General features: G+C 36.6%; 4 protein-coding genes and 1 long non-coding RNA gene across 6 annotated transcripts; 1 reads left to right on the top strand and 4 right to left on the bottom strand.

Moving 5' to 3' along the window:
- Positions 1-6,314: 6,314 nt before the first annotated feature.
- Positions 6,315-9,637, bottom strand: LOC112711468 (uncharacterized). The gene is made up of 6 exons (XM_025764130.3): positions 9,344-9,637; positions 8,619-8,702; positions 7,858-7,897; positions 7,273-7,341; positions 7,065-7,174; positions 6,315-6,694 (listed from the first exon to the last, which is right to left on the bottom strand). The coding sequence occupies exons 1-6, from the start codon at positions 9,559-9,561 to the stop codon at positions 6,559-6,561; spliced, it is 657 nt and encodes a 218-aa protein (XP_025619915.1). The 5' UTR covers positions 9,562-9,637; the 3' UTR covers positions 6,315-6,558.
- A 12,464-nt stretch (positions 9,638-22,101) lies between these two features.
- Positions 22,102-22,623, bottom strand: LOC140175191 (uncharacterized). The gene has a single exon (XM_072202132.1). The coding sequence runs from the start codon at positions 22,621-22,623 to the stop codon at positions 22,102-22,104; it is 522 nt and encodes a 173-aa protein (XP_072058233.1).
- Positions 22,624-24,844: 2,221 nt separating this feature from the next.
- LOC112709422 (uncharacterized) lies at positions 24,845-25,582 on the bottom strand. The gene has a single exon (XM_025761307.1). The coding sequence runs from the start codon at positions 25,580-25,582 to the stop codon at positions 24,845-24,847; it is 738 nt and encodes a 245-aa protein (XP_025617092.1).
- Positions 25,583-27,972: 2,390 nt separating this feature from the next.
- On the bottom strand, positions 27,973-34,888 carry LOC112711466 (exocyst complex component EXO70A1). 2 transcript variants are annotated; one of them, XR_003157500.3, is made up of 11 exons: positions 33,554-34,872; positions 32,900-33,102; positions 31,972-32,238; positions 31,025-31,160; positions 30,741-30,950; positions 30,275-30,477; positions 29,757-29,954; positions 29,284-29,650; positions 28,754-28,830; positions 28,515-28,661; positions 27,973-28,385 (listed from the first exon to the last, which is right to left on the bottom strand). XR_003157500.3 is itself a non-coding variant. In XM_025764129.2 (11 exons), the coding sequence occupies exons 1-11, from the start codon at positions 34,184-34,186 to the stop codon at positions 28,283-28,285; spliced, it is 2,277 nt and encodes a 758-aa protein (XP_025619914.1). In that variant the 5' UTR covers positions 34,187-34,888; the 3' UTR covers positions 27,973-28,282. The 2 variants fall into 2 exon arrangements, 1 of the variants encoding a protein (XP_025619914.1); XM_025764129.2 differs by having other exon boundaries at positions 29,551-29,650; positions 33,554-34,888.
- On the top strand, positions 34,688-35,645 carry LOC140175358 (uncharacterized). The gene is made up of 2 exons (XR_011866019.1): positions 34,688-34,827; positions 35,209-35,645. It is a non-coding gene; the product is annotated as an uncharacterized lncRNA (long non-coding RNA).
- Positions 35,646-72,089: the final 36,444 nt, after the last annotated feature.

Genomic DNA, 72,089 nt, shown 5'->3' with positions numbered 1-72,089 from the left:
AGAAAAAGGAAGACAACAAAGTATCAAAGTCGGTTCAAATACACCCAAGCATCAACTTAAATACACCCAAGCATCAACTTAATATACACCTGTAATTTTGAGCTAGTTACTTGTTGCGTTGATGCCAAGCGCATGACCTATTGTTTTTGGTGTTATTTGGAAAGTACCATATCCTGTCTTCAGTCTGTTCTCCCCAAGTTTGAAGTTGTTTGCCAGCTCCCTTAACAGTTGGTGATCCACCCTTAGTGGTGGGATGTGCATCAACCCACCGAATCCTAGATCCTTCACAATCGCCTTCTTCTCCTTGGTCATGTTTCTGAACTTATCACTTAGAAGATGTGTGGCACACTTAAGGTCTTTTGTTTGGTTTCTTGCTGCCATTTTCTCTGAAACGAAAAATACACCCAAAGATATCAGTAAGATACACCCATATATATGAGTCAGATACACCCATTAATAACAGTAAGATACACCCATTGATAACAGTAAGATACACCCATATATATGAGTCAGATACACCCATTAATAATAGTAAGATACACCTATTGATAACAGTGAGATACATCCATATATATATCAGTCAGATATCACTCAAACATGCTTCAATATCAAGCAACATTACAATGTCAAGCAGTATACACCCCCCAATCTACGGAATATACCCCCAAAAATCAGTTACCAGAAGATCTAGAACAACAAGAATAACAGGAGAACTTAGAACAACAACGTAGAAGAACAGTGTAACAAAGAAGCAAGAATAACAGTAAACCCTAGAACAACGACGTAGAAGAAAAGTAAAACCTAGTTCGTAATGAACTTACCTTAAGTATTGTTGCTTTGTTTTCTCTTCAAATTGTTGATGGAGAGTTTGATGGTGTTTTGATGGAGGTTTCAAAGGTTAGCGACGACTTGTATGTTTTGAACTTCGATTTTCGCTCGAAAATGGAAGCGTTGCCTTATTTTCGAATCGTTTTGAGAAGTGGAAGAAGTGGAAGAGTCTGCCATTACTCGTAGGATACGTAACCGTTTGAGTTATGAGCACGTGAATGTGACGCTCCGTGTAATGCCTCTTCATGCACGTGAGTTGTATTTGGGTTGGGCCAACTTGTAAGCTTGTAAGCTTGTATGTGTAGCAGGCCCGTTAAAATTAAAATTGCTTGAATGTGGAGAATTACCCTTTCATAACGGATAGAATAACAAAATAATAAACATAAAATCTAAATCTAATTAATATGCTTAAAACTAAACAAATCAACTCAAAATTTAAATTTAAATTTAAATAATAACAATATATATATATAATCCTTAATCGGCTCATCTAGAGTAGTTGGTTCAAGAGAGAGAGAGATTTTTCAGTACAATTAGTAAATTTGAATAAATATTCATTTATATTCCCAGTCTATAAGGCAAAAGCAATCATGTGTTATCTACTTATCTATAGCGGTTCTCATGCAACCCACTGTATCAGTAGTTCAGTACCAATAAACCATTAATTATGAATTATTATTATTTAATAACGAAGTGGGGCTTTAATTTGCATTTTACCGGCAATTGTCACCATAAGACAATTCCGATCCTCGAGCACTGTACCCAATTACACCAAGATTAACACTAATAACCACTTTGTAATCATAGTTTTAAATAGTCATAATTCTCAAACATGAATTGATCGAATTTAAATAAACAGCTTAATTAACTTTTTTTGAAAAATTAATTTAAATAATAAATAATTATATTAAAAATAATTTATAAATAAATTATTTTATATTTAAATTTTTAGTTTTAAAGTGTTTATTTTAAAAAAAATAAAATTAAAAAAATTTTATTACGAGAAAAGTCATTTTTTTAACTTTTTTTATAAGCTCCTAAATAGTTTCTTAGAAAGTTACAATTTAATTTTAAAAATTATACCAAACATTAATACTACTACTTTTTATAAGTCAAAAACCAGAAAAAAATTACTTTTAAAATTTTTCAAACAAACCCTAATTCCATCAAACAATAATCGCAACAATCTTCGACATGTATAAATCATATCCACAGTTAAAATCTCAATTTAATCTCTAAAATTTTTTGATATTATAATTTTAAATAAATTTATTAATTTTATAAAATTTTTATTAAATTTAAAAATTTTACAATTAAATTTTATTACCATTTTATATTTTAAATATTTAATTTACTTTTTTAATTTTACATCAAATTTCGATCTTCTTTTTATCCTGAAATTTATTTGTCCCTACCTATATTAATATCATAAGTTAATATGAGATTTCTTTCTTTGGATAATAATCTCTTTTTTTTTTTCTTTTTTTCTTTTAATTTTCTCATTCTAATTAATTTGTATATTTATAGATAATATTGCAATGACAAGGTTGTTTTGGGGAAGAGGAACATATGAGTGAATTAATCCCCATGATGATGATAATATAAGCCGACAAGAGAAAGAGGCTTTTGTAGACTAAATCTTTATAGGATCAACCAATAATTAATTATAAGGTGAAAATTGAAAAAGAAAAAAGCATTAAAAATGAATAAGTAGTCCAATTCAGACTGCTGCTACGAACGAACTCATAAAATAATAAAATATTATATATAATCAAGAACGTGTTAGATCCAAGGAACTCTCATCCAAAACACTACTATATATACAGTGCCTATGATATGATAGTGCTTAGAGTAATAATTATAATTAATAGTATGTGCAATAATTAATTAATTAACTATTTAATTATATTGGCCACCATGTCCATAAACGAGATAGAGTACTAGCTAGATAAGTTTTTAGGGTTTATATATACATACGTATACACAAAATAATGTAGTGTTATCATGTTAAAATTCGCAATGTTCCAATCATGCATACCTAGCTACTTAGCTATGCTATATCTATATATTTTATTTTAATAAAAATGAGTTCTTATTTATTGTCTCTTCTGTATGGCTATGTTCTCCGAATATATATATTCTGGAAACTAAAAGGGTAAACGTTGGATTCTTTTTCTTTTTTGATAATTCGAACCATCCATCATAAGTATTTAATTATAAAATTAATTGAATCTAATACATGATTTCCATCCTGAATCAGAATCCTTAATTTCTCTAACAAATTATTCTCAACGTTAGCTGAAAACATTCATGCTTTATTCAAACTGTACAATGAAAAATAAGCAATTTTGATGGCCAATAAAAATAGTTATGGATATGGTAACAATTTATTCCCTAACAACAAATTCTTGAATGAAAATTAAATCTGTGACAAATTAATCTTTAATTTATCAAAATGAGAGATATTATAAAAAACAAAAAAAGTTTATTAGTAAAAAAAATTAGTAGGTTAAAATAGATTTTTTTGTTCTTAATATATATAATTTTTTTAAAATATTTTTAATCTTTAATTCTATTCAATTTTATTTCTAATGTTTCAATTTGTGTTAGAATTATCTTATAAACATTAATCTATCTAAAATATTAGGGACAAAATGAAAACGTTTAAAAATAACTTTCACACAAATAAAAAATATTAGAATAAATTACCATTTGTATCCATAAAAAATATAAACGCTGACAAATGTATTCATATAAGAATAAAACGACAATTGTGCCCACAGAAGATAGCTTTCATGTGCCAAGAATACTCTAATGGACCAATTGTGTAACCAACATCCAGATACTCTTGGCACACAAAAGCCATCTTCCGTGATTATAATTATCGTTTTATTCTTATATGAGAATATTTGTCAGCATCTATATCTTTTATGAATACAAATGATAATTTACTCATACTAAGTATAAAAATAAAAGAATAAAAAATACTAGCTAGTGATAAAATTTAATGAAATTAAAAATATTTAAAAATATATTTTTGCTATTCTATACCCTAAAAGTATATGTTAAATATAAAAAAATATTTTAATATTATTTATTACAAAAATATTTTTTTAAAAAATATAAATAATATTAAAATATTTTTTTGTGATATACTTAACCTATATCCTTAGATACAGAATAATAAAACCCTTAAAAATAATAACAAACATTTACGTTAACAACAAAAAATATATTTTATCTATTTAATATCGTCAGAAAACAGACTAAGAGTATTTTAACTATTTTTGGTAGCCACTTCATTGTTAAAAATATTTTTGTTGACACTTATCTTTTATGATCAATAATAACCAAACGTCAATAAATATTGTTAATATTTTTTTTATAATTAAGTAACCATTAAAAATATATTTAAATACTTTCTTTTGGTAATTATTAACCGTCTATGACAATTAATAACCACTACATTTGGACATGTGTCTTTTATACAACTATTAGTTATAAAAATAATAAAAATATTCCTATAAAATGGTTAATTTCTAATATATATAGCCGCAAACCATTCTAAGTTTTTTTTTTCCCTTTTCTAGTAAGGCATATCGTCATATCGAGCTAATTAAGTTGAGGGTGACGATGAGTTATATTGATCCAATAATCTCAATTATTTGAACTCTTTAATTTGTAAATATAATGGCATCATCATGATCATGTATATAATATAATGTTTTAATTAATTTAATTTTTGGGGTCTATAATTTGAAACTTTTCATGGTAGTACTCATCCGGATCGATCGACGGCGAAAAGGTTCTTTAAAGACTCCAATATATATCATTCTTGCTTGCTACTCGTTTTAAAAAATCTTACAAAAACATGATCTAGAAATCATTACAAATCGGAGAAAGAAAAAAAGAAGGAGGGGTAAAAAGCAAAAGAGAATTTGAAAAGCAAGACCCCACTTAATTGTATTCTTTTTAGGGCTCATTTAATGCTCTAAAAGCATTCAAAATGTATGTTCATACTTTGCAAAGGCACTGCAACTTTATTTATTTATATCTATTTATTTTTTTTCTATATGCTTTAATTTGATGCTTTGAATAATGTTTCAGTTTCTTTTGTCACCCTAACACCCCAAACTTTTGAGGCAAGGGAGATAGTGGCATTTGAGGATTGGCATGGAGACAAAGTTTCCACACATTGAGCTTTTGCAGTCTTTAGCAAAGAGGAGAGTCATATAAAAATAAAATTATAAATTAAAAAATTACAATAAAGCTCAAACGGCTTGTGTTGTGTTGCCTTTATTATATGTGAAGAAGACCACCCTCTTTTGAGTTCTTTTCTTTTATTTTTTTTAAATAAAAAAACTTTAAGAAAATTAAATACCAATTATTCTACAATAATATTATGTGTACAAAAAAATTAGTCATTAAATTAACAATCAGTATAAAGTATATATTAGAATCAAAATATATATATTAAAAAATGTGTGAAACAAGATATATGTAAATAACCAAATATAATAACATATAACATTTTATTATTTTGTTATTAGAATTATGGTATTTTTGCAAACTTTTTAAATAGTTATTAAAACAATTATACTAAAATGACTTTTATATTGATAAATAAAAGAAAATTCAAATATTAATATATATTTGTAAGATACAAAATAGATTCTTATTAATAAGTATGGCCACTACGTAGGTTCTTTATGTTGCAAGAGAGAATTTTTGCATGAAAGTAAGGGATTTCTCGGATCTAAAACCCTCCAATAATCAGTGTATAATTGTGACACACAATCATAGCATCTCATCTGTACCTTGGATCCCTCAACTAGCAAGGGACAAACATAGATGGATCCACATTCCAAATATATAAAAGAAAAGAATAATTAATTTAGTTATTAGTGGGGGATATTAGGAGGGAATGTTGTTGTAAAGGCCAAGACATTGGAGATGACCAGTCAAAAAGGCAACTTATATATTGGCATCAAAGTTAACGAGGATAAGTGCAAAAAAGTTGACCATCATGCATATGACATTCTGCTTACAAAGATTTTTGGGCCCTTCTTCCATATTTTCTGTTTCTAGGTTAGAACAAAATAATCTAAATACTAACTACTTATTCAAAATAACTTGAATCTTGACACTTCTTTTTCCTATGTATCTATCTCATGCAAAATATACTAGCTTTCATGTTCTGTAAATATTTGTTGTTCCATTGTATTATTAGAGAGTAAACAGGATATTATTCACAATATAACCGATAATTTAGTCGTGTTTGTTCACAGTATTATAATAAAGTGAATACTCTCATAAAGATATCTTCACATAAAAATAAAATTACAAATTGTTAAATCATTTAACATATTTTACTAAATATATTGATTGAACGATCTAACAGTTTGCAATACCATCTTCATGTGAACATTCACTTTGTGATAATTATTATCAATTAAGAGTTTAAGACACCAAAAACACTTATCATCTTAACTAATATCGCATTTTACTAGCGGATAAGTTTCACTAATAAACTTGAAACATCCGAACAAATCTATATAATGGTAAATTTAGAAACTATATTCTATAAAACTATACAAGCTTTAATGAACATTATGGTGTACATGTGAGAGCATATGAGGGGATGAAAAAAAGGGGTATATATAAAAGACTTGGTCTAACACACTGGGCCATGTACATCAAAATAGGCTTAACTGAATTTTGTGGTTATTTTCAGACTGTTGGGTCCTTTCCAAAGCCCATAAATAAATGGGTTAGCAGCATTGATCCCCTACGAGTCACTTCTGCAGCTCGCCCAAGCAGTGGCACCTTCACTGTTTCTCTATTTGATATTGGCTTCTTGTCCCACCTAATTCATGCCATAAAATAAAAACTAATGAATTACTTATTATTATTGCTTACTTTCATTGTTTGAAGAAAGAAGAAATGTTTACTTGAGCCATAAGGAACAATTGATCTATCCATTACAATTCATAAATCTGTCCATAGAACATTCCAACACACTCACACACACGCTTCTCACTCCATAGGTAATTCTAATTTCACTGTCATAACAGAAATCATGCGATGCTTAATTGAAGCCTAGTGTGAAAATGAGCCAAATCATGCAAAACATACAAGAACTATTATCAAATACCCTAAAGACCTTTTCTTTTTCCCCTCAATTCTCAGAACAATACATGAAGGCCACAGAATTAGGGGTGCATGATAATACATACCAGTCCTCGTGGCGAACAATTTTACCGTCATCCACATACAACTTAATCAGTGATACCATATCTATGTGTTTCCCCAGGAATTTATAGTATTGCTTATTGTCAATTAATATCTGCATGCAACATCCATGAATTGCATCTTTAAGTAACATCATAAGAAATCAAGTAAGAGATGCTGCATTACACAATAAGTGATGGCAGATTTACCAACCTCTCCTTTTCCTGGTGAAACCATGTTTTCTTCAACAGTGTATTCCACAATCTTTGACTCCTTAAATACCTAAGAAATAGAGACAAAATAAAAGTCCAAAATTTCTCAACATTAAAACACGACACAAGATAAATAATATTCAAAGGAAAAGAGAGAAAGAAATGATGTTTTTAATTAACAAAATCAACTGAAACAAGATTTAATACGAATATAAGCATACAAGTAGGAGATATTTGAAAATGGAACAACTACTAATGATAACAGAAGCAAATGCAATATATTAACTATTAAGTTGCTGATAAATGACAGGTGCATCAGAGTTGAAAAAAGCGATACTGTCAGGTTATAGACAGAACAATAGTCTGTCTATCCTTTGGCAGATATTCATGAGATGACTTGAAACTTTCTGATTAATTCAAACACTTAATCTTTGTTTTTGGTAAAAGAAAACAGTAAATTTTTGTAATAACATCTTACATGTCAGAACTTTCAGCCTAATATTAATTAGGGAAAAATCAATTCATTATACAGACAAGTAGGAAAAAAAAAATGGAAAGATGGAGAGCAGCACGAAATAATGAAAACCTTGGGAAGAGTATAGAATGCTGACTTGATCTGCTTCACCCTGCATTATAAACATGGTAAACCATATAAGAAGAATTTCCATCGATTAGCAATTTCAAATGTCTTCTTGAATAGATGAATACAGGAAAGTAGAAAATAAGAAGCTACATACTGAGAATAAATAAAACAGAATATGAATTACACAACCAGAACTAAAGAAATGTCCATATCAGTAGGCTAAGAACTAACGATTATTACAAAACCTACATGTATAGGGATAAAATCCACTTAGATTCTTTCTTAATCTTTCATTCAATATGATTTATTATATACACATATAGCCACTTAGATTTTATCAGAGGTTGGCTTTGAATTTACTGGGAAAAGTTAAGCCTGCAATAATAATATACAATGTCAAACCATGATTGAATTGAATCATATTGTTCCAGTTTAAGAATTTCTGATTTTTAAAATCTGGGTACCTCAATTACCCGCATCAGTGAGCAGAGACAACAAATGATCCTCCTTTTTTTGTTCACGATTGAAATACTATTGAAAGAATGTCAAACATACATGACATACATAATCACAATGACGAAAGCAGTTTTCCTATTAATTTGCCTTGGCAATAGAAAACTTGAAACAGAAAGCTTAATCTTTCAACTTATGTAAGACTTAAAAGTCTTGTATACAAGCTTGATTTGAACATGTCACTTTGAAATTTCTCATGCCTATTCCATGGAAAAGCAAAAATCGAGTATAACAACAGAATGCATGCATACCCATGAGCTCGCATAAGTGGATCCTCAAATGAAGCATTTGGAGCATAGATTTCAAAGTCTTGAGATGTTGCACAAGATCCATACCTGAAATACAACATCCTAAGGTTAGAACATTAAGAATATTCAGAGAGAATGCAGTACATTCACAATTTGTTAACGAATAATTTGTTCTTGTAACAGTGGTTGAAAGAGCAAAACAATGTTCTTATCCTAAAAGAAAGGGAGTTTTTTAAATAACTAGAAGATGGTTTACATAGTCAAGAGTCTTCATCAACAAACAAAACCACAATAGGACATCGTTTCACTCACTAAGGTATCTTCGATGGGGTAAAAATGGTGTGAAAAAATTCTTTATGAGTGAACTCGGACGAAAATTTTCATGGAAGAGCTCTAATCATCTATAAAAATTTGCACACTATTTTTTCCCCTCAGCCAAACATACTCTTAAATTAAATTCATCTTTTTTACCCCCTCAAGAACAGTCAATCAAGCTATGATCCAATATTGTATATTGTCAATTGAGTCCATGCAGCTTACTAGCTATAGACCGTTTAGGGATTGCATGAATTTTGCATATAGCTTTTATTTCTCTTGAAATATTGTTTTCAAATACTAGACTACCTGGTCATAGAAGTAGGTTGATCTTAATTTATATCTCAAAGAGTTTGTATGAAATGCAAACAACAGAGCAGAAGAAATATCCACAGGAATAAGAAAGTGCTTACAGACGGAGAAGGTGAGGGAGAATGCGATCAGAAAAACGGTGGTTGTTGTTTGGATCAGCGGAATCTGAGGTGGTTTTTTCATCACTACGATGATCCATTGGTGATATTGATACTTTGAAGGAAGCAAAGAACACAAGTTGAGAAAGCGATGACTGAAATGATACGAGACTAGAGCGGGAAGAAATGTTGAAGAGTCGAAGAGTGAGTAATGGCGCCATGAACTTCAACGTGGCCTTACCACCTTCACTCCTTAATTCTTTTGCAATCTATTAATCTCTTCTAATCAATTATCATATTAAAGCTTCATCTTATTACCTTTATTAATTATTTTCATCACTCTTTGGTTTAATGATAAATATTAATGATACATATTATCTGTGTCATTTTATTTTATTTTTATTATTTATAGTGTACATTTTTTTATTTTCTCCTTTTAAGTATTAAATAGAAAATTTGTTATTTTAAATAAATTTAATTTTAATACTTTAAAAATATAAACTATTTTATATAATATTTCATTATATTCCTTTTGTAAATGACTTACATATATATATGAGTTAGACTTTATATACTTCAAGATTTAGGGATCAATGTACAAAATGATTGAAGATAAATTTAGCAATTTCTTTTTTAATATAGTATAAGATAATTAATAAATATTTTCCCCTTAAATTTATTACTTATGTAACTTAATGAGTTTAATTTTTGTACGGATTTGTTGTTTCTATAACTAAATAGTTTACTTGCTTATGTGTAATTTTATGTATCTAAACATACTTATATACAACACCCACCAGCTCCAAAAATAAAACTATTCTTTCCACTTAACATAGTGTTCATTGATATGCAATTATCTCTCTATGAACTTGATAATTAAAAATTGTTAAATAATAATTTAATTAAATATAAAATTATTTAACAAATTTTAATTATCAATTTCACATGACAATATTTTTTATTATTTCCCTATTTTTCATTCAATCCCTAACAAAGCAAATATAGGAAGAAATTAAACCTTTCACATTATCAAAGGTTACTTCGGTCCTTGACTGGCTCCCCTTGCATCATGTACACGTTCGTACATATTATTCAACTTTAAATTTTTATTAGAATCAGACCCACACAATGCGCAGACAGTAAATTAATTTTTTTCTAATCTTTTATTTTTATTTTTTTTATTTTTTTATTTTTTTAATTTTTATTTTTTTAATTTTTAATTTTTAATTTTTTTTAATTTTTTTAATTTTTTTAATTTTTTATTTTATTTATTTTATTTTTTTATTTGATATGCCGTCAAGGTATACATGCCCTGCTAAGATTAACATGTTTCTGTTAGAGTTTATTCTAAACAGAATTTCAGTACCGTCAAAGTCAAAATCTTTTCATTGATCAATGCACAACAAGCACAGAAGGCAATCGACTACGTGAGATTCTTCATTACTTTAATAAGAGAATGGCTGACACAAGGACACAAGGAGGTGATGAGGAGACTGATAACCTGATCCAATTGGAAGAGGAGGACATAAGGGGCGGTGTTAGCTCTTGCATAAATAGCTTGATCGGAAAGCTGTTCGCGGATAAACAGTTTTCAGTAGGAACAATGGAAGGGGCATTGAAAGCAATTTGGGGACGTCCGGAGGGACTTCGTGTCACCGAAATTGGAGGAAATAATTCTCAATTCTTCTTTGACAGGGAATGGGATGTGATAAGGATTGAACAGGGTGCACCTTGGTTATTCAAGGAGTATGCTTTGTATGTCCAACAATGAAAAGAAGGAGTGCGTATGGAAGATCAATTAATCAAAACTCTGCTTATATGGACACAGTTCTGGGGAGTGCCAGAGTTTTGAATAACTTTGGAGGTTGCACGTAAGTTAGGTGCTGGAATTGATAAGGTAATGGAGGTGGGTTTATTTGATATGAAAGGAAGGGAGTCTAGAATTATCAAGGCAAGGGTGGAGATAGAGGGGAACAGTTCAATAAAAGACTCCCTTAAGGTGGCAGGCCCTGATAAAAACCCAATTACAATAGTTGTTCGGTATGAGCGGATGGGGACAGTATGTTCTTATTGTGCTACAATTGGACACGAATTCAGAAATTGTATAGGAGCTATGGAGGATATGAAGGATAACCAGCTGCAGGAAGATAAAATTGGAGATTGGGTAAGGGCTGACCAAATAGGGACAAAGGTGGAGATAAAGAAGAGTCACCAACAAACAGGGAAGCAAGATGATGCCAACTCTCGGATGCAACGTCGTAAGAAACCAGTACTAGACTGCCTTATTGAAGGGCTGATGGGACTAAAGTTAAAAGCTAAGGATAAGCCAAGGTCTTTGAATAAAAAGACTATAGATACGAAGAAGAGGGAGAACAATAAAGGAGGTAATTGGCTGCAGAGTGAAAATTCAGATTTGTTTAAAGGCAACAAGGGGCTGTCAAGTGAGTCAGATAGAACTTTAATGACCATCACAGATGAAGCAAGTGCTGAAAATCTTCCGGATAGTGCTACACATTTAGACTGTGCAAGAAAGTTTAAGAAACTTAAGCAAATGGCCAGAGTCGGGGATGGAGGCTTACAGCAGGTTGCTGGTAGCAAAAGAAGGGCAGAGGACAATGTTGAAATGAGTGGGGATAGGGAGGAAACCGGAAACCAGAAGACGCTTAACTTGGAGATGGTGGAGGGTGCCAACCGACCAATGGCACCCACATTGCCATGAGAATCCTCATGTGGAATTGTCGGGGTTTGGGGAGACCTCTGACAATCCACAATCTCAAAGGGATGTGCCAATCCCACTCCCCCGAGTTGGTTTTTCTCTGTGAAACTAAAAACCAGTCTCGAAATGTCGAACGGAAAATCAGATCTTGTGGATATTCAAGTTTCACCATTGTAGATCCAAGTGGTTTAGCAGGGGGCGTTGCATTAGCATGGAAGGATTATATGGAGGTGAGAATACTCTCAACAATTTCTTACTCTATTGTTGCTACAGTAAAGGATGAGTGTAAGAATCTGGTTTGGGGGCTAGTCGGGGTGTATCTCAACACTAACGAACAAATTCGTGTCCGACAATATGAGGAGCTATCAGGCCAACTTTCACAATTTGAGGATAACCTCGTTATTATGGGTGATTTCAACGCGATACGTAATCAACATGAGAAGGAAGGGGGCAATCTTCGCACGTCGGGTTCCATGGATAACTTCAATGGTTTCATTAATAATAATAGATTGATGGATCTTGGGATGATGGGTCTGCCGTTTACCTGGTCCAATAGGAGGCGTGGAGAGCATCTAATCAGGGAGAGAATTGACCGCTTCTTGACAGGACAAGGGTGGATAAGTGCTTATACTTCGGCAGTGGTAAGAAGGTTGACTGAAAATGGCTCTAACCATGCCCCATTATTGCTGGAATCTGATCTCCCAACCTGGTCCACCAAGAGGAGATTCAAATTCCAAGCTCGGTGGTGCGAAATGGAGGAGGTTCGACAGATTATTACCGAAGCCTGGAAAATAGAAATTCATGGCTCTCCTATGTTTTCTTTAGCTCAGAAATTGAAGATATGTCGCCACCGATTAGTATTATGGCAGCAGCAAGCTAGAAAAAATTCAAGAAAAGAAATTGCGAAAATTTCGGCCAAACTAGATCAGCTTCGGGAGGATGGCATTCATGGGGGTATAGAGCTGAGTGAATTAGAAACAAAATTGGAGGATGAACTTAATAAGGAGAAGAGCTATTGGAGGGAGAAGTCCCGATGTAAATGGTTGAAAGAAGGGGATAAAAATACGAGGTATTTTCACCAAAAGTGTCAAGGCAAGAATCGGAAAAACAAAATCTGGGGATTGACCTCCAGTAATGGTGAGATGGCTTCGGACCTTGAGGGCATAGCCAAGGTAGCCGAATGTTTTTTTAAAGATATTTTTTCATCTTCGAATCCTGAAGAATCGAGTTACTTGTTTGATGAGTTCACACCTTCGATTACAGCTTCCATGAACCGAAGATTGGTAAGGCCAGTTACTATTGGGGAAACAAAGAGAGCTACCTTCTCTGTTTGTGCTCAAAGTGCTCCTGGAGATGATGGTTTTACAGCAAAATTTTTCCAATGCTACTGGGATATTATTGGTGGAGATGTGTTCAAAGCAGTGGGTAGTTTCTTTAGTGGTGGACGGATGCTTAAAGGATTTAATCATACTCAAATATGCTTGGTTTCCAAGATACCAGATGCTAGAGAAATGACACAGGTTAGACCTATTAGCCTATCTTCAGTTTTCTACAAGATTCTTTCAAAAATTCTGGTTCATAGACTTCAAAACTTCATGAATAAAATAGTGAGCTCAAATCAGAGTGATTTTTTTGAAGGGGAGGCTTATTTCTAATAATATTCTCATTGCTCATGAATGTATGCACTATCTGAAAACTAAGAAGACAGGATTGGAATGTGAAATGGCGCTCAAATTGGATATGAGTAAAGCTTATGATAGGATAGAATGAAAATTTTTATGGTTTATCATGGAAAAGATAGGATTTGCCGCTAGGTGGATTTCTTGGATTCAAGAGTTAGTCACCACTGTTTCTTACTCTGTTTTGGTGGAAGGTCAACCATTTGGCTTCTTTAGGCCAACAAGGGGTATTCGTCAAGGAGATTCCTTGTCACCGTATCTTTTTCTTCTTTGCGCAGAAGGTTTTTCCTATCTGCTACACAAGGCAGAGCAAAACAGGACTATTCAGGGAATTCAGATTCACAGGAGGAGCCCAAGTCTTAATCATCTATTGTTTGCTGACGATTCTATCCTTTTTTGTAAAGCTTCAGAGGAGACATGTTCTAACATTTTGACTCTTCTCCATGACTATGAAATAACCAGTGGTCAGAAAGTCAATCTTGATAAATCTGCTATTTTCTTCAGTCATAACACTTCTACCAATACGCGTCAAGAATTGGCAAGTTCTCTTAATATTAGACATATGGGTGCCCAGGATAAATACCTAGGACTGCCATCAGTGGTCCAACGTTCAAAGAGAGTGACTTCTGGAGCCATTAAAGATAAAGTTCAGAAGCGAGCTCAAGCGTGGAAAAGAAATCTCCTATCAGCAGGTGGAAGGCATGTTCTCATTAAAGCAGTTGGTGAAGCGATTCCGGTGTATACTCTTTCTTGCTTTCGATTACCAGATTCATTATTGGAGGAGATTCATCGTATCTTGATGCAATTCTGGTGGGGTCAAAAGGGTTCAGAGCGCAAGATGGCTTGGGTTAGCTGGGATATGATGTCGAGGCCTAAGAAAGAAGGAGGACTGGGTTTTAAAGACCTAAGAGCACATAATTTGGCACTGCTCGGAAAGCAATTTTGGAGGGTTACCATCAATCCAAATTCTCTACTGTCCAGAATGCTAAAAGGAAAATATTTTCGTTATGCAAACACACTCTCAGCGGATAAAGGATCACAGCCTTCTTGGGGTTGGCAAAGTCTTTTAGAAGGAAGAAAAGTTGTGGAAAAAGGTATTAGCTGGAGCATAGGATTGGGTTCTAATGTTCGTATATGGACAGACCCTTGGTTACCTCCCCCATACCCATTTATTCCTAGTTTCAGCAACAACATAGGTACAGAAGTCTACTGGGTCAAGGATTTACTTACAGTGGATCGGCAATGGAAGAAAGAGCAGATAGAAGAAATTTTTCCTCCGGAGATAGCAACTCGTATCCTCTCTATTCCAGTGAATGCTGATGGTGTAGACAAGCTACAGTGGATCTGGAACAAAAGAAAGCAATATGATGTCTCTACTGGGTATACAATCGCCTACAATTTCTATCATGTTCCGACAGCACAGCTTTCCCCTTTGATGCAAAATCAGTTAATTTGGAAGCAGATTTGGGGATTAAAGATTCAAACTAAGCTACAGATATTTCTATGGAGGGCTATTCATGAAAGGTTACCTGTGTTGCATGTCATCCACCATAGATTTGAAAACACCTTGCCCCTGTGCCTAAGATGCAGAGTGGAAGATGAAACAATCACCCACTGCCTCCATTGCTGTGGCCCTGCAGTAGCAACCTGGAACGCCCTCTTCCCTGCTGAAACTGTTGCTCGAAATGGGTCTCCTGATTTCGCAACGTGGTGGATGCGGGTCATCACCAAAAACCAGGGCACCGAGACACTTGTTCGAATTGCGATTATCTGCTGGGAACTCTGGAAAGCTCGGAATAGAGAAGTTTTTGAAGGAAAGAAGATGACGGTGGAGGAGATAATTGAGGTAGTAGCTCGGTACCGTTGAGTTGTTACCAAGGGTTCAATACATTTCCTAATGTTTCGTTCCTCTTCGCAATAGCCATCTGTTTTTGCTATGTTATCCTTAGTGGGAATTCCCAATTGCTATGTGTATGTCCCTCTTTGGACAATATTGTTTCTTTTCTGAAGAAATAAAAGTTAACTTACCTTTGGAAAAAAAAAAATTAATGGTAATATATAATAAATATTAAAAATAGCTATATTTTGTAGAATTAAATTAAATGTGTAAACTAAAATTAAATTTAAAAGATGTTTTATTTAAAATAATTTGTAGTACAGAAGATTTAGATGTTGGAGTTGTACAAAGTGACATTTTTATTTGCTAGTTTGATTTTTTCATTTGTTTTAGTTGATAGATTTAGTCTTCTTATGTGGTGCTCGTCCTCCTTTTTTTTTATTGGTTATTGTTAGAATTGTTACTTTCTTTTTTCTGTTAAAGTTCTTGTGAAGGCATGTTTTTTATGAATTGGTGAGTTGTATGCACTTTCTATTATGTTGTTTGTTCAATCTTTGTATGTATGTTTTTCTTCCAAAAATGTATCTTGAATTTGTATGGTTTTCTTTCTTCTTAATCTCTTGATATAATTTTCCAATAATATCTACAATAAAAAGAACAAAAATGTGTAGATTTTTGTTTGAATAAGAATAATTGAAATAGTATAAAATAAAATTACCTGTTAGTATTTTTCTTTGACCCACTCTATCAGATAATGTCTCAAGTGATGCAAATTCAAAATATTATTGAAAAATGTTCAAAATTTGATCTTTAATTTCTTTCACAACAATTGTGACTAAAAAATTTGCTTTCATTATATCTTTAATTGGTCTATACAAATCATTTGTATAATTTTAACGATATTAAAATACAATTATATATAAAGTATTATAAAATAATATAAAAGTATAAAAAGCAAAAATAATTAAAGTATTTTTTCGTAAATTCAATTTAAAAATATAACAAATATGCTTGTTTTGTACCTTTTCATCTAATATAATCATTTCTAAACAAAGAGACTCTTCTTCATTTGTGGGTGTTAATATTTTTCATAGATGAACCACGTAAATTTTGATAAACTAATTGTCTTTTTATTTCGTGATATTGTCCAAAGAATGATGCTACATTGAGTAAGTTTGAGATGTTGTGTAGTTCGAAAATAAATTTTTTGTGCTAAATTTGATGTCATTTGAAAGAATAGTGATAAGAGACTTATATAAGTAGTTCAAATAGTATGAAATTTGAATATTTATAACGTAAACTTTATTATGATGAATAATATTATTATTACATTTGTTTATTATATTTAATGAGTTATTTATAGAAATTAATAAATTAATTATTGGAGTTATAAATTTATTGTATTGTTTATAATGGTGAGATATAATAAATATATAGATATGGATTTAATGTATTTGTAGGTTACAAATTTGATTACAAATTTTTGTATATATATTTTGTTGATTTAAAAATAATAATTGATTTGGCAAAAACTAAGTGATTAATTCTAATATTTTGCCAAGTAAACCATGTTACTGACATGACATTAATAGAAAAAATGATGTTTTAAAAATAATATAGGTAAATTTATATATCTACTTTTATATATTAAGAATAGATAGAACGCTGCATCATGCCACCTTTGAAAATGGAAACAACAATAGGAGGAGCAGAACTAAAGCAACCAACTACCATACAAACCTGATGAGATGTGAGGGAACAAATCTCAATTTCCATGCATTGGCATCATAACAAGCTAGGGTAATAAAGACTTAGTTTGATAAAATTTTTATTTTTTAAAAATAGTTAATAAAAGTTAATTTTTAAAAAATGACTTTTTAAAAATTGTAATATTTATGTTTGGTAAATCAAATAAAAATAACTTTTAATAAATACAAGCAACATTAATTGTATTTGGTAAAATAGCTTTTAAATTTAAAAATACTATAATAGACATATGTCCGGTTGGTCGGTGTACCGGACGGGTCGGGACGTTTCCTTACGAGCTGGTGGGGTGAGTTGGGATCTGGGTCGGATGAAAGGGGGGTGCCACCTGTAAAAACACTCCGACGTTCAAGTCAATGAGGTATGCAGGCGATGTGTGAGGAGGGAGTAAAGTGACGTACTTTGGGGGGAGGGGTAGGACCCTCCCCCTTTATACCCTGTCAGTAGGGCGGGCCTCACGGGAGGTGCCCTCTTTACTGGAAGCTTCCTACCCCCAGCTGGCAAACAGCTGGTAACAGGAGAACATGCCCGGGTCGCAGGTCCGGCGGGTTACGCGCGATAATCCGTCCACATGGACCGGTTTGTCCAAGGGCCGAGTTGGATGGTTCGCCAGCTGGATTGGGCCGTAACAGTGCCTCCAACGCGCCAATTATGGCCGTGAGCGCCGGTGGTGGCGCGTTCCGTTTCCTTTTGCATGTATTGTCGTCTCGTCGGTCTCTCGTGGCGTGGACGCGCCTTCTGTGTGCGTGTAAAGCCGTCCGCTACTGGGAAACGTCTCTCCTCGTCCTTTGCGCCAGGCATTTAATGCTCTCAATGGGCGTTTTGAAATCCCTCGAGAAAAGACAATTTTGTCCTTGCCCTTCGCGCTTCTCAGAGTTGGTTACTTTTTTAGTTTTCCTTTGGCTTCACTTCAGTTTCTTATTGCATTGCGTCTCCTTCGCTTGTTTCTCTTTCTTTCCCAATCATATTCTCTGCGATCCTTTGCTTTACCCATACCTTTCTCAATCCTTCGATCCTCTTCGCTCATCACCATCATCCTGGTAAGATTCCTATCCTTTCTCCTGGTTTTGATGTGGCATTGCTTATTTTCCTGGTTCTGCATGTGTGTTGTGTTGTTGATATAAACTACTTAATATGAACCGCATGCTTGCTAGTGATTTAGCGTTAGGTAGATACTGTAAGGGGGTTACCATTCTAGGATTTTGCTTTTTTCTTTTCTGGCCTCATTTTAATGATTATAGTTATTGGATAGGCAGGCTTTAGTTTCTAGTAGCAATATTGTAGCTTCTGGTAGTTCTGCCGACCTCCTTACCTTTTAGACTGATCTTAAGTGGTGCCCCACTGTAGGTATGGCCCAGCGTCCCGTTGTAAGGGTCGTGAGACTGGCTCCCTACGACCGATATGTGTGGGTGACCTCGGATGTAAAGGAGACCCCAAACCAAATGTCTCTGGAGGAACTTACCAAGTTTTGACAGAACGAATACCTGTGCAGAGGAACCGACGAGGAAGTTAACTACGAAGCCTTCGTTCCTGCCGATAACGAACGAATATTTCAGTTGAACTTGCACTCTCCCCAGGTCCCCGATTGGATGTGGTTGTATAAGGCCATGTTCACCTGCCTGGGAGTCCGTCTCTCCTTCTCCCCTTTTCAGATGGCGCTACTTAACCGTTGAGACGTAGCGCCATCCCAGTTGTATCCAAACAGCTGAGCGTCCATCCGCTGTTTTGAGATGGTCTGCGAATACCTCGAGCTTCCAATTTCTGTTGAGGTGTTCTTGTTTCTTTTTACTTTAACAAATCCTTTAAAGGAGGGAAGGGCTAAAAAGGGCTTCATGTCCTTCCGGGCAGCCCAAGGCCGGAGGATCTTCGGCGTGTTTGAAGATTCCTACCACGGGTTCAAGGACAAGTACTTTAAAGTCCGCCTGGCCAAAGGTCGGCACCCCTTCTGGTTGACGTTGGAAGGGGAACGTCGCATACCGACGTACTGGAGTTTTGGGGCTGGAGCAAACGCTTTCACCAAGATAACATACAAAGGGTTGTCCCCTGAAAATAAGAGGGTTGCCGACGTCTTGTTGGCCGTTTTTGGAAAAAACCTTGTTAACCCTCATCTTCTTATGGGTGATCGGGATATGGCCTTGAATTATATATGTGAGTGGTCGTCTAGCGAGTTATTTGCACTTTTGTTGTTTTTGTTTATTTTCCCGACTTGACGACTAATGGATTTTCGTGTTTTGTTGTAGTGTCAATGTCTACCGAAGTAACAAGAGAAGGTGGCTGGCACTAACGCTGCCTCTGTCCCTGGTCCCCGGCCAGAGGTAGAAGTTGAACCGGAGGCCCGAGAAGAGCCGGAGGAGGAGGTGCTCGTCGTTAAGAATCCTAAGAAGAGGAAGCCCTCCTCTAGTCCTGAGGGGGTTCTCACTGTTATGGAAAAGAACTTTGACACCGGAAACTTTATCGATTCCTAGCTGCTTCCTGTCATAGAGGACTTTTTTTATGGTGGGGATCTCTCTTCCCAGGCGAGGTGGATGTATCGCACTCTGCTTCGAGGGGCCGCCATAGCTAGGAAGGCGGAATCTTCCTTGGCGGGGACCCGATCTCTGGAGGTGAAGCTTGAATCCTTTGCTAGAGCTAACACCAAGTATAAAGAGGAGGTGAAGTTGCTTCGGGAGCAGCTCGCTGCTGTCGAGGAGAAGGCCAAGTCGGCTGAGGAGAATGTTAAGGTTGTTGATGAGAAGGTGAAGGCAGCGGAGGAAAAAGTAAAGACCTCCGATGCTGCCGTAGCTTGCCTCACTGAATGGGAGCTCACCTTGGAGGGTCAGCTTAACTCTTCCCAAGGTCGGGTGGCTGGGCTGGAGAAGGAGCGCGACAAGGCGCTCTCCTTGGTCAAGACGGCCCAAGCTGAGACTGCTGAATTCAAGAAAAAGTATAAAGAGACCGTAAAGCAAGGGAAGAATGCCATTTTGATGACCGAGGAGGCCCTCAAGGCTCAAGTAAAACTGCTGGCTCCTGACTTTGACACCTCGGCGGTTGGCGTTTTTAAGACTATTAAGGATGGAAGGATTGTTGACATGCCGACGAAGTAGCTTGTACTTTGTAACTTGTAAACTTTGTTATCTTTATAACTTTTCAACTTTGTAATTTTTGGGTCGCTTTTGAAAACGTTAGCCGCTTACTCGGCTTGTAATTACTGTTTACTTTTTGCTTGGTCGGTAGTATCCTTATGCTGTATTTTGTTACCGTTTTGTTGGTATTGGCTATTTGTTCATGTTCGTTTACCGTTAGGTTGGTAATTGACGTGGCCAGGTCGTGGCCTTTATTGTTGTTACAGCCACTTGCTAAGGTGTATTACTTTTGATGGTTCCTGGGGTGATCAGTCCCCGGTTACCGTATCGCCATTGCGTTCATTCGATTTGACAATTTCGTCAGTAACACAGAACATAAAAGGAAAAAGATAATGATAGCAAGTATGTGACAAGTAAGTAAATATTAACCGGCACACCGGCCAAACACATAATGATAACAAGTATGTGAGAAAGGCAATTGATTCAACCCGACATTCTTGATTCAACCTAAATTGATTCGGATCTTACCGGGTCTGCGATCGGCTTAGGAATAGAATCTTCTTAGGTTACCGGCATTCCACGTTCTCGGAACTTCCTTTCCGTCTAGTCGCTCCAACTTGTAGGAACCTCTGCCGATCACCTCCTTTACCCTGTACGGGTCTTCTCAGTTTGCTGCCAGTTTTCCTTCCTCCGGAGTCGGGATGCCAATGTCGTTGCGCTACAGAACCAGGTCATTTTGTTCAAATTCTCTTTTGAGCACTTTGGCGTTGTAGCGCAGGACCATCCTTTGTTTTAATGCCGCTTCTGACAAGTGGGCTATCTCCCTGGCCTCGTCTACTAGGTTCTTTTCCATGGACTCTTCGATTCCTCCCAAGATCAGTCGTGGGCTCGGCTCACCGATCTCCACAGGTATTATCGCGTCTACCCCGTAAGTGAGGCGGAAAGGGGTTTTCCCGGTAGATGATTGTTGGGTTGTGCGGTAGGACCAAAGGACCAAGGCCAACCCGTCTGCCTATGCCCCTTTCTTGTGGTCAAGTCGCTTTTTGAGGCTTTGTAAGATGACCTTGTTAGCGGCCTTGACTTGGCCGTTAGTTTGGGGGTGTTCAACTGACGAGAACCTCTGCTTTATGCCCAAGCCGGCTACGAATTCTCCAAACTTCTTGTCGGCGAACTGGGTGCCGTTATCCGAGACAACGACCTCTGGGTCTGGTTATCACTTGCCTCCACATGAACTTTTGACAGTTGGCTGAGGATATACTGGCGAGTGGCTCGGCCTCCACTCTACCGGGAAGGGCCCAAACAGGTCAACTTACCACTGCGAAAATGGTCGGGAGGCCATCAGGAGGCTAAGTTCTGCTGCCGGAGCCTTGTGGAAGTTGGCGTTCTCCTGACACCTCTTGCACTTCTCCACGAATACTTTAAGAGTCCACCATCATCAAGGGCCAGTAGTATCCAGCCCTGACGAGCTTTCGGGCTAGAGCTTTCCCCCTATGTGGTGGCCACAGCATCCCTCGTGGACTTCGTGTAACACGTAATTCGTCTGGTCGGGGTGTAGGGAATTCAGTAGGGGTTGGCTAAGCCTCTCTTAAACAATTGTCCCTGTATTATGGTGTACTTGGCTGCTTCTCTTCTTAGCCCTCTTGCTGCTTTGTCGTACTAGGTAGTTTACTGTTTTCCAAAAAGTCGGTAATCACGTCCATCCATTAGGGGCTTGAGCGGACAAGGTGTAAGGTCACAACTGGTTCCTTCATCAGGCCTTGGATGAGGGAGCGGTTGTCTGTTCCCGGCTTTGTGCTTGCCATCTTAGATAAAAGGTTGGCCCTTGTGTTTTTCTCCCTAGGGACGTGTTGTACGGTGACTTCATCAAATTCCTTACTCAACCTGTTAACTTGCTCCAAGTACTTCTGCAGCAGCGAATCACTAGCTTGGTATTCCCCATTGACCTGTGACGTGACAATGTGGGAGTCACTGCACACTTCTACTCTTGTGGCCCTGACCTCTTTTGCCAACTGGAGGCCGCTAAGGAGGGCCTCGTACTCTGCTTGATTGTTTGATACAGGAAAGTCGAACTTGATCGACTGCTCGTATACGACTCCGGTAGGGCTTTCCAAGATGATTCCTGCTCCTCCGAATGTTTGGTTGGAGGCTCCATCTACGTGGAGCTTCCACCGTATGTTCGGGTTGCCGGGAGGGTCTTCTGTGACCTCAAATAGGAAATCTGCCATTGCTTGGACCTTGATGGCGTGTCTAGGCTCATAGTGCAGGTCATATTGGGACAGCTCAATTGCCCAGGCTATCCTCTGGCCCGCCAGGTCGGGTTTCTGCAATATTTTTCGGATCGCCTGGTCTGTTCTAATTGTTATTGGATGCCTTTGAAAATATTGCCGGAGCCTACGGGACAAGGTCAGCAGTGCGTAAGCAAGTTTTTCTAACTTGCTATATCTCAACTCTGCCCCTTGTAGCACTTTGCTTATGAAGTAGACCGGCTGCTGAACCTTCCCCTCTTCTCACAACAAGACGGTTGCGACGGCCTCGTCTGTTACTGCCAAGTACAAGAATAGTATTTTCCCATTTTTGGGCTTACCGAGGACTGGTGGTGACGAGATGATTCTCTTGAAGTGATTAAAGACTTCCTCGCAAGCTGGGGTCCATTCAAACGCGATTCCTTTCTTCATCAAATTGAAGAAAGGGAGGGCCATGGTGGCCGACGCGCCGAGAAATCGGAATAGCGCAGTTAACCTTCCGGCCAGCCTCTGCACGTCCTTTACGTTTTCTGGGCTTGTCATTTGTAGGATCACCTCGCACTTTTCTGAATTGGCTTCGACCCCTCTCTGGGTTATCATGAATCCCAGGAATTTTCCGGCCTCCATGACGAAGGCGCACTTGAATGGGTTCAACCTCATACCGTGTCGCCAAAGAGCTGCGAATACGCTCTCCAAGTCATCAATGAGGTCGTCGACCTTAATGGTCTTGACTAGGATGTTGTCCACGTAAACTTCTACCGTCTTACCAATGATGTCACTGAATATCTTGTTCATCAGCCTTTGATACGTGGCTCCCGCATTCTTCAGCCCAAATGGCACCACCTTGTAGCAATATGTTCCTCCTGGCGTTATGAACACCATCTTTTCTTCATCTGGTCGATGCATCGGGATCTGGTTATATCCAGAATAGGCGTCTATGAAGCTCATGTACCGGTAACCCGAGGTCGGGTCTACTAGTGCATCAATATTAGGAAGGGGGAAAGAGTCTTTGGGGCAGGCTTTGTTGAGGTCAGAGTACTCTACGCACATTCTCCACTTTCCGCTAGGTTTCCTGACCAAGACAACGTTTGACAGCCATGTTGAGTACTCCAGCTCCCGGATGAACCCTGCTTGCAAGAGGCCGGCCGTCTATCTGGCCACTTCATCGGCTCTTTCCTGGGGCATTTTCCTCCTCCTCTGCGCTACCGGCTTAGTGTCGACTCTCACCGCTAGGTGGTGCGACATGAGGTTGGGGTCGATACACGGCATGTCGGCTGGCGTCCATGCGAACAGGTCGCCATTTTTTCAAATTACTTCCACCAATGGCCCCTTTAGCTCATGAGGGAGGTTTCTATTCACGAAGGTGAACTTTGCCTCCGAGTCGCCGATCCTGATCTTCTCGAGGTCTCCCTCAGGCTCTGGCCTGGGCTTGTCCTCAATTATTGCATCCAAGTCGGCCAAGAAGATCCCGATTGCTTCCTGGAATTTCTTCCTCAGGGAGAGACTGGCGTTGTTGCATGCGACTGCCGTTTCTAAATCTCCCTTGATGGATCCAGTCGACCCATTATTAGAAACAAACTTCATCACCAGTAACTTAGTGTAGATTATTGCTCCGAGTTCATTGATGGTTTCTCTTTCCATTATGATGTTGTAGGCTGTGGAGTCCCTTAGGATAACGAACTCCGCCATTACGGTCCTCCTTTCTGGACCTCTGCCTATGGAGACCGGCAAAGAGATTATCCCATCTGGCTTGATGAAGTGATATCCGAGACCGACCACACTGTGCTGGTGGGTCTTCAGGTCGGCATCTCGTAGACCTAAGGCATTGAATACATTGCGGAACATGATGTTCGAATCCGCGCCGGTGTCCACAAGGATTCGCTTAACCAACTCGGTTCCCATCCTGGCCGTGATCACCATAGGAGGGTTTTCTTGCATGCCTTCAATCCACTGGTCTTCAGGTCCAAACGAGATCAGTGGTACTTTCCTGGGGGAGGTGTGGTGCCGGACGAGGCGATCTTGACCTGGGGGCAACGTCTCTTCCGACCACGACGTTCACCACCATGAGTCCCCGTTCGCTGTCTTCTTCGGGTTCCCTCCTTTGTCTCACGGCTCTGTCCCTGTCATCGGGACGATCCCTATCTCGCCTCCTCAGCTCTCTTATGAGATGGGATAGTTCCGCCAGCTTGCCATCTTGGATCGCCTATTCCAAGGCGTCTCTGAGATCAAAACAGTCTTGGGTCTTGTGACCAAAGCCTTTATGGTAATCACAATAAAGGCTCTTGTTTTTCCCGGTCCTGTCCTTGAGAGGTCGGGGCTTCGACAGGATACTCTTATCGGCTATTTGCTGATATACCTCCACAATTGGGACGGCTAGGAGAGTGTAATTGGTGAACTTGGCAACCAGAGGGAATGTTTTGGAGTTTTTGGCTGGGACTCCATCCTTGGAGTGTTCCTTAAGCCTATCTCCGCTGCCGTGCTGTCGAGGTTGGTTGTAGGTGGGCTGCCGCTTGTTGGCTGCCACGACCTGTCTGACTTCTTCATCATTGATATATTCCCTTGCCACGTTCTGGATTTCCTGCATCGTCCACACGGGCTTGGTGGCAAGATGCTTCCTGAAATCTTCATTTAGCAACCCGTTTGTCAAACATAAACTGGCCACCGAGTTGGTTAGGCCATCGATCTCCAAGCACTCATCGTTGAACCTGTCCAGGTATTTTCTGGTCGGCTCTCCGGCTCTTTGCGTTATCCCGAGAAGGTTGATCGGGTGTTTCGCCTTCGCAATGCAGGTAGTAAACTGGGCTAGGAAGGCTCGGGTGATGTCCCCGAAGGTCGTTATAGAGGCTTGGGAGAGGCCGTTGAACCATCGTATCGCTGGTCCTGCTAAGGTGACCGGAAAAGCGCGGCATCTGACTTCGTCACCGACCCCTTCCAAGTTCATCTTGGCCTCGAAGGCCGTCAGATGTTCTTAGGGATCTTGGGTCCCGTCATACCTCATGTCGGTCGGCTTATCAAAGTGCTTTGGAAGCCGGACCTCGAGGATTGAGTGGTGGAAAGGGGTCGCTCCCATGATCACCGGTTGTCGACTTCTCCTCGCGCTCTCTCCGCTGTCCTCTCCTTGTGACCGGTTTCTCCTTGATCCTTCCCTGGAGCCTTCCCTGCGCGATCGGGTATATATCACGGGGTCTCGCCGTCTTCTCGGCGCTTCTCTATTTTACTCTTGGCTCTCTGGCTCTGATCTGGGGATCGGAGTATGCCTGGAATGACTACATCGAGGACTTCTCTCCCTCCTCTAGGAAGGTCGGGAACGCTCTTGACTTGGTGTTGATTGGCGACGCTCCCTGCCAGCCACTTCTCATTCCAGGTTCTGCACTCTGTGGCACAGCTCCTGGATTATTCTGGCACTGTCGCTTCGGGTTCCTCCAAAGGGTCGTCTATCGGGCAGGCGCGGTGGGGATCTGATGTGCTCGTGCTGGGGAACCCCCGAGGTTCCCCCACGTTCAATTCTGCGTGGGTTGCCCCTATCATCTACCGCTACAGGCTCCAAAATAAAATCCATGTCAGTCGTTCCCACAGACGGCGCCAATGTCCGGTTGGTCGGTGTATCGGATAGGTCAAGACGTTTCCTTACGAGCTGGTGGGGTGAGCTGGGATCTGGGTTGGATGCGCGGGCAGACGACCTCACGGGCTCTTTGTGCGATGAAAGGGGGTGCCACCTGCAAAGACACTCCGATGTTCAAGTCAGTGAGGTGTGCAGGCGATGCGTGAGGAGGGAGTAAAGTGACATACCTTGGGGGGAGGGGTAGGACCCTCCCCCTTTATACCCTGTCAGTAGGGCGGGCCCCACGAGAGGTGCCCTCTTTCCTGGAAGCTTCCTACCCCCCAGCTGGCAGATAGCTGGTAACAGGAGAATGTACCCGGGTCGTAGGTCCGGCGGGTTACGCGCAATAACCCGTCCGCATGGACCGATTTGTCCAGGGGCCAGGTCGGATGGTTCGCCAGCTGGACTGGACCGTAACAACATAAATGTAAGCATTAAATTTAAAAATTAGTTAACATATAAAGTTATATTAGACTTTTAAATTTTGAAAAGTATAAGTCAACTTTGAAAAATTCTATCTTAAAAGTATCTCGATCTTTTAAAAGCTGCAAGCACAAGCACATTGATTTTTGATTTACCAAACACAAAATGAAGAGTTTGAACTTTTAAAAAGCACAAACACCTCTTCAAAAAACTTTACCAAATCAAGTCAAAGTCCGGCGCCTGATTCAATACTCCTGGAAGGTTTGGAGTATTAAAACTCTTCTTAAAGAGTTAAACAAAAGTTAACGTATTTGAAATTTTAGTACTCCTTAATTAAAAAGAGAGAGAAAAATCATCATTTAATTATTAAAGAAAGAGAAAAGAATTAACATTAAATTTTATTTAGGTTAAATTTTTTATTTTAATTTAAATTTATTTTATTTTAGATTGATATTAAATTATTATAAAATTATGATAAAAATAAAAATTTAAAAGAATTAAAAAGATATAATACTCTTATTATTCTAAAATTTTTTTATTTAAACAAACATATTCATATTATTTTAAAATTAATACGAATAAATTTATTTAAAATTTTTAAATTTTAAATAAATATATTCATCTTGTTTTAAATAAATGTTCTCGTATTATTTTTTTAAAGCAGTTAAACATGATTTTTAAATATTTCAACAAAAGAGATAGATATATGTAATCTTTTAAATTAATAATATTAGAATGTATATATAAGTACATAATATCTAAAAAGATTAATAAATCTTACATAGAAAATATAGTTAGAGATATTTTTTGCTTAAAATAATAAAAATAATACAAATACGTTTATTTTTATTAAATTAAATTATTAATTTAAATTATATCTATCTAAATTTTAAATAAAAAATTTTAAAAATTTAAAATTCAAATATGTGAATAAGATTAGATTAATAATAAAAAAAATAAAAATATACAAATACAATTCAAATTGTAGAGAAATAGGAATAAGTTTGTCGGTGAACAAATTCATTATTTTCAATGAACAAAAGAAGATAGTATATTAAATAAACTTTATGAAATAAATTATAATTTTAAATAAATAATTAAAATAAATAAAATATAAAATTATTAATTAATTATATTTTATTAACTAATTAAATAACTTATATATTAATAGAACATATTAAATTTCTTATAATAATTATAATTATCATTTAGTAAAAATATATTTTATAAATTGTAATTAATATGTTTGTAGTTTTTCAAAAAAAAAGTATTAATTATTTATTGATTTTATCAGTATGCATTAAATGTTAACCTAAATCAAGGTAAAGTAAATTTTAATAGAATTTTTTTGTTAAAATTATATGGAGTTTTAAAACTCCAAACATCAAGGGAGTATTGTAACATCCACTCCAAAGTCCTATTAGTGGGAAACAACTCTCTTTAGATTCAACTTCAAAGTATCCTATACTATCTAATGTGGGACTATGGATATGTTGTAATACCAAAATCTCTTAACACATTTGCACCAATCCTCCATGAAACTAGAAGATGCAATCAGATACCAAAGCCACTCATTTGTCCCTGCCTACCATCCCAAATTAATCATCAGCTACTTATTTATCGTTTCGCTTGGCTCATGAATTTTCCTTCGAAAAAGTCACCCAACATTTGTTCTAGATCTTCTGCTGTGTATTTGATGTGCTTAACCTTCAAAAAAGACCTGTAAGACAAAAGGTTATGCATCAAAGTTAAATAAAATCTCACTCACACAAAAACAAAGCATCATGTGCAAACATATAAGAGCAACAATGCATTCATGATTTGCAAGTAATTGAAATTACAAACATACCCAAAACGTCCCACAAAGGTTCTATAGCCAGGCAACACGATCATAGCAACTGCAAGCTGTAGAGACTCTTGCAATTCAGCGTCAGGAACTTTCCATTGAGATTGCTTCCGATGGAGTTCCTCAAACATATCATTGAATGTCTTCAACCTAAGAACAGATGCAAATTCACATGTTGGTGGGGATAGAGAGGGAGAGAATGCTTTGCCAAATAAATTAACATAAAGCAACTTAAAGATCACCTGTCCTTAAGAACTGCTCTGCTAACACCATTGTTCATGCCAACATATAAACCCTTATCAGATAGGCATTGCAGAGTCTGCGAAGGTAAATAATAAAAGTTCAACAATAGAACAGTACCTTCTGAATTGACTGAAATCATTGAAGATGACGATGACATTCTAAGCTCTTATCCAAATGATTGCACAAAGGTCAAAACCCAAAACCAAAATGAACACTAATATATATACCACACAATACCACCAAAGAATACATTACTTCTTGACAGAGAAAATTGATAAGAAAAGGGAAATATTGCAGCTCTTACGGTCTTACCATATTGTTCAGACTATGGTTTTTAGGTAGGAAACAGGGAAAGTTAAGAATTAGGATTTAATGAAATATTTAATATGATATAAAGTGGTATGATATGAGACTATGAGAGATAAATATCCACCCTTATTTGTAATTTCTAATAATACTAAAACATAAGCATCCTGTGATACATAGAGTTTAATACTGAGTCAAATTTAAAGGATGTAATGTGCGTCACCTAAACTGACACAAGTGTAAGTGGCCGATTCTACACCTTGAACCTGTGACCTTGAGGTGATATGGAGCAACTTAACCATTGCACTAAAGCTCATAGAAAAATCAAACAAATTTCTTGATTCTCTAAGCTGCATATGTAGGGTCAGATGTCCAAAAGAGGACATGGGCTAGGCATTGACTGGCTTTATTAAATGGCAAGAATGTGATGATTTGTTCAGAAACTGAGCTGCAAGACATGTTGCACTCAATTGGGTCAATAGAACAATACCTTTGCCCAAGCATTTCTTATGTATTGATTTGCATGGTGCTGCACAATTCCACTATGTAGTCGTACCCAATCATCCCCTAATATATCCTTGGCTTCAGAGCTAAAATATAAGAGGATTAGAAAAAAAATAACATGGAACCAGCAGAAAATGCATTTAAACTGTGAGTTAAATAAATCAATAATCAATGGTGGATGTCATCACCCACCTCTGAACAAATTTAACAATATAATAAATATTGTTCATGAGAAAAATATGCTTAAATGCAGGGTCTCTATACTGCTTTGACTTCAAATCTAATTTGGATTCCAAAGCCTTCATTATTCGCTTAGTTACAGATGCCTGCTGCAAAGAATAGTCTCCACCTTCAAATTCTTGGAACAGTTGCTTCAAGGTGGACTGGTAGCTGTATACGTTTATAGAATTCTAATTAGGTAAAATATGTGAACATCAACAAGATCTTGGCAAAATTTATAGAAACTGAATGTTTAGTAAGCAATATCTCTTAAATGCAAAATAAAGTATTGGTTTGCACAACCCCCTTATAGATATAGTCATATATTGAACAGTAATGAAAATTTTACAAAGTGTAACTGAAAGGAAAAATATGTAGCAACAAACTGCATTTATCAACTGTCAAATCAAGATTGCTATCAAATATCAACAATTTGATGATAGGATAACTTATTGGGATCAGTTATCAGAATGCCGAAAATAGGAACTTACTCATATAAAACCCTCACAAAATTAATCATATAGCTTGTTAAAGGATGCACTCCATCTGTTACTGCAATCTCTATAGCATCCTTTTCAACTACTTCTTCGAGATCTCCAAAGACCTCGTTGGCCATTTGTGCAAGTTGTTTTGTAAAACGAAATACTGCTTCTCTTATTTCAGTGCAAGCTTTGCCTCTAAAAAGTGTTTCAATCTGCAAATTGTCATGTGAAATAGTTGGTAAAGAGTGTATGCCTTGTGTTTTTTTAATAGGTTTAGAAAAGAGTGTAGAAAGAAAAAGGAACTTATCAAGCAGAAGTGGTTCACTTCAATCTCAATATAGAATGATTAAAAAGGAACTTATCAATATCATTGAAAATAGTATAGAAATATTTTAGTAGAACCCTTGGGATTTATAAAGCAATGCATGAAAGTGATAGTAGCTAAATTTAAGATTCTGGATGTCAGGAGCCATACCTCTAAATGAAGCTGTAACATTGTTTCACACATGTCTAAAAGTAAATGGAAGTTTTGCGGGGATTTAATGATTTTGGCATTTGCTTCACCAATACTAAGTAGCATGGAGATATTGTTTGTAGTCACCTCGGAGAAACACTGTTCAGCGAGTGAATCAAAGCCTTCAAATATCAGATTACAAACATTCCGCTCTCCAGCAAACAGCTTGACCTGTCCATGTATAGTTAGTTATATATTTGAAAGGAAAACAGAAGGCAGACAGATCAATTCTACAATCTTCTTACGGCTATAGGCATTATATGCCAGCTTCCAATTTTGGCTTCTAATATCTCCAACTGCAACTTTTGAGCATCGTCATTGTTGAGTTTCTCAACCCCAAATATTTGGATGCTTTCTTCCAACCAATTAGAACGGGCATCTCTAAACAATGGCAAAGATTATAATAATAAATACTTGCAGCAATAATATTAATTATTATTGGACTTATATTACATTCGCTTAGTCTGCAATTTCTTAATAACAGTTCCTACAACAGTTTAGAGGATGAAAATATTTTGTAACGTAAGATTAGAATTTTCCTGGAATTTTATGACAACTGATATAGCCAAGGAGAAGGAGTGATTATGGATTTCATGTTACAGTCCCTGGGTCACAGAAATCTTGACCCTGATTGTTAATAGTACACTTTGGATGTGTCAAATTATTCCTTAATGGTGTGTAATGTGTTTTTGAGTTTTGATTTTGGAGGGAAAGGAATGTTTGAAGAGTAAAATGAACTCCAAGTTACTCCTCAAGGTTCAAACCATTAACTTAACCCCCATAATCAAGACTCAAGAGATCCATTTCATAACGACCAATTTTGGCCCTTAGCATGATGAGGATTCAGGCTGAGAACAAAAGCTGTGAGCATGGTTACTTTTCTCATAACTTCGAGGCAAATTTTATTTTTGTAGATAAAAAAGGGCAGTATGTTGCGAAGCATCTGCATTATGCATGGCTCAGGGAAGGGTCACACCCTCGGGTTGATTCCAACCTTTACGTTACATGGAGAGAACTCAAAAGTTGTACCAAGGCTCCCCTTCACTTTAGTAGGTAAATTGACTTGAAATTAACGGATAACCATAATTTTCATTCTCACTTAGATTTTAAATTTTCCAAAAGTAGAGATCTAATCCAAGGCAATTTCAACTTTACTTCTGCAGTGTAACAGCATCAAAACAAAGAGCATTACCTGTAGATTCTGAGTAGCTGTTGTTGTTGACCAGCTTCAACCAGTTGCTGAGCTAAGTAATGTAGAGGTGACACAATTCTTGATGGTATAAGATTGAGAAGAGTACATAAAACAGGATCAGCACTGTTGTTATTTTCGTGGGACTCAGAATGATGAGAAGAGGAAGGTTTCTTTCCACTAGGATCACCCTCATGGCCGGGAGATCCTGACGAGGGTCGCATAGAGCTTGTAAGGCAATCAAAGAGGTGCTTAGGTTCCACAGGCTTGCTGTAAGCAGACAGGATAAAATATAATTTCATGGCAACATGAATGAATTTTTCACCCATAAGAAAAACACTCTTATTACAAAGCAGGAAAAAAATTAAAAAAAGATTCACATCTTCATGAACTAACAACACTGAAAGCAGCAAAGGTATAAAGCCCAAATATGCCTCAAAGAACTGTCATTGTTTTGCCATGATAATTTCATTATATTATGAGCTTAGAAGATATTTTTCACTTTTTACATAAAATATATATTATCATGGAAACCATCAGGCAACCACCAATTAAGAACCATGGAACTAAGAAACTGTTGTGATCATAAAGTACAAGACTCATTAGAACAAAATGGAGAACTGAAAGAAGGGTGCCCTGGTGCAGAATGACACCATCAAAACACTTAAAATATCTAGAGATCTCTGGACTTACAGAACTTTGTTTAACATCATATACAAATAAACTCAAGTGATGAGTAACCTAATGAAAAATGAGTAACAAGTCAATTAAGTAGGTCCCTTCTGTGGCAGTGAGGTGGAACTGAAAAAAAATAAAAGAAAGGAAAAAAGAAAACAAAAGAAAACAGATACTTCAAGTGATTACAAGTTTACAATGCAAGCAATGAATTGTTGGCTCAACATGAACAATATTAAGCTAAAAATATACAAACCTGAAAAATGACAATAACTGCTTAAATGCATCTTCTAGTTTAGAGATATCTTCAGCAATCAAATTATTTTCATGGAATAAAATAGAATCACTAACTGTAAATCCCATTCTACTGCCAAAAAACTCAATGCTGCTTCTCAGTCTACCACTTGCTTCATGCTTGTTTTGCAAGTCTTGACGCCCTTTATGTATTTCTGCCTCTGCCTGCATATAAATTGGTCCCTTTATAAGAGAACTTTCTCAGAAGTCAAGTAATATATATATATATATATATATATATATATATATATATATATATATATATATATATATATATATATTGGTCCCTGCCTGTATTTTACACTTGTAAATTTAAAGATCATGAAAGAAACTTTTATAAACAGAAGTCCCTTAGTTTTCTTCTAGTTAAATCGGTTTTTAAGTTGTGGCTATGAACATTATTTTGCCCTGCCATTCATTCACTCACGTTTTGTGGTGTCTTCTTTATATTTTGTCATTGTTAAAGGGGGTTAATTTGTCAGAACTCGCAAGCTTAAAGCTTTATGAGCTTCCATTTGAGGGGGAGTGTTATAAATGATATCAAATTCAGCTGTGGCTTCTAATTAAATTGATTATTCCTCTTGAAAATAAATGGCAGAAGAATATAGAAACTTACTTGGCTACCCTTCTGCACAAGGCTGGCAATATCTTCCAACACCGGCTTAGCAAGGCGCTCTAATTCAGCGGCTTCCTCGGTAGAATCAGCTTCCCTCTCCTTTTCATCATTCAGCTGCAGTGGTAGAGTGTCACACACATATGATTCCAGAGTCATAGAATCCAAGTCAGAAGCCGAACCGGTTGCGCTTTCAGTTCTAGCTAAGGGGAGCTTCCTAACAGCACTAAGTATCCTTGTGACTTTGAGCAAGGTCTCTTTGGTATCTCTTGAAGTCTGAGCCGGCACATCGAACCTAAAGAAACGTTCTAGAGACACCACCAATTTGGCAAGTTCATCTTGGTACTGTATCCTGGCAAGGAAATTCAACCTGTGGATCTTGGAACACCTGTAAACAAGCTTTGTCCCCTCTTCCATCTCTTCAATCAGCGAATCCAGCTCCTCCTTCGGCCGCCCTAATTCATCGTTCTGTTGCTCCATTTCCTTGATCAAAGGATCTATCTTCACCAGAATCGTTCTGAGGTACGCCAAGGTATTCTTGAAATTGCTGGCCTTGTCCTTAACTTCAAGAACCGCCTTCAGCAATTCTCCGAAGACAGCTCCAATGGCAGCTCCTCCCAACAGTTCTGCCGCCATAATTTACCGGCACAGAACGCAAGAACCACTCACAAACAAGCACAACGACAGAAGAGCATGTAAAGACTAACCATAATGATTGGCTTCTCTTTTGTCCTACCAACAGGTCATCGCTTATGAGAGGGTAGTCAACAGAGGAGGTTTCTAGGAACTTAGCTCCCATTTTCACTCGCATCTTTTGAGTGGATACATTATATATACGAGTAGAGGGAACAAAATTAAGCTGTAAAGGGTGAGATTTAAAAAATGCATAAGAGCATAAAAATGTGAAAAGTAAAACGGTAATATGCCGTTGTGGGAGGTGCCAACAGTAAGCTGCAAATCATCAACGCCGTTAGGCGGTGCAGAAAACGTCAATGACGTTTTGCTCTGCATGTGTGATATGTGTAAACTTTCTCTGCCACCCAAGGTTAACCTGAAATCATTCCCGTCTACTCTCATTTCTTCTTCTTCTTCTTCTTCTTCTTCGGTTTCTCTTCCTATCACTTTCAAAATCTCAACCCCTCACCCAACAACACACAGCCACAACTACTAACTCGCTCAACAAAAGGTTTTGCTTTTGCTTGACCACTTGAAAACTCTCCTGGGATTCGAACAAGTCTTGGCGAGTCTGAACTCGAAGAAGCATCATCTGTCAAACGGTGAAACCAAATCTCTTTCATACAAATCTTTTCTTACGCTTGCCCGAGAGGCTAAATCACTAACTCAACCACTAAAAACACACATGTATTTTATTTAGGAAAAGTAAAGGTAAACAATGAAAATATTAAACAATGTAAATATTTAGATATATTGAATGTTTATTTTATTAGTGTATAGATTATTATTTTAATATTAAAATTTAGAGGGTTAATTTAGAGGTGTGGTATATTTTAATTTGATTGGTGGTTGTTCATATTGTTCAACAAAATTATTGTCTCTCTAGCATTTCTTATTTATTTATTGTTCATTTTTATTAGTAGTTAGTTATTGTAATTATTTAATTAGTTATGTTTACACATATAAATCTTTTTAACTTACAGATCTTACAAGTTGGGCCAAACCCAATTGAAGTTTTATTCACCTACCAAAGCGTGTTAAGACACGCATCACATTTCCAAAGCGCTCATTCATCATTATGAACGACTCTTCTTCGTTCTCGATGAAAATCACAAGTGTCATTTTTTCTTCGTGTTTCTCTTCCTCCTCCACTTCTTCCTTCTTCTTCTCATTCTTCTTTGTGTTTCTCCTCCTTTTTCTTCACGTGTTTCATCTTCATCGTCGTGTTTCTCCTCCTTCTTCTTTTGATTTTGCAATATTATGTATTTTTTTTATTTGATTTTTCCCTAAAAAGAATTATGAGAATATGAAATAAGAAGATGAAGAAGAAGAAATAGCAGAAGATGAAGAGAAGGAAGAGGAAGAGTTCTAAATTATGCAGAACTTATAAGAATAACAATACACTCAAATATCTTCGTTTTACATCCAAATTTGCTGCAAATACAGAAATGAGTTATACTACGTGTACACTAAAATCAACCACCAACGTCAGTCACCAGTACAAAATACATATTGGAATACAAATATACATTGAAAATAAATTAAACCACACATGTACATGTATTTTACATAAATACATTGGTGGATGATTTTAGTAGCTGATTTTATTGTACAAATAGCATTTTGGTATAGAAAAATATTTCCTCTAAAGTTGTATTTTTTTTCTTCTTCTTCTTTTTCTTATTTCTTTCTTTCTTTTAGTTAAATGAATGTAAGTTCACCCTTTTCCAAGTAATTTTGTAGTATTATGTGTTTCTTCTTTTTCTTTGTTTGATTTTTTGTTTTTCTTCTTGTTAAGAGAGTAAAACAAGAAGAAACTTGAGAATGTAAAATAAAAAGAAAAAGATGAATAAGAAATAAAAGAAGATGGTGATGATGATGAAAAAACCAACAGAAAATGAGGAGGAGGAAGAAAAAGAGTTCTGAATTATGCAGAACTTATCTGAATAAAAATACACCCAAAATTTTTTAAAATATACCCAAATATCTTTGTATTACACTCAAGTATCTTCATTTTACATCCAAATTCGCTGCAAATACAAAAATGAGTTATGCTATGTGTCCACTAAAATCAGCCACCAAAGTCAGCCACCAGCATAAAATACATATTGGAATACAAATATACATTGAAAATAAATTAAACCACACATGTATTTATCAATAAATACATTGGTGGCTAATTTTAGTGGCTGATTTTAGTGTACAAATAGTATTTTTGTACAGAAAAATATTTCCTCTAATACTGCATTTTTTTTCTTCTTCTTTTCCTTATTTCTTTCTTTCTTTTAGTTAAATGCATGTAAGTTCATCATTTTTCAAGTAATTTTGGAGCATTATGTGTTTTTTCTTCTTTTTTGTTTGATTTTTTTATTTTTACTCTTGTTAAGAGAGTAAAACAAGAAGAAACTTGAGAAGATAAAACAAAAAGGAAAAGATGAATAAAAGAAAAAAGAAGAAGAAAATGGTGATAATGATGAAAAAAAAAGCAGCAAAAGATGAAGAGGAGGAAGAGAAAGAGTTCTAAATTATGCAGAACCTATCAGAATAAAAATACACCCAAAATTCTTTAAAATACACTAAAATATCTTTGTGTTATACCCAAATATTTTCGTTTTACACCCAAATTTTCTGCAAATACAGAAATGAATTATGCTACGTGTACACTAAAATCAACCACCAAAGTCAGCCACCAGTATAAAATACATACTGAAATATAAATATATATTGAAAATAAATTAAAACACACATGTATTTATACACAAATACATGTGTTTCTTCTTCTTCTTTATTTGATTTTTTATTTTACTGTACCAATAGCATTTTTGTATAGAAAAATGTTTCCTCCTTTTGGAGCATTATGTGTTTCTTCTTCTTCTTTATTTGATTTTTTATTTTTATTCTTGTTAAAAGAGTAAAATAAGAAGAAACTTGAGAAGGTAAAACAAAAAGGAAAAGATGAATAAGCAAAAAAGAAGAAGATGGTGATGATGATGAAAAAAAAAAAGAAGCAGCAGCAAAAGATGAAGATGAGGAAGAGGAAGAGTTTTGAATTATACAAAACTTATCAGAATAAAAATACACCTAAATATCTTCGTTTTACAACCAAATATCTTCGTGTTACACCCAAATATCGTCATTTTACACCCAAATTTGCTGCAAATACAGAAATGAGTTATACTACGTGTACACTAAAATCAGCCACCAAAGTCAACTACCAGTATAAAATATATACTGAAATACAAATATACATTGAAAATAAATTAAACCACACATGTATTTATACACAAATACATTGGTGGCTGATTTTAGTATACAAATAGCATTTTTGTATAGAAAAATATCTTCTTTAATGCTGCATTTTTTCCTTCTGAATTGAACCACACCTCAGCCACTTGATTATATTCAAACCAATAAAAGGAGGAGAAGACTTGTATGAGAAAAACACTTGTATGTGGAGAACAAACTGCTCACAAACACCACATAGGAGTTGCAAAATACACCATATTAAAACAAGCATAAACTATAGAATGCAAATACAACTATAAAATCATCATAAAAAATAACAAAAATCATATTCATGAATCATCATTAAACAAAAACTAAAATAAATCAACTAAAACAATAAGACAATTTACCTTCAGTGAGATGAAAAGTCATAAACTGTAAATACACACAAACTTTCCTGAAATACACCCAAATATTCCTGATTACACTCGAACGTCTAATATAAAATATAGAAAATTCATTAGAACTAGTACATTAGATTCAATTCAAACAAGAAATAATGAACAACAAATTTTACAGATAAGGTTCATGCATTATTCAGTTACACAATCATAAACTACTAATTAGAACTAAACCACACCTTAGGAATTTCATTGGATTCAAATTCAAAATCCACTTTGCTCTAGTTCAGCTGACAATCTGAAGTTGAATCATCCATTATCTTCAAAACGATTTCAGAGCTTGATTTCAGAAACAATGAAAAAACGAAAAAACGAAGAAAGAGAACAAAAAGAAAAACTTATGTAAATGGCGAAGAAGAAGGGAGAGAAAAATGCACGAAAGAGATCGAAGAGAGAAGGCGAGAAAACGCAGAAGGAATTCAAAAATGAAATGAAATCCTTTCGGAAAAGGAAGTTATATATTCGCGCGTTGATTGATTGAAAAATCTGTTAAGGAAACGCGTGAAATATACGAGCCATAAGAGGCACGTTTTAGGGATAAGAAACATTCGGACTTGTAAGACTTGTATAATAAAAAAGCTTTTATGTGAAGGTTAATTCTTATTTAATTTTATTAAGCTGAAAGAAATAAAAAAAAGTTTATAATTTATTAATATTATTTTGTTGTTCATTAGTATTAAATAAAGTAGTTGTTAGTTGATTAGAATTAGTTAAAATATAGAAAAAGTCTAGTGGACCAGCACTTTTGTTGAAATCTGGTCAGCACTTAATCATCAAAAGAAAAATGATTAATCCTACACTATTAGATGTCATCTCACACCATTAAAAATATTAATAATGGCTAATTGATGACTAAACATGACAAATATATATATATATATATATATATATATATATATATATATATATAGGTAATGACCAAATCAGTACTCGAATGATTCAAACGCTGACATTTTAGTACCTGACTATTGTTATTGACAAAATAGTACCTGAATGTTTTAAAAATTTGTCAAGCGTGTCCTGATGCTTGTCGGACCATGGCTCCGGCGAGTAAGATGCTTACGTGTTCACCGGTTTTTGCTGACAAGAGAAATTTATTTTGAATTGGAATTTATAATTAAAAATATTATTCCAAACCCTAATCCCTCCCCCTCCCTCATCCTAGCCCCTTTTCCCTTCCCTTTCCCTCTCCATCGCAGCCCCTTCCCTCTTCCTCCCTCTCATCTCATCTCATCTCATCTCATCTCTGCAATAAAAAAAATAACAATCTAATATCTCAAAATTCCATCCTTTCCAAGCAACTACAAAGCAAAACTTTCGATTCTCTCTCTCAGATCAGAGAAGAACAGGACGAGAATCTGAAGAAGAAGAAGAAGCTACAATTCCTGAACATCCCAGAAATCTGTTACCTTTTCTTCTTCTTCGCCTTCTCTCTTCTCTCCACCGCCGCCGCCATCTTTACCGTCACTTCCCTCTACACCAACAAAGCTGTCTCCTTTTCCTCCACTATATCTGCAATCCCCAAAATCTTCAAGTGTTTGTTCATCACTTACCTCTGGGTCACACTTTTGATGTTCATCTGTAACTGTCTTTGTGATTTTCTTGGTTTTGTTTATTATAGCAATTGATACACAGAACTGGTTTATGCAGTTTTTCACGATTATTGTGGGTGTGTTGGTTATTGTGAATTTGGTGGGATTGTTGGTGCATAATATTTTTTACTGTTTGCAAGAGTTACCATCACCAAGGAATTGATAAGAGTGTTTTACATGATCATCTTGGTAAGAAATTTGGGGGTTTGTAGGTGAATTTTTTCTTTTTCTTCTTTTTTTTAATGTAATTGATGGAATATTGTAATACATTTGGAAAGAAATACAAATGGTATTGGTAGATTGTAATTTGAATTGTGATATTGTGTTCTGTTGTGCATGCAAAGGGGGCAGCGATGGAGATGGAAAGAGAAGGGGGCTGCGATGGGGAGAGAAAAGGAAGAGAAGAGTGTGTTGGGGGGTGCGATGGGGATGGAGGGGGAGGGGAGGGGGGCTACGTTGGGTAGGGGAGGGCTGCGATGGGGAGGGAAAGGGAAGGGAAGAGTGTGTTGGGGGGCTGCGATGGGGATGGAGGAGGAGGGGAAGGGGGCTACGCTGGGTAGGGGAGGGCTGCGATGGGGAGGGAGATAGAGGGGGAGTCTACGTTGGGGAGGGAGAGCTTAGGGTTTGAGGGGTGGTTTGCCATGTCACCAAAATACGGTGGCCATGTCAGCATTGTGTTTGCCGGAGATTTGCTCCGGCGAGTTCGGGGACACGCTTGTCAAATTTTAAAATTTTTTAGAGACTATTTTGTCAATAACAAAAGCCAGGTACTAAAATGTCAGCGTTTGAATCTTTCGGGTACTGATTTGGTCATTACCTATATATATATATATATATATATATTAATTGTTACTATATATTTTAGTAATTTTAGTTTATTTTAAATAATTTTTTTCAAAAGCAATTATTTATTTAATAGTTGTTAGTATATATTTTACATAAAATATTAGAAATTTCAATTATTTTATAGTTATTTTAGTTTTATTCGAAATATTTAATAATAAAAACTAAATTATTATTAATTGTTAGTACATATTTTTAGAATTTTGTCTTGTATTTTAATTATTTATTAAGAAAACCAGAATTATTATTACTAAGTTTTAGCATATATTTTTATTAATTTTAGTTTTATTTGAAATATTTATTAAAAAACAAAATTAGTATTATTATTAATGCTTAGGATATGTTTTTAATAAATTATCTTTTATTTTAAATATTTGATTAAAAACAACAGTATTATTAATTATTAGCATATGTTGTTAACTTAGTGTTACTTTCAAAATTTCTTAAAAAAGTAGTATTATTATTAATTGTTATTGTTAGCAACTATTGGTGTACATTTTTAGTTATTTTAGTCTTATTTTACATATCTTTTAAGAAAAATAGAATTATCATTAATTTTCAGTATATATTTTAAAATATTGGTTATAAAAAATTAATCACTAGTAAATAGAAAATAGTTATTATTAATTATTTATATATTTTTTATTGTAGAATTTAAAAAAAGATGAAGATAAAAAATGTGACACCACACGTACTAAAAACCATATTATAGAATATCTAATAGGGCCTTTGCTGGTAGATACTTGGTTTTCACTTGCTTGCAAGTAAAATCTAAATAAATATAGATTTAATTATTTTTTGTAGTAAATACTTTTTAATATAAACATTATATTACATGTGGAATGATTATCACACCATAGATTAATATAGAAATTGGATAACCTCTAATGTCAGGTGAAGGTTGGATGATCTCTCTCAGGACGTGTATTGAGTTAAGAAATTAACTAATTATACTTGATGATGACAAACATTATTTTTTTGGGTTAATAATCCAATTAATTTTTAATTATGTTTGATAAAGTGATGCAGGCCAAAATTAAAACAAACAGCAGCCCAAATGCAAGAAATCAAAATCATTGTTGGTGGGTCTTTCTAACCAACGAAGCCCATAGAAAATAATGCGAAGAAAATAGCTGGGCTAAATAAAAAATCCAACCCAAGCCCATGAAGACTCCATCAAGCTGAAGATCTCTAAAGCCAAAGTTCACATGTTTGCTTTAGTAAAAGAACTAGAGAGAGAGAGAGAGAGAGAGAGCAAATGTCTAATCACCTAAATCAAACCACAGTCAGCTAAGTCAAAAGTTAAAGGTGATTTATTTCTATTTGCATGCATGTTAATTTCTTCACTCCTTCTCTAACTTTATGTGATACCAATTTTGGTTAAATGAAGAAAGAAGTCTTTGATCTCTGCTGCTGTAAATCAATGGTTCACAAAGTTTTTTGGAGCCAAAGCACATTATTAATGGTTCGGATTTGGGTTTACCATTGAACAACTTTCTCTTTGCTACTCTGATGTCTTCGGTCAAGCAAAAAGAACCAGATTTGAAATCCTTAATTTGGGGGTTAATTGAAGAAAGTAAAATAACAAGCTTGGGAAAAACATAGCTCAAGGAGTTAACTCAGAAGCAACCAAGATAGAAATTTTGAAAGAGGTACAAATAAGAAAATTTTCATTTTTCTGAGGTAAGGAGAAAAAAAACCAGAGTCTGAGTTTCAAAGAGAGCTTCCTAAGAAAGTTCAACGTTTTGGACAGTGCATTCTAGAGAAAGAAGCATTCCACCAAGATGAAGAACTCGATTAGTGTTAGCTCAATCTGGTTCATCTTATAGCAACTGAGGTTATTGAAGCATCAATCTCCTTCTTGTTTTACAGTTTGTAATTTCATTTTTAATGTATATCTTTCTATAATTTCTTGAGTGAAAAAAGGCTGAAAGTGAGAAATCAAGAAAAAGCCTATGAGTGATAAAAGGCTAAGTGAAACACTTGAGAGAAAAGCTTAGAGTGATTTCATATCTCTTTTGGCTATTTCAAATGTCTTGTGTCTTGTACCTGTGAGGTACCCATTTCTAAGTTGGGTTAGCACTTAGAGTGGAGAGTTAGGTATTAGCATAACCAAGTCAAGTTAGGATAGAACTTGAGAGGGAAAGGATTGTGTCAATCCTATGAAATTGGTATATGTAATACTTTAACTAAAGTGGAAATTCCACCACTGTTGTAGTGGAGACTGGATGTAGGTTGCATTGCACAAGGTAACTGAACCAGGATACTTGTTAGTGTCATTCAACTTCTCCTTCTTTATCTTCTATTTTCTAATATTTATGAGACAAAACAAAATTGTCTCATAAAGTTTTCGCTGCATAGTTCAAACAGAATCTAAGTGAAAGCTCATAAGTAAAGACTTATTTCATTAATGTAAAAGATGGTCATAGATTCAACCCCCTCTCTAAGCCTTTTAGAACCTTCAATTGGTATCTAGAGCCAAGATCTCAAGAATCAAGCTTCACAGCTTAGAGTAAAGGTCCAATGTTGAACAACTTAGGCACAACCACAGTTGTCTACACTCTAACAGAAGGCCAGTCAAATAGCAGGCTTCCCTTCTTCAATGGAAAAAAACTATGCATATTGGATAAAGAGGATGCAGATCTTCATCCAATCCATTGATTACAACATATGGAAGATTGTTGTGAGCAGCTCTAAGATTCCAACAAAGACAAGTGTTGATGGAGTAGTGACTCCAAAAGAAGAAACTGAATGGAATGACGACGACAAGAAAAAAGTGGAACTAAACGCTAAAGTCATCAACCTTCTACATTATGCCATCAACTTTGAAGAGTACCAAAAGGTGTCTAGATACAAAACAGCCAAAGAAATCTGGGAGAAACTCCAGATTACACACAAAGGCACTAAATAGGTCAAGGAATCGAGGATTGATATGCTGCAAAAAGAATACGAGATGTTTAACATGAAGGATGGAGAAAATATTGATGAAGTGTTTGAGAGGTTTTCAATTATAATCAACAACCTTGATGCTATGGGTACAACCTACTCAGAACAAACCCTAGTGAGAAAAATTCTTAGAAGCCTCACAAAGGAATGGAAAACAAAGGCCACTGTCCTAGCTGAAAGCAACAACTTAAGTCCCATAACCTATGATGAGCTGAGAGGGAAACTCCTTGCCTATGAAACCATAAACACAAACCAAGACTCAAAGAAAAAGGAAATAGCCCTTAAGTCAAGAGTTGAATCAAAAGAAAGTGAGTCTAGTGATAGTTATTCAGATGATGAACTTGTGTTCTTTGCTATGAGACTTAGAAGGCTAATGAGGAACAAAGGCAAGCACAAGGGTTCAAACTCAAAGGAGTACAAGAAGGACATGAGTAAAGTAATTTACCACCATTGTAAGGAGGCTGGGCATCTCAAGTACAACTGTCTGAAACTCAAAAAGGAGGATAAAGGAAAGAAAGAAAAGAAGACAGTACTCATGGCATCCTGGGAGGATCTTGAGAACAATTTGGATGAGGAAGAAGACTCCGAATGTGAAGCTCAAATCTGTTACATGGCTGCTGAAGATCAACTTGATGAGGTAAATTATTATGACTTGTCCATAGATGATTTACATGTTATCATTGATGATCTCACCATCAATTCTGAAAAACTGCTGAACAAATACAATAAATATAAATCTGAAAAAAAATGTTGAAAGCTGAAAATGATTTTTTAAAAGAGAAGTGAAGGAATTCGAATGTGCCTTAGACATTATTGAGGAAAATAGATTTCTGAAATCTGAACTTGAGAAACTAAAAGAAAAGCACATTGTGGATCCTTTTTAAGAACTCATTGCTAAAAATGAAAAATTAAATGAAATGATTAAAAGATTGAACAATGATTTTGCAAAATTTGCTCAAAGTTTCAGCAACTTGGACAAATTACTTGCAAATCAAAGACCATTGTTTGAAAAATCTGGGTTAGGATATGTGACAAAAGATAATGCAATTTTTGATAACTCCTCCACAAAATTCATGGCCTCTTTCTCCAAAACAAAATCAATTATCAACAAATCTGGTCTAGGACTTATTCTCACCTATGATGAGGAATTTGATAATTCTTGTTTTGAGGAAACTGAATCATCTTCAAGAACTGATCCGATATCAAATAAGGCAGGTCTGGGCTATATTTCAACCAATGAGGTTACGTTCAAAAATTCATCTTTTCAAAATAGAACCTCATCTTTAAAAGGCCCAAATGCTTTCAAAAATCCTGGTTTGAATGCTTTTACAAAAAGGAACAATAACAGTAAAACTCACTTTGTCAAAAGAAATGCACATCTTCAAAAAACCAGAAAAACTCAAGTCCTTAATCAGTTTCAGCATCAAAATTCAAATCATTTTCAACAACATGCATCAAGAAATCATTGCTTTAATTGCAAGAAAACTGGTCACTCTTACTTACAATGCTTCATTGAAAAAAGAAAAGTAGGAAACCAAACTTACAATATTGTTTGTGACTTTAATGCACTTAGGCAACCAAGGTGGATTAAATTCAAAGGATTCAAATTAATTTGGATACCTAAGGTTGATTGAAATCTCATACAGATTTGCCTAGCATCCAGGAAAAAGAAAGATATGTGGTACTTGGATAGTGGGTGCTCTAGGCACATGACTGGACAGTCAACTTTCTTCATCAAACTAAACAAGAAAGATGGGGAGTTTTGTGACCTTTGGAGATGATGGAAAAGGTAAAATTGTTGCTGTTGGAAAAGTAGGTAACAATCACTTTACTTTCATTGATGATGTCTTTTTGGTTAATGGCTTAAGGCATAATCTTTTGAGCATAAGTCAATTGTGTGATTTCGGTTATTTGGTAACTTTTAAAAGATTGGAATGCTGTGTTGTAAATGAAAAGATCAATGACATATTGTTTATTACTAAGCGTTGTGATAATGTCTATGGACTTACACTTGATGAACTAAATGATCAAAATGTAGCTCTTTTTCACTCTAAAGAATCAGAAAAATGGCTATGGCACAAGAGATTGGGTCATGCTAGCATGTTTCAAATAAACAAGCTTGTTAAGAAAGAATTAGTAAGAGGTCTTCTTTTGATAAAATTTGATAAAGGCATCACTTGTGATACTTGTCAAATGGAAAAACAAACAAAGAGTTCATTTAAATCAAAGGAAGACATTTCTACTAAAAGACCACTTGAATTGCTACATATTGATTTATTTGGTCCAACAAGAACTCAAAGCTTAGGTGGTAAACACTATGGTTTAGTAATTGTGGATGACTACTCTAGGTTTGGTTGAATTTTATTTCTTACACACAAAAATGATGCCTTTTAGGCTTTTAAAATTTTTAGCAAGAAAATTCAAAATGAAAAGGATTTAAAGATCTCAATAAGAAGTGATCATGGAACTGAATTTCAAAACCAATTATTTGAATCCTTTTATGAGGAATTTGGAATATCACACAACTTCTCTTGTCTAAGGACACCGCAACAAAATGGTGTTGTGGAAAGAAAAAATAGAAGTATTCAAGAAATGACAAAAGCCATGCTTTGTGAAAGTAATGTTCCAAAATTCTTTTGGGCTGAAGCGGTTAACACAGCTTGCCACATTTTGAATAGAACTATCATAAGGAATTTTTTTGAAGAAAACACCTTATAAACTTTGGAAAGGTCACCCACCAAATTTAAATTACTTGCATATCTTTGGATGCAAATGTTTTGTTCTAAATAACAAAGATAATTTGGAAAAATTTGATTCAAAGGCGTATGAGTGTTTATTTGTAGGATACTCCACAAATAGTATAGCATATAGAGTTTATCATCAAGATGCTAGAATAATTGAGGAGTCCATACATGTTACATTTTATGACACTAACTTGGTTCAAAGTATTTTGGAAGATTGTGATGCAGGTAATCAGGTTCAAAAGGATGACAAAAAAGGCCAAAATCATGAGAGTGAAAATTCTGAACAAAATGAATCTGAAACTGCAGCTATAGGAAGTTCTGCAGGAGACAATTTTGTTTTGTCTCATGAATCTGGTGAACATCCTGAAACCACCAGTTCATTGAATCCCTCAATGACCGAATCTGCTACTAAGATAAGTCCACAAGATCTCGTGAATGGAGATTTCTCAAGAACTATCCTCAGAAGTTTGTCATTGGGGATGTCTCACAAGGTGTCAAAATTCGTTCCTCAACTAGAAAGGCAAATGAAGAAACAAACATTGCTTTTCTCTCTCAAATGTAGCCTCAAAACATCAAGAAAGCTCTTGATGACCCCTCTTCAGTAAAGACAATGGAGAAAGAGCTTCATGAGTTCGACAAAAAACCAAGTTTGGACATTAGTTCCAAAGCCAAGTGACAAGAAAGTGATATGCACCAAGTGGATATTCAGGAATAAGTTGGGTGAAGATGGAAGCATTGCTAGAAATAAAGCAAGATTGGTGGCACAAGGATATGACCAAGAAGAGGGAATAGATTTTGATGAATCCTTTGCCCCTATTGCTCGAAGGGAAGCCATAAGACTTCTTATAGCTTATGCTGCTTGTTGTGGTTTCAAGTTGTATCAAAAGGATGTGAAATGTGCATTCTTGAATGGTGAGATAGATATAGAAGTGTATATGGCACAACCTCCTGGTTTTGAAAATAAGAATTTCCTAACCATATTTTCAAACTTTCTAAAGCTCTCTATGGACTAAGACAAGCTCCTAGGGCTTGATATGAGAGACTTAGTTCTTTTCTTTTGAAAAATAGTTTTCAAAGAGGCACTATAGACACTACTCTATTTATTAAGAATTCTAACGATTCTTTCATTCTAGTCCAAATTTATGTTGATGACATTATTTTTGGATCAACAAATGAATCCCTTTGTATTGAATTTGGAAAACTCATGACAAGTGAATTTGACATGAGTATGACAGGTGAACTTAATTTTTTCCTTGAGCTTCAAATTAAGCAAACAGAAAATGGTATTTTTATTCATCAAGAGAAGTATGCCAAGGAACTAGTTAAGGAATTTGGTATGGAAAATGCCAAACCCATGGGAACTCCCATGCACCCTAATTCAAAATTAAAAAAAGGGTGAAACTGAGAAAGATGTAGATGAGACTAAGTATAGAAGAATGATTGGTTCTCTTATGTACTTAACTTTCTCTAGACCTGATATTGTGCAAAGTGTTAGAATGTGTTCAAAATTCCAATTAAAACCAAAAGAGTCACATCTTTTAACAGTTAAGAGGATAATTAGATATGTTCATGGCACATCCAATTTTGGCTTATGGTACCCTAAGATTGATGATTTTTCTGCAGTTAGTTACTGTAATGCAGATTTTGCTGGAGATAGAGTGGATAGAAGAAGCACATCAGGCATATGCTGCTTTCTTGGGAAGTCCCTAAACATTTGGTCAAGTAAGAAGCAGTCCATAGTAGCCTTATCCACTACAGAGGCTGAGTATATTGCTACTTCTTCTTGTTGTTCTCAGCTTATTTGGTTGAAAATGCAACTTGCTGATTATAAATTAAATGCTGAAAATATTCCTTTGTTATGTAATAATACGAGTGCCATTAATATTTCTAAAAATTCAGTTTTGCACTCTAGAACTAAACGTATTGAAGTGAGATTTCACTCAATAAGGGAACATGTTCAAAAAGGAAATATTAGCATTCAATTTGTTAAATAAGAGGACCAATTAGCATATACTTTCACCAAACCTCTAGTTGAAGATAGATTCTGCAAGCTTAGGACTAATCTAGGAATTTTAAGTCATGATTCATTGTTTGCACATTGCTGATGTGTTTGTTGAAGTTTTTGTCTCACAGGTTGGGATGAGAAAATTCTAGGCAAATGAAGAACCATCTTTCTGAACTTCAATTTCTGGGCTTTAAGCATATGCTGAATCATCTGGGCCAACCTTAAAATTCAGATTATGTGTGGCCCAATATGTTTCCTTAAACTAAACCACCTCTAGCCCAAATGAGTGTTACATTGTCCACTTGTCATTTTATTTTGTCTTTTAGCAAAAAAGGTTTCAATTTTAAATCAAATTTATTTTTTAAATAAAAAATCAAATCACCTTTTATGATGTTAAGCCTTTTCATATGTCCAGTCAAAGTGATGCAGTTGCATGGGTACAAGAAACCTCTTATTTTTTTGGTAGCTACTAAATCTCTCTCCTCATAAAGCCTTACACTAACCCTTCGCTTTCTTCCCCCACTACCATTAGTGCTTCTCCTCGTTCAAAACTAAGGTTCAACCTAATGAGGAAGAAAACCATTCTTCAAAAGCCTCCTCGTGAAAAGGTTATCAAGCTTCCAGCTAAATTGAAACCCTCTACTGGCTCCAGAGACCAAACCTTTACACCTTCACCTTCTCCTCCTACATCTCCTCCTCGCACAGACTCCATGGCTCGAACAAAAAACCCATCAAGGACGCCTCCTTCCTCCAAGCCAACCGCTCCAACCAGCGCACCTTCCAAGCCCAGCACCTCAAAAGGGAAGCGTCCCACCACTGAGGAACATGATCATGAACCATCTCAACCTAAGCCTAGGTCTGTTCCTACTCGTCCTCAGAGAAGTAAACCTCGTATCCCTCTTCCTTTTGCACACAAATCACACTTCATGACCTCTCACTCAAACTACAACCCTCACCGTTTTCGATCTGCCATGAATAATGATTTCTATGAAGGGGTTATTGCTCATCACACATTGTGTCCCACATTTCTTATTGATTTACCAAATCTAGAAAAGAAAGGTTTTGAGTTTGTTGACAATCTTATTTTTCTGGACTGGAACAACATTTTTAAAATCAAAAAAACCAATTTACCTCAGCTGGTGCTTGTTGTAGAGGCTTTCTCCTTACCCTTCCTGGTGGCCATCCTGAAAAGGGAGAAGAGAAAGTGACATGAAGTCAAAGGGATAGAGCAAGGAAGAGGGCAATACGAGTGATAATCATGCCAAAGTAAAGAAGAATGTCGTTAACACATGGTTGCGACTCCATGAAATTAGGACATCAATAGAAATATAACATGATAAATTGAGGCAATTAAATGCAAGATGTTTATTGGCATGCTGGTAAAGGCATGAGTAGCATAGATCAAGCATTAAAAGCCAACATGTATTATCAGTCGTAAGAAACTAACAATAATGTTTGTATTGACAATTATATTTAATTAATAAAATATTGAAAGGGTTTGGTGAAAAATAGGCATTAGAGTAGAAGGATAGAATAATTAAGAATTCACAATGGCATACGGGCTTTTCACAAACACATAGTATGCATGTTTAATATGATAGGGGGAGAATGAAATTGGAACATGCAAGCATTCCGAAAACAATTAATATGAATTGTCAAACAACTCCATAATAATCCACAAGCAATAGTGGAAGACCTAAATAAAGTTTCAATACCAACATAAAAATGCATGAAGAAGAAAGAAGGAGAGACCCTAAATAATTATACTAAAAAGAAAATTAAGAAAAAAATTAAATGCAATAATTAAAAGATGAATGAAAGTATGCAAATAAATTAAGTAGAAGAAAGTGAAAGAGAATAGGGATGAGAAGGGAGGGAAGAAAAGTGCAAAAGGTAGAAGAAGAATGAAGAAGAGAAGAGGGAGGAATAGAAGAAAGAAATAGGATTTGAAAAGAGAAGAAAAGAAAACTTAGTAAGGCGCACGGCGCTAACGGCGCGAACGCGTCACACACACGGATGAGTGGGTGAGCGTATAGGGGAGGGACGCGAGAGCGTCCATCACGCGTACGCGCAATTAGGGATCGTGCAAAATGCACGAGGCCATCCGCACTCCCGTACAACTTTCTGTGCGAAACCCCAATAACGCCGATTTACACACCCACGCGGACGCGTCGGTGACGCTTACGCGTGGGTTGGACTTTTTGCAGGGGGTGCGTACGCGTGTGGCACGCGTACGCATGGTGTGGCTTGTGCGCCATGCACCACTCCCGCGCATCTCTTGTGCAACTCTATGTTCAGTTTCGCGACACAAACGACGCGTGCGCGTCGTAGACGCATGCGAGTCGTTCACCCTTTTTTTATGCAAAATGCAGAATGCAGTATGCAGATGCCGATGCAGATGTTATGAATAATTCCAGGTTCAATGAAATAAAATAAAACTCAAAACAAAAAAAAAACTAAATAAAATTGAAAATGGAGCGATCATACCACGGTGGGTTGTCTCCCACCTAGCACTTTTAGTTAAAGTCCTTAAGTTGGACATTTGGTGAGCTCCCTGTTATGGTGGCTTATGCTTGTACTGATCCAGGAATCCCCACCAATGTTTGTACTTCCAATAGCCTCCAGGATCCCAAACTAGGCGCAGAAAGCCTTCAAGCAAGTTAAAGCAAGTGACAAGGCCCCACGAATGTTGATTGTTGGAATGAATTCCGGGGTCTCAAACCTTGTTTTTGCACCCGTCTTTGTGTAGATCATCATGATCCCATCCGGGTGGCACGCAATTGAAATTCTCACTACAACTTCTAAATAACTTCCAAGACCCATTCAATTGAGCTTCACACCAAACCTTGCATTTCAACTTGGAGCATACAACCATGTTGAACCTTGCTGGATAACTCCAACCACTAATCATCTTCTTCTTGCTTTTAATGCCACAAAGAGCTCTAAGTTGACCATCCGTCTCTAGAAGCCCATATTCAAGTGGGAAAGTAAAGGTTAAGGAAGAGAATTTTACCCACTTGAATGTTGTATTGGACGGTAATGGCTTTGGGAGAGGTGTTTCTAAGGATCTTGCAAGCTCCACTCCCTTGTGCTCTTCTTTGACAACTTCCACCTCTTTGCAATATTCTTCAATATCAACCTCTTCATCTTTGTAGATTTCTTCCAATTCAATCTCTTCTTCATTGTTCACCAAGGGCATGGGAGGTTGTGCTTCTTCTTCTTTCATCTCCACGTCAAGTCCAATGGGAGAGGATTCAAATGTAGATAAGAATTCATCAATGATCGATTCCATTTCTTGATTATCCCCTTCAAAGTCTTCAATCATGATATGCCTTGGAGGTTGTACACCCTTCTCAATATCAGTTTCAAATGTCTTCGAAAGAGGCTCTATAACTTGACTTTCCCATAGAGGGTCAGCATCTCCTAAGTCTTTAACCACTTCTTCCTCTTCAATGGCAGGTGTAGCTTCTTCCAATTGTTCTAATACAAAATCGTGTTGCCCACTGTCCACCAGAGTTTCTAACTTCTCCATATGCCACGTTCTTCAGTAGATTCTCCACATGAAGCCATGGGGGTTCCTTGAATGTCCGAATATTGGGAAGGTAATCGATTTATCGCTTGATCCAGTTGTTTAAGTATAAAATCGTACTCCTCCTTGATTGTTTCTTTTCTATGACACTCCATTCAACTACTCCTTCGTCTGCAAAGGTCTCTTCTACCTTCACCTTTAGTGCCTCCTCTAGCTCCTTATGAAGTATGGATTCGCAAGGATGATCCTTTCTCTCTTGTTCCATGTCAATAGCATCATTGGGATCATGTTGCTCTTGGATTGATGGATGTGGGTGCTCTTCCATGGATGGTGGTGATGGAATGGGGAGATCATTCTGTGGTCGAGATGTAAGTGCACTGGAGCTTGAAGGTTGAACATTGGAGGTGGATGATTGGTCCATGCGAGATATGAGATTTTGGAGTGTAGAGGTGAGACTAATGAGAGAAGTAAGTGTGTTCTCCATGGATATTTGGGGTGGATAGGAGGGTTCATTTTTTTGGAAAATAGGTTCATAATACGGAGGTGGTTCTTCTTGAGAAGGATATGGAGATGGTGAATATTGAGGTGGTGGTTCTGGGTATGGTTCATATGGTAGTTGGTGTGGTGGATAAGGATTAGGGTCATATAGAGGTGAGTGGTGGTAAGGGGCTTCTGAGTATGGTGGTCTAAGGTTATGTTGAGGAGGGGGTTCATAGGCATATGGTGGTGGTTGTTGGTAATCAAAAGAGTGGTCACCATAGCCGTTAACTTGGTATGCATCACATAATGGTTGTTGATAGTCCATTGGAGGTAGTTGTTGCCATGAGGGTTGATCAAGTCCTTGTGGCTCCTCCTACCTTTGATTGTTCCAATCTTGATGCATATTCTCATTGTGATTTCCTCTTCCTGCAACATAATTGTAACCAGACTCATAGCCAAAGGGGTGAGAGTTCATAGTAATAGGAAAAAATAAAAATAAAAACTAACAAAAAGAAAATATTTTGAAAAAGATATTATTTTTGAAAAAAAAAGATAAGATAAGATTTTGAAAAGATAAGATTTTTTTTTTGAAAAAGGATAAGATAAGATTTTGAAAAAGATAAGATAAGATTTTGAAAAAGATATGATTTTTGAAAATTTTTTTTTTGATTTTTGAAATTTAAAACTAAGATAAGATAAGATAAACAAATTTAAAATAAAAATCTGAAATTTTTTTTTTTGAAAAATATTTACAATAACCAATAATAAGGCACACGTTTGTAATTCTCCGGCAACGGCGCCATTTTGACGATCGGATTTTCTATCGGTAAAGAAATATAAAAATATAATCGCGTTGTAAGTATAGCTTCTAAACCAACAGAAAATCCTTTCGTACAAACATTTGGTTGTCACAAGTAACAAACCCAATAAAATTTATAAACCGAAGTATTCAAACCTCGGGTCGTCTTTGATAAACCACTATTTTATGGTTTATCTTATGCTCAATTGAGTGGTTTTTATCAACTCTTTACCCACTTACTCATACTATTTGCATGAGTTTACGTTTTCCTTCCAGATTTTGTGCTATAATTGAAAACATGCTTCTTTGGTCTTATATTTGTTAATATTAGTCCTCTTTTATTACCATTAGATGCCATGATATGTGTGTTAAGTGATTTCAGGGATTACAGGGCATGAATGGCTCAGAGGATGGAAAGGAAGCATGCAAAAGTGGAAGGAATACAAGAAGTTGAAAAAATTACTAAGTTGTCCAGCCTGACCTCTTCGCACTCAAACGACCATAACTTGAGCTACAGAGGTCCAAATGAGATGGTTTCAGTTGCGTTGGAAAGCTAACATCCGGGGATTTGCAAGGATATATAATTTGTCATAGCTGCTCCGAGGCCAGGCGATGCGAACGCGTGGATCACGTGGCCACGTGGCCTGGCAGGAACACAACCCACGCTAACGCGTGGACGACGCCTCCGCGACCTGTACGGACCAGAAAGCAGTAGGAGTAATTTCTGGGCTATTTTTGACCCAGTTTTCAGCCCAGAACACACAGATTAGAGGCTATAAAGTGGGGGAATGCATCCATTCAAAAACATGCTTTTCATAATTCACTTTTCATGTTTTAGATGTAGTTTTTAGAGAGAGAGGTTCTCTCCTCTCTCTTAGGATTTAGGTAGGGTTTTTAGAAATTAGGATTTAGGACTTCTCTTAGTTTTAGGAGTGACTCTCGATCCCAGGTTCAATGTTCTTTTACTTTATATTTATCTCTTATTTTCAGATACCATTAATGCTTGCTTGTATTAGTTATGTTGCCTATTTGGCTTATGCTACATTCATGTTATTATTTTCTTTATTTAAATATTTCAGTTCAATATTGCTCTTTTTATTCATGTTATTGATCATTCCCAATCTGAAGATATTCTTATTCCGGTAGATTTAATTTCCTTCCCTTTTGGTCTTGGTTAAGAAATCAGTAACTCAGGAGTTATCTTAGCTCAACATAATTAATAACTGTTATCTTGCTAATTGAACTGAACTTCAATAATCCCAACCTTTCCTTAGGAAATAAATAGGATTCGAAGGTCAAATTAATTAGTCCCTTGACTTTCCTTTGTTTTAGCAAAGGTCAACTAAGTGGAATTAATATTCAACTTTCATTATTATTGATAAGAATAACTAAGTCTGGACTTCCAATTTCTTATACCTTGCCAAAAGGTTTGCTTTACAGTATTTATTTATTTTAATTACCATTTAAATTAATTGCTATATTCATTCCTCATTCTCAAAACCCCAATTTACAATCCCCATAACCAATAATAAGAACATACCTCCCTGCAATTCCTTGAGAAGACGACCCGAGGTTTAAATACTCGGTTATCAATTTATTTAGGGGTTTGTTACTTGTGACAACCAAAACATTTGTACGAAGGGATTTCTGTCGGTTCAGAATCTATACTTACAACGCAACTTTATAAAATTCTTTACTAGCAAAAATCCTAACGTCAAAATGGCGCCGTTGCCGGGGAATTGCAAACGTATGCCTTATTATTGGTTATTGTAAATATTTTTCAAAAAAAAAATATTTTTCTTTTACTTGTTTATTTGTTTCTCCTTTTTTCCCCTTATTTCTGATAACTACTATGAATTCTCACCCCTCTCGCTTTGAGTTTGGTTCTAACTTTGTTGAAGGAAATATAAACCACAGCAGGAATATGCATCAAGGTCAGACCAATCAAGGATGGATGGAGCCAAGAGGATCTAATCAACTCTTTAGGCAACAACACCCTCCAAGATATCATGAACAACGACCATTCTACAATGCATACCCAGCTGAAAAATTTGGTGGACCACTTAGTAGCTACCAACAAGCCCCACCCTGTGCTCAGAGACCATCCTCTCGACATAACTTCGAACCACCACACTCACAAGCTTCTTTTCACCATTCACTACCACATGATCCTCATCCACCCCAACACCAATCCAATTACTCCCAAGAACCACCACTCCCCCATACACCATGCCCATATCCATCAAAGCCAGAATCACAGGTTCACCTCAAAGAATCAATAAACCAATTTAATGCAACCCTTCATCAACTGGAGCAAGCAATAAGTCAATTAGCTTCCCGACATTCGGACACTCAAGGAATCCCCATGGCTTCATGTAGACAATCTAATGAAGAACGCAGCACGAAGGAGATACTAGAAACTCCAGTGGACAGTACGGAACATGACTTTGTACTGGAACAAGTGGAGGAAGCTATAATAGTTGCAGAGGAAGAAGTGGTTGAAGATTTAGGAGATGCAGAACCTCCACGGGAACCTCAAGTCACAGAACCCTCATCTAAGGAGTTTGAATTTATTGTTGAGGAGGGTGTACAACCTCCAAGGCATGTCATGGCTGAAGACTTGGAAGAGGTTGATCAAGAGATGGAGTTTAAAGAAGAAGAAGCACAACCTCCCATGCCCTTGGTAAGTAATAAAGAAGAGATTAAATTGGAAGAAAGCTACCAAGAGGACGAGGTTGAAATTGAAGAAGCTTGCAAAGAGGTGGAAGATGTCAAAGAAGAGCACAAGGGAGTGGAGCTTGCACGTTCATTAAAAACACCTCTCCCTAAGTTGCCATCATCCTTCACAACATTCAAGTGGGTAAAATTCATATCTCTTAGCTTTCTAATTCCACTTGAATACGGGCTACTGGAGACGGATGGTCAACTTAAAGCTCTTTGTGGCATTAAGAGTAAGAAGAAGATGGTCAGTGGTAAGATCTGTCCTGCAAGGTTTATTATGGTTGGAAGCTCGAAATTTAAACGCAAAGGTTGGTATAGAGCTCAATTGAATGGGTCTAGGAAGTTGTTTGGATGCTTCAGTGAGAATTCTAAAGCTGAACCAACCGGATGGAATCATGATAATCAACTTGAAGACGGGTGTAGAAACAAGATTTGGGATCCCGGAGGATATTGGATTTGCAAACATTGGTGGAGATTCTTGGATCAATACAAGCACAAGCCACCATAACAAGGAGCTCACCAGAATGTCCAACTTAAGGACTTTAACTAAAAGTGTTAGGTGGGAGACAACCCACCATGGTATGATCGTTCCTTTTCCAATTTTAATTTTATTTAGTTTTGTTTGTTTTTGAATTTTATTTTATTTTATTGAACCTGGAATCATGCATAGCATTCACATTAAGCATTGCATTCTGTATTTAAAAAAAATTCATGCGACGCGACCGCCTCATTGACGCGTCCGCGTCGCATGTGTGGGAGAGAATAATAAAATGAACAGAGAGTCACGCGAGAGCGTGGCTGGAGGCGTGCCAATGGCACAAATCGTCCCACGCGACCGCGTCATATAGGAATAATGGCCTCCCACGCGACCGCGTGCCCTGGATTTCGACGTAAAAGGGTGCACAACCAAGTATTGTGCTAGAGTGGTGCTGGATTGGTGCTGAACGCACAATTCTACCCACGCGGCCGCGTGACCCACGCGACCGCGTCACATTCTTCTAAAGCCCACTCACGCGATCGCATGCCTTATGCGATCGCGTCACTTAAAATTTGGCACTAATAATAACTTGAACAAAGAGTTGTGCGAGTGCGAGGCTGCCCTCGCGCCAGTAGCATGAATTGTGTCACGCGACCACGTGATCGACGCGACCGCATCAATCAGTATCAGCGCAAGTCGCGCGACCGTGTGCCCCACGCGATCGCGTCGCTTGCGCCGCACAGCTTATCCTAATTTGCCAAATATTTTATCTTTTCTCCCCCAATCCTAATTTTTCCCTCCCTCCTTTCTTACTCACTTCTTTCCCTTCTCATTCTTCTTATCTTTCATTTTATTTATTTGCATATTCCATTCATTGCATTTTAATTTAGTGTATATTCTTCCTTCTTTTCTAAATTCATTATTTTTCCTTTGGTGTTGAATTTTCTTATTTAACTGTTGCATCTTCTCTTGAATTATTTTGAATGCTTAGTGACTTGTTTTATTCTGGTTAGGTAATATTATTTATCAATGCCAATCTTTTATACCTGTATCACTTTTGCATTGACTTGAATTTATATTATCTCTCCTTACCCACACTCTCTTTCCTCATTTTTTGAAAATTTTTACATTATTGATATGCCATGTGTCTCCACTATTTTCTCACTTGCATGTTGTAGCTACCATGTAATTGAGACCCCATTATTTGGCATTAACCCACCCAGACTTTATTTATATTCTTATTTTTATTTCTGGGTTACTTTTTCTTCTTTTCCCTCTTCTTTCAGGATGGCCACCACAAAGGGAGAGGAAAAGATTCTTACTGGGGAGACAAACAAGTTCATCTGCTCAATCTTTAGAGAAAAGCATCAGTTGAAGCAACCCGTCCACCTGCACATCTTAGCATGCACCGAGGACGGTGCAATCTTTAAGTGTGAGAAGGTCGATACCGATCTCCATGGGTTAGTTACTCTTCTATCTCAACACCAATGGTTTATTTTCCTTGTTAGTTATTGCATTTGCATGTTTGATTGCATATTTTACCACTTGGTTGAAGTAATAAATTTCTTTTCAAGACTTTATTTTATAATATTTCACTAATTTAAATTGAAAATTTTTTGTGTTAAATTTGTTTGAAGTTGTATTTGGAACATGGTTTTTGAGCCAAAGAACACACAACCTGTGAGATTTTAAGCTTATTTACATGGTTACATTATTTAACCATAAATTTTTATTCTTGTGTGTTTTCTTCTCTATAATTGTAATCTTTGCTTTGTTCCATTCTATATGTCCAATATTTAATATATTTACATGCTTGCATATGATTGAGGCCATTGTTTGATTCTAGCTCACTTATCCCAAAAATTAGCCTACCTTTTACATCACCCTTGTTAGCCCCCTTGAGCCTTTAATTCCCTCTTATTCTATAAATCACAACACTAGTCTTAAACAGAAAAACAAATTTAAAATCCCAAGTTGAATCCTTGGTTAGCTTAAGATAAAAAATTGTGTAATTGTTTAAGTGTGAGAAACCTATTGGGAACATGGATGATAAAAACAAAGGGTGGGAAGTTGAAAAGAATGAAATAATTCAAAATAAAATTTTTGGGAAGCATGCTCATGTGAAATCAAAATAATTGAATTACCATGTGCATTAAATATATATATATATATATATATATATATATATATATATATATATATATATATATATATATATATATATATATATATATAATTCAGTATTTGAATAAAGGGGATACAAAAGAATTCCCCAAATGCAAAATAAAGCAATGCACATGGGACAAAATTAAAACTAATGCATGAGCATGTAACATCAAAAGTGGGAAAAATATGGGAGAATAGGTAAAGAAGCTTTGCTTTACAAAGTATGTCTGTTAGGTGAGATCTTAGACTAATTAAGGATTCACTTAATTAGCTCACTTAGCCTTATATACATATCCCTACCTTTACCTCAGCCCCATTACAACCCTAAAAAGACCTCATGATGTTTGCATTAGTATATTAAATATTTGTTGATTGGTTAGATGAAGAACGAAGTTTAGAAAGCATGATTAGAGAAGAATAGAGTGATTGACCCTAGACACTTGAGAGATTAGAGTGATATACACTACCATTGAGGGTTCAATGCTTGATTCTATGTTTCCTGCTTTCATTAGCTATCTTCTTACAAGTTTACTTGCTTTTTATTCTGTGATTTGAATTAGTGGAATTTAATTCATATTTGTCTTGAAGAACTTATTTACTTTTAACCAAGTAGGTAGAAACATTTTGCATTTAGTTGCATTCATAGGTTGCATCTCATACATTCTATCATTCCTCGTCATCTCTTTATAGTTTCTCTTGAGCTTAGCATGAGGACATGCTATTGTTTAAGTGTGGGGAGGTTGATAAACCACTATTTTATGGTTTATCTTATGCTCAATTGAGTGGTTTTTATCAACTCTTTACCCACTTATTCATACTATTTGCATGAGTTTACATTTTCCTTCTGGCTTTTGTGTTATGATTGAAAACATGCTTCTTTGGTCTTATATTTGTTAATATTAATCCTCTTTTATTACCATTAGATGCTGTGATATGTGTGTTAAGTGATTTCAGGGATTACAGGGTATGAATGGCTCATAGGATGGAAAGGAAGCATGCAAAAGTGGAAGGAATACAAGAAGTTGAAGAAATTGTTAAGCTGTCCAGCCTGACCTCTTCTCACTCAAACGACCATAACTTGAGCTACAAAGGTCCAAATGAGATGATTCTAGTTGCGTTGGAAAGCTAACATCCGGGGCTTCGCAACGATATATAATTTGTCATAGCTTCCCCAAAGCCAGGTGACGCAAACGCGTGGATCACGCGGCCGCGTGGCCTGGCAGGAACACAACCCACGCTAACGCGTGAACGACGCCTCCGCGTCACTCTTCCGCAACCTGTATGGACTAGAAAGCACTGGGAGTGATTTCTGAGCTGTTTTTGACTCAATTTTCAGCCCAGAACACATATATTAGAGGCTATAAAGTGGGGAAATGCATCCATTCAAAAACATGCTTTTCATAATTCACTTTTCATGTTTTAGATGTAGTTTTTAGAGAGAGAGGTTCTCTCCTCTCTCTTAGGATTTAGGTAGGGTTTTTAGAAATTAGGATTTAGGACTTCTTTTAGTTTTAGGAGTGACTCTCGATCCCAGGTTCAATGTTCTTTTACTTTATATTTATCTCTTATTTTCAGATACCATTAATGCTTGCATGTATTAGTTATGTTGCCTATTTGGCTTATGCTACATTCATGTTATGATTTTCTTATTTAAATATTTCAGTTCAATATTGCTCTTTTTATTCATGTTATTGATCATTCCCAATCTGAAGATATTCTTATTCCGGTAGATTTAATTTCCTTCCCTTTTGGTCTTGGTTAAGAAATCAGTAACTCAGGAGTTATCTTAGCTCAACATAATTAATAACTGTTATCTTGCTAATTGAACTGAACTTCAATAATTCTAACCTTTTCTTAGGAAATAAATAAGATTTGAAGGTCAAATTAATTAGTCCCTTGACTTTCCTTTGTTTTAGCAAAGGTCAACTAAGTGGAATTAAGATTCAACTTTCATTATTATTGATAAGAATAACTAAGTCTGGACTTCCAATTTCTTATACCTTGCCAAAAGGTTTGCTTTACAGTATTTATTTATTTTAATTACCATTTAAATTAATTGCTATATTCATTCCTCATTCTCAAAACCCCAATTTACAATCCCCATAACCAATAATAAGAACATACCTCCCTGCAATTCCTTGAGAAGACGACCCGAGGTTTAAATACTCGGTTATCAATTTATTTAGGGGCTTGTTACTTGTGACAACCAAAACGTTTGTACGAAGGGATATCTGTTGGTTCAGAATCTATACTTACAACGCAACTTTATAAAATTCTTTACTAGCAAAAATCCTAACGTCAGTCTTCTCAAGGAATTGCAGGGAAGTATGATTTATTATTGGTTATGGAAAGCAGTATTTTGGGTTTTAAAAAGGTTTGAACAAGAGAAATAAATTACAGGAATTAATAAATTAATAACTAATAAAACTCTTGGCAAGGTGTGAAAATTGGAAGTCCTATCCTAGTTATCCTTATCAATGATGATGAGAATTATATTTTGCTCCCACTCAATCAACCTCTAACTATGAAGGTAAGTCAAGTGGACAAATCAATTTAACACCTAAAGTCCTAGTCAACTCCTAAGGAAAGACTAGAGTTATAGAAATCTAAATCAATTAACAAAGATAACAATTATCAATCACGATGAGTTTGACAACTCAAGAGTCACCAATTAATCAACTAGAGCAAAGAATATAAGAAACTAAATAAAAGTCATATGTCTGAAATACCCTAATTATTAATAAAAGAAATCACATCCAACATGGAAAAGTTCATAAGTTAAATTGAGAAAATAAATAAAAGGAACATGAACCTGAAGATTGAGAAGAAGAAATAAATCCTAAATCCTTTAAGAGGAATCCTAATCCTAAATTTTAAGAGAGAGGAGAGAACCTCTCTCTCTAAAAACTACATCCAAATACTAAAACTATCTATGAATATATGTTGTGATATGATATCCTGAGTCTCTGTATGTTCTCTGACTTTAATCTGTGTTTCTAGGTCGAACTCTGCGTCAAAACGTGGCCTAAAACTGTCTCCAGCGTATTCTGTAATTTCTGCAGATCGCGCAGGTCACGCGTACGCGTCAGTCACGCGTACGCGTCATTCAGCGATTTTCCTCTCCACGCGTGCGCGTCAGGCACGCGCTTGCGTTGTTTGTGCGAACTCCAATCCACGCGTACGCGTCCAGCATGCGTACGTGTCGCTGTGATTTTGTCCAAATCACGCGCACGCGTCAGCCATGGGTGCGCGTCGCTGTTCGCTGGTTGTCTCCTTTATTTCTTGTGCTCATTCTCTTTTTGCAAGCTTCTTCTCCATTCTCTAAGCCATTGCTGCCCTATGAAGCCTAAAACACTTAACACACAGATCACGACATCGAATGGTATAAATGAGAATTAAAATATACAATAAAAGGATCTCTAGAAAGCAAGTTTTCAACCATAGAACTAAACTAGGAAGAAATTGTAAAATCATGCAAATCATATGAATAAGTGGGCAAGAATTTGATAAAAACCACTCAATTAAACACAATATAAACCATAAAATAGTGGATTATCAGTTGATGAGCGGATAATTTATACGCTTTTTGGCATTGTTTTTAGTATGTTTTTAGTATGTTTTAGTTAGTTTTTATTATATTTTTATTAGTTTTTAGTTAAAATTCACTTTTCTGGACTTTACTATGAGTTTATGTGTTTTTCTGTGATTTCAGGTATTTTCTGGCTGAAATTGAGGGACCTGAGCAAAAATCTGATTCAGAGGCTGAAAAGGACTGCAGATGCTGTTGGATTCTGACCTCCCTGCACTCGAAGTGGATTTTCTGGAGCTACAGAAGCTCAATTGGTGCACTCTCAATTGCGTTGGAAAGTAGACATCCTAGGCTTTCCAGCAATGTATAATAGTCCATACTTTGCCTGAGATTTGATGGCCCAAACCGGCGTTCCAAATCAGCTCAAGAATTCTGGTGTTTAACGCCAAAACTGGCACAAGAATGGGAGTTAAACGCCCAAACTGGCACAAAAGCTGGCGTTTAACTCCAAGAAAAGTCTCTACACGAAAATGCTTCAATGCTCAGCCCAAGCACACACCAAGTGGGCCCGGAAGTGGATTTTTATATCATTTACTCATCTTTGTAAACCCTAAGCTACTAGTTCTCTACAAATAGGACCTTTTGCTATTGTATTTTCATCTTTTGATCACTTTAGATCTTAGGATCATCTTTGGACGTCTAGTTCTTAGATTATGGGGGCTGGCCTCTCGGCCATGCCTAGACCTTGTTCTTATGTATTTTCAACGGTGGTGTTTCTACATACCATAGATTAAGGTGTGGAGCTCTGCTGTACCTCGAGTATTAATGCAATTACTATTGTTTTTCTATTCAATTCAGCTTATTCTTGCTCTAAGATATCACTTGTTCCTCAACTTGATGAATGTGATGATCCGTGAAACTCATTATCATTCTCACCTATGAACGTGTGCCTGACAACCACCTCCGTTCTACCTTAGATTGAGTGGATATCTCTTGGATTCCTTAATCAGAATCTTCGTGGTATAAGCTAGAATTGATGGCAGCATTCAAGAGAATCCAGAAGGTCTAAACCTTGTCTGTGGTATTCTGAGTAGGATTCAAGGATTGAATGACTGTGACGAGCTTCAAACTCGCAATTGTGGGGCGTTAGTGACAGACGCAAAAGAATCACTGGATTCTATTCTGACATGATCGAGAATCGACTGCTGAATAGCCGTGCTGTGACAGAGCGCGTTGAACATTTTCACTGAGAGGACGGGAATGTAGCCATTGACAACGGTGATGCCCAACATATAGCTTATCATGGAAAGGAGTAAGAAGGATTGGATGAAGACAGTGGGAAAGCAGAGAGATGAAAGGGACAGAGAATCTCCATACGCTTATCTGAAATTCTCACCAATGAATTACATAAGTATCTCTATCTTTATTTTATGATTTATTCATAAATCATTCATCACCATTTGAATCTGCCTGACTGAGATTTACAAGATGACCATAGCTTGCTTCATACCAACAATCTCCGTGGGATCGACCCTTACTCGCGTAAGGTTTATTACTTGGACGACCCAGTGCACTTGCTGGTTAGTTGTGCGAAGTTGTGATAAAGAGTTGAGATTGCAATTGAGCGTACCATGTTGATGGCGCCATTGATGATCACAATTTCGTGCACCAAGTTTTTGGCGCCGTTGCCGGGGATTTAAATGTCCTAACTACACTTTCGCATTTGTTCCCTGCAATAACAGTGCCAATTTTTGATCCGGCAACAACACCAAGTTTTTGGCGCCATTGTCGGGGATTGTTTGAGTTTGGACAACTGACGGTTCATCTTGTTGCTTAGATTAGGTATTTTTCAGAATTTTTAAGAATGAATTCTAGTGTTTCAAGGTGATGTTTTCATCATCACCAAAGCTGATTGATTCTCATCAATTTAGCTCTTGAATGCAATGTCCTGCTGAAGCTTGGCTAGCCATATCTAATTTCTTTAGACTGAAGCTTTAGACTAACGTTGCATGATTCCTGGAATTCTTATTAAAAATTTTGAATCTCTTTATTTTCTTTTCCATATAATTTTTGAAAAATCCAAAAAAAAATTACAAAGTCATAAAAATAAAAAATATTTTATGTTTCTTGCTTGAGTCTAGTGTCTTATTTTAAGTTTGGTGTCAATTGCATGTTTCAAGTTGTTCTTGATGATTTACTTGCTCTGATCTTTAAATTCTCTTGTTTTGTGTGTTTTGTTGTTTCTCATATGCATTTTCAACTTGTTAGCGTTAGTAGTATACAAACTTCTAAGTTTGGTGTCTTGCATGCATTGTTTATTTGATTTTAGTTGCATTTTGATTATTCCTCATCATTAAAAATCTAAAAAAATGTTAATTTGTGTCTTTTCAAGTCAATAATACAGAGAATTGAAGATTCAGAACATACAGCAGAGGAATTACACAGAAAAAGCTGGGCGTTCAAAACGCCCAGTGAGAAAGGAAAACTGGCGTTTAAACGCCAGCCAGGATACCTAGCTGGGCGTTTAACGCCCAAAAGGGTAGCATTTTGGGCGTTAAATTCCAGAATGTATACCATTCTGGGCGTTTAACGCCAGGATGACACAAGAGGGAAGATTTTGTTTTTAATGCAAATTTTTTTCAAGTTTTCAAAATTTTTCAAAATCAAATCTTTTTCAAATCATATCTTTTCAATCATATCTTTTCAAAATTAATTTCTCTTCATTTTCAAAAATACTTGCTAACAATTAATGATTTGATTCAAACATTTCAAGTATGTTGCCTTTTCTGTTGAGAAAGGTTTAATGTTTGAATCATATCTTTTCTTGTTAGCCAAGTCATTCATTTTCAAAATCAAATCTTTTTTTTAAATTATTTTTCAAATCATATCTTTTCAATCATATCTTTTTAAAACTATAACTTTTCAATCATATCTTTTTAATCACATCTTTTTCAAAATAGTTTTCAAAAGATATCTTTTTGATTTCTAATTTCAAAATCTTTTTCAAAAATCACTTAATTTCTTTCCCATTCTTAGTTTTCGAAAATCATCAATCAATTTTCAAAATTCTTTTAAAAACCTTTTAATTTATTTTCAAAAATTCTTTCCCTCTTCTCATATCCTTCTACTTATGGACTAACACTCCTCAATGCAAAATTTGAACCCTATCCCTCTTGATAAGTTCGAATTCTTCTACCCCCTCCTTCTATTCTTCTTTTCCTCTGACACCTCAAGGAATCTCTATACTGTGACATAGAGGATTCCATATTTTCTTATTTTCTTCTCTTTCATATGAGCAGGAGCAAAGACAAAAGCATTCTTATTGAGGCTGACCCTGAACCTGAAAGGCCCTTGAAGCGAAAGCTAAGAGAAGCTAAAGCACAACTCTCTGTAGAGGACCTAACAGAATTCTTCAAAGAAGAAGACATGGCAGCCGAAAACAACAACAATGCCAACAATGCAAGGAAGGTGCTGGGTGACTTTACTGCACCTACTCCCGATTTTTATGGGAGAAGCATCTCTATCCCTGCCATTGGAGCAAACAACTTTGAGCTTAAGCCTCAATTAGTTTCTCTAATACAACAGAATTGCAAGTTCCATGGACTTCCATTGGAAGATCCTCATCAGTTTTTAGCTGAATTCTTGCAAATCTGTGACACTGTCAAGACCAATGGGGTTGACCCTGAGGTCTACAGACTTATGCTATTCCCTTTTGCTGTAAGAGACAGAGCTAGGATATGGTTGGACTCACAACCTAAAGAAAGCCTGAACTCTTGGGAAAAGCTAGTCAATGCCTTCTTGGCAAAGTTCTTTCCACCTCAAAAATTGAGTAAGCTTAGAGTGGAAGTCCAAACCTTCAGACAGAAGGAAGGAGAATCCCTCTATGAAGCTTGGGAAAGATATAAACAATTGATCAGAAAGTGTCCTTCTGACATGCTTTCTGAATGGAGCATCATAGGTATCTTCTATGATGGTCTGTCTGAACTGTCCAAGATGTCATTGGACAGCTCTGCTGGAGGATCTCTTCATCTGAAGAAGACGCCTGCAGAAGCTCAAGAACTCATTGAAATGGTTGCAAATAACCAATTCATGTACACTTCTGAAAGGAATCCTGTGAACAATGGGACGAATCAGAAGAAAGAAGTTCTTGAGATTGATACTCTAAATGCCATACTGGCTCAGAACAAAATATTGACTCAGCAAGTCAATATGATTTCTCAAAGTCTGTCTGGAATGCAAGCTGCACCAGGCAGTACTAAGGACGCTTCATCTGAAGAAGAAGCTTATGATCCTGAGAACCCTTCAATGGAAGAGGTGAATTACATGGGAGAACCCTATGGAAACACCTATAATCCTTCATGGAGAAATCATCCAAATCTCTCATGGAAGGATCAACAGAGACCTCAACAAGGTTTCAACAACAACAATGGTGGAAGAAACAGGTTTAGCAATGGCAAGCCTTTTCCATCATCTTCTCAGTAACAGATAGAGAATTCTAACCAGAGCCACTCTGACTTAGCAACCATGGTCTCTGATCTAATCAAAACCACTCAAAGTTTCATGACTGAAACAAGATCCTCCATTAGAAACTTGGAGGCACAAGTAGGTCAGCTGAGTAAGAAAGTTACTGAACTCCCTCCTAGTACTCTTCCAAGCAATACAGAAGAGAATCCAAAAGGAGAGTGTAAGGCCATAAACATGGCCAAATTTGGAGAGGAGGAAGAGGCAGTGAGCGCCACTGAGGAAGACCTCAATGGACGTCCACTAGCCTCCAATGAGTTCCCTAATGAGGAACCATGGGAATCTGAGGCTCACACTGAGACCATAGAGATTTCATTGGATTTACTTCTGCCATTCATGAGCTCTGATGAGTATTCTTCCTCTGAAGAGGATGAAGATGTCACTGAAGAGCAAGTTGCTAAATACCTTGGAGCAATCATGAAGCTAAATGACAAGTTATTTGGTAATGAGACTTGAGAGGATGAACCCCTTTGCTCACCAAAGAACTGGATGACTTGACTAGGCAAAGATTACCTCAAAAGAGACAGGACCCTGGGAAGTTCTTAATACCTTGCATAGTAGGCACCATGACCTTCAAGAAGGCTCTGTGTGACCTAGGGTCAAGCATAAACCTCATGCCTCTCTTTGTAATGGAGAAGCTAGGGATCTTTGAGGTGCAAGCTGCAAGAATCTCACTAGAGATGGCAGACAATTCAAGAAAACAAGCTTATGGACTTGTAGAGGATGTTCTGGTAAAGATTGAAGACCATTACATCCCTGCTAATTTTATAGTCCTAGAGACTGGGAAGTGCATGGATGAATCTATCATCCTTGGCAGACCTTTCCTAGCCACAGCAAAGGCTGTGATTGATGTTGACAGAGGAGAATTGATCATTCAAGTGAATGAAGAATCCCTTGTGTTTAAGGCTCAAGGATATCCCTCTGTAACCATGGAGAGGAAGCATGAAGAGCTTCTCTCAAAACAGAGTCAAATAGAGCCCCTACAGTCAAACTCTAAGTTTGGTGTTGGGAGGCCACAACCAAATTCTAAGTTTGGTGTTGAACCCCCACATTCAAACTCTAAATTTGGTGTTGGGAGGTTCCAATATTGCTCTGAGTATCTGTGAGGCTCCATGAGAGCCCACTGTCAAGCTACTGACATTAAAGAAGCGCTTGTTGGGAGGCAACCCAATGTTATATTTATCTATTTTCCATTGTTATTTTATGTTTTCTGTAGGTTGATGATCATGGGAAGTCACAAAATCAATTGAAAAAGCAAAAATAGAATGAAAAATAGAAAGAAAAACAGCACACCCTGGAGGAAAACTTGCTGGCGTTTAAACGCCAGTAAGGGCAGCAAATGGGCGTTTAACGCCCAGTCTGGCACCATTCTAGGTGTTTAACGCCAGAAAGGGGCACCAGACTGGCGTTAAACGCCAAGAAAGAGCAAGAAGCTGGCGTTAAATGCCAGAAATGGGCACCAGCCCGGCGTTTAACGCCAGAATTGGCAGAAGGAGCATTTTTCTCGCCACTTGGTGCAGGGATGAATTTTCCTTGACACCTCAGGATCTGTGAACCCTACAGGATCCCCACCTACCCCACCATTCTCTCTCTTCTTCACCCATTCACCAATCACTTCAACACCTCTTCCCCAAAAACCCCTCACCTATCAAATCCTACTATTCTCTCTTCACCACTCACATCCATCCTTCATAAAACCCCACCTACCTCATCATTCAAATTCAAATCACTTTCCCTCCCAAACCCACCCATTATGGCCGAACCATACACCCCCTCTCCACTCCTATATAAACCCATCTTTACTCCTTCATTTTCACACAACCTAAACACTACTTCTCCCCCTTGGCCGAATCACAAAGCCTCCTCCATCTCCTCTATTTCTTCTTCTTCTACTCTCTTCCTTCTTCTTTTGCTCGAGGACGAGCAAACCTTCTAAGTTTGGTGTGGTAAAAGCATTGCTTTTTGTTTTTCCATAACCATTTATGGCATCTAAGGCCGGAGAAACCTCTAGAAAGAGGAAAAGAAAGGCAAAAGCTTCCACCTCCGAGTCATGGGAGATGGAAAGATTCATCTCAAGGGTGCATCAAGACCACTTCTATGAAGTTGTGGCCATGAAAAAGGTGATCCCCGAGGTCCCTTTCAAACTCAAAAAGAGTGAATATCCAGAGATCCGACATGAGATCTGAAGAAGAGGTTGGGAAGTTCTTACCAACCCCATTCAACAAGTCGGAATCTTAATGGTTCAAGAGTTCTATGCTAATGCATGGATCACCAAGAACCATGATCAAAGTGTGAACCCGGACCCAAAGAATTGGCTTACAATGGTTCGGGGGAAATGCTTAGATTTTAGTCTGGAAAATGTAAGGTTGGCATTCAACTTACCCATGATGCAAGGAGATGAACACCCTTACACTAGAAGGGTCAACTTTGATCAAAGGTTGGACCAAGTCCTCATAGACATTTGTGAAGAGGGCGCTCAATGGAAAAGAGATTCAAGAGGGAAGCCGATTCAACTGAGAAGGCATGACCTCAAGCCCGTGGCTAGAGGATGGTTGGAGTTTATCCAACGCTCAATCATTCCCACTAGCAACCGGTCCGAAGTTACTATAGACCGGGCTATCATGATTCATAGCATCATGATTGGAGAGGAAGTAGAAGTTCATGAGGTTATATCCTAAGAACTTTATAAGGTGGCGGACAAGTCCTCTACCTTGGCAAGGTTAGCCTTCCCTCATCTCATTTGTCACCTCTGTTATTCAGTCAGAATTAACATAGAGGGAGACATCCTCATTGATGAGGATAAGCCCATCACTAAGAAAAGGATGGAGCAAACAAGAGATCCCACTCATCATGAAATCCCTGAGATGCCTCAAGGGATGCACTTTCCTCCACAAAACTATTGGGAGTAAATCAACACCTCCCTAGGAGAATTGAGTTCCAACATAGGACAACTAAGGGTGGAGCACCAAGAACATTCCATTCTCCTCCATGAAATTAGAGAAGATCAAAGAATCATGAGAAAGGAGCAGCAAAGACAAGGAAGAGACATTGAGGAGCTCAAGCACTCCATAAGATCTTCAAGAGGAAGAACAAGCCACCATCACTAAGGTGGACCCGTTTTTTAATCTCATTGTTCTTTAATTTCCTGTTTTTCGAATTTTTATGCCTATCTATGTTTGTGTCTTATGATCATTAGTGTCTTAGTGTCTATGCCTTAAAGTTATGAATGTCCTATGAATCCATCACCTTTCTTAAATGAAAAATGTTCTTAATTGAAAAAGAGAAGAATTGCATGAATTTTGAATTTTATAATAGATTAATTATTTTGATGTGGTGGCAATACTTTTGGTTTCTGAATGTATGCTTGAACAGTGCATATGTCTTTTGAATTTGTTATTCATGAATGTTGGCTCTTGAAAGAATGATGAAAAAGGAGACATGTTACTGAGGATCTGAAAAATCATAAAAATGATTCTTGAAGCAAGAAAAAGCAGTGAATATAAAAAAAAGAGAGGAAAAAGAAAAAGAAAAAAATAAAGTCATGATCCAAGGCAAAAGACACCTCTAATTGGGGACTCTAGCAAAGCTGAGTCACAATCTGAAAAGGTTCACCCAGTTATGTGTCTGTGGCATGTATGTATCCGGCGGTAATACTGGAAGACAGAGTGCTTTGGGCCACGGCCAAGACTCATAAAGTAGCTATGTTCAAGAATCATCATACTTAACTAGGAGAATCAATAACACTATCTGGATTCTGAGTTCCTAGAGAAGCCAATCATTCTGAATTTCAAAGGATAAAGTGAGATGCCAAAACTGTTCAGAGGCAAAAAGCTAAAGCCCCGCTCATCTAATTAATACTTATCTTCATAGATGTTTTTGGAATTTATTGCATATTCTCTTCTTTTTACCTTATTTGATTTTCAGTTGCTTGGGGACAAGCAACAATTTAAGTTTGGTGTTGTGATGAGCGGATAATTTATACGCTTTTTGGCATTGTTTTTAGTATGTTTTAGTTAGTTTTTATTATATTTTTATTAGTTTTTAGTTAAAATTCACTTTTCTGGACTTTACTATGAGTTTGTGTGTTTTTCTGTGATTTCAGGTATTTTCTGGCTGAAATTGAGGGACCTGAGCAAAAATCTGATTCAGAGGCTGAAAAGGACTGCAGATGCTGTTGGATTCTGACCTCCCTGCACTCAAAGTGGATTTTCTGGAGCTACAGATGCCCAATTGGCGTGCTCTCAACTGCGTTGGAAAGTAGACATTCTGGGCTTTCCATCAATGTATAAAGTCCATACTTTGCCCGAGATTTGATGGCCCAAATTGGCGTTCCAAATCAGCTCAAGAATTTTGGCGTTTAACACCGGAACTGGCACAAGAATGGGAGTTAAATGTCCAAACTGGCACAAAAGCTGGCGTTTAACTCCAAGAAAAGTCTCTACACGAAAATGCTTCAATGCTCAGTCCAAGCACACACCAAGTGGGCCCGGAAGTGGATTTTTATGTCATTTACTCATCTTTGTAAACCCTAAGCTACTAGTTCTCTACAAATAGGACCTTTTGCTATTTTATTTTCATCTTTTAATCACTTTAGATCTTAGGATCATCTTTGGACGTATAGTTCTTAGATTATGGGGGCTGGCCTCTCGGCCATGCCTAGACCTTGTTCTTATGTATTTTCAACGGTGGAGTTTCTACACACCATAGATTAAGGTGTGGAGCTCTACTGTACCTCGAGTATTAATGCAATTACTATTGTTCTTCTATTCAATTCAGCTTATTCTTGTTCTAAGATATCACTTGTTCCTCAACTTGATGAATGTGATGATCCATGACACTCATCATCATTCTCACCTATGAACGTGTGCCTGACAACCACCTCCGTTCTACCTTAGATTGAGTGGATATCTCTTGAATTCCTTAATCAGAATCTTCGTGGTATAAGCTAGAATTGATGGCGGCATTCAAGAGAATCCAGAAGGTCTAAACCTTGTCTGTGGTATTCTGAGTAGGATTCAAGGATTGAATGACTGTGATGAGCTTCAAACTCGCGATTGTGGGGCGTTAGTGACAGACGCAAAAGAATCACTGGATTCTATTCCGACATGATCGAGAACCGACAGCTGAATAGCCGTGCTGTGACAGAGCGCGTTGGACATTTTCACTGAGAGGACGGGACTGTAGCCATTGACAACGGTGATGCCCAACATACAGCTTGCCATGGAAAGGAGTAAGAAGGATTGGATGAAGACAGTGGGAAAGCAGAGAGACGAAAGGGACAGAGCATCTCCATACGCTTATCTGAAATTCTCACCAATGAATTACATAAGTATCTCTATCTTTATTTTATGCTTTATTCATAAATCATTCATAACCATTTGAATCTGCCTGACTGAGATTTACAAGATGACCATAGCTTGCTTCATACCAACAATCTCCGTGGAATCGACCCTTACTCGCGTAAGGTTTATTACTTGGACGACCCAGTGCACTTGCTGGTTAGTTGTGCGAAGTTGTGATAAAGAGTTGAGATTGCAATTGAGCGTACCATGTTGATGACGTCATTGATGATCACAATTTCGTGCACCATCAGTCACTAAATAATGTCATATCAAATAGCAATATTATGTGACATTTCACATACATTTTCTTCCTAAGTTGGTCAATCAAATGTAGGCGCCATTTTAGAAAAATTATGACAGCTTGATTCCACTTCCTCTATGGTCGTTCAGTCCAGAAGCATTATCAAATTGGTTCTAATCCGCTTGTGTTGTGATTAGTTAATCAATTGATCTCTTACCATAAACCATATTTTACTGAAATAA

The sequence above is a fragment of the Arachis hypogaea genome, chromosome 9 (genome assembly GCF_003086295.3).
Source record: "Arachis hypogaea cultivar Tifrunner chromosome 9, arahy.Tifrunner.gnm2.J5K5, whole genome shotgun sequence".
Lineage (NCBI taxonomy): Eukaryota > Viridiplantae > Streptophyta > Magnoliopsida > Fabales > Fabaceae > Arachis > Arachis hypogaea.
Note: the sequence above shows the minus strand (reverse complement) of the source record. Positions and strands in the feature narration are given on the sequence as shown.

Excerpts from the sequence above, each read along its gene's own strand:
- LOC112711468 (XM_025764130.3), bottom strand. The coding sequence starts at position 9,561 with ATGGCGCCATTACTCACTCTTCGACTCTTCAACATTTCTTCCCGCTCT. Across the intron at positions 7,342-7,857 it reads CATTCTATACTCTTCCCAAG|GTATTTAAGGAGTCAAAGAT; the intron begins GTTTTCATTATT and ends TCTATTTCTTAG. Across the intron at positions 7,175-7,272 it reads TTTCACCAGGAAAAGGAGAG|ATATTAATTGACAATAAGCA; the intron begins GTTGGTAAATCT and ends TGTTGCATGCAG.
- LOC140175191 (XM_072202132.1), bottom strand. The coding sequence starts at position 22,623 with ATGGCAGATTTCCTATTTGAGGTCACAGAAGACCCTCCCGGCAACCCG.
- LOC112709422 (XM_025761307.1), bottom strand. The coding sequence starts at position 25,582 with ATGAACTTGGAAGGGGTCGGTGACGAAGTCAGATGCCGCGCTTTTCCG.
- LOC112711466 (XM_025764129.2), bottom strand. The coding sequence starts at position 34,186 with ATGGCGGCAGAACTGTTGGGAGGAGCTGCCATTGGAGCTGTCTTCGGA. Across the intron at positions 31,161-31,971 it reads CAGCTACTCAGAATCTACAG|AGATGCCCGTTCTAATTGGT; the intron begins GTAATGCTCTTT and ends GCCATTGTTTAG. Across the intron at positions 28,662-28,753 it reads AGAGCAGTTCTTAAGGACAG|GTTGAAGACATTCAATGATA; the intron begins GTGATCTTTAAG and ends ATCTGTTCTTAG.